Source organism: Aquarana catesbeiana, linkage group LG01 (genome assembly GCF_042186555.1).
Source record: "Aquarana catesbeiana isolate 2022-GZ linkage group LG01, ASM4218655v1, whole genome shotgun sequence".
NCBI classification, from domain to species: domain Eukaryota; kingdom Metazoa; phylum Chordata; class Amphibia; order Anura; family Ranidae; genus Aquarana; species Aquarana catesbeiana.
Window position 1 is genome coordinate 985,668,654 of NC_133324.1, and position 72,089 is coordinate 985,740,742.

The 72,089-nt window shown below is 44.4% G+C and overlaps 1 long non-coding RNA gene across 1 annotated transcript; it reads right to left on the reverse strand.

Annotated features, from left to right (window-relative positions):
* Window positions 1-26,636: 26,636 nt before the first annotated feature.
* Window positions 26,637-42,796, reverse strand: LOC141127138 (uncharacterized). The gene is made up of 3 exons (XR_012241491.1): window positions 42,672-42,796; window positions 28,481-28,558; window positions 26,637-26,900 (listed from the first exon to the last, which is right to left on the reverse strand). It is a non-coding gene; the product is annotated as an uncharacterized lncRNA (long non-coding RNA).
* Between the last annotated feature and the right edge of the window lie 29,293 nt (window positions 42,797-72,089).

The following is a 72,089-nucleotide window of genomic DNA, read 5'->3' on the forward strand; positions in this document are numbered from 1 at the left end:
CATAGTGTAGGGTTCTGGGATGAGCTATGTACAGAGTGCAGGGTTCTGGGATGAGCTATGTACTTAGTGCAGGGTTCTGGGATGAGCTATGTACAGAGTGCAGGGTTCTGGGATGAGCTATGTACAGAGTGCAGGGTTCTGGGATGAGCTATGTACAGAGTGCAGGGTTCTGGGATGAGCTATGTACAGAGTGCAGGGTTCTGGGATGAGCTATGTACAGGGTGCAGGTTTCTGGGATGAGCTATATACAGGGTGCAGGGTTCTTGGATGAGCTATGTACAGAGTGCAGGGTTCTGGGATGAGCTATATACAGGGTGCAGGGTTCTGGGATGAGCTATATACAGAGTGCAGGGTTCCAGGATATGCTATATACATAGTGCAGGGTTCCGGGATATGCTATATACATAGTGCAGGGTTCTGGGGTGAGCTATGTACAGAGTGCAGGGTTCTGGGATGAGCTATATACAGAGTGCAGGGTTCCGGGATATGCTATATACATAGTGCAGGGTTAAGGGATATGCTATATACATAGTGTAGGGTTCTGGGATGAGCTATGTACAGGGTGCAGGGTTCTGGGGTGAGCTATGTACAGGGTGCAGGGTTCTGGGGTGAGCTATGTACAGAGTGCAGGGTTCTGGGATGAGCTATGTACAGGGTGCAGGTTTCTGGGATGAGCTATGTACAGGGTGCAGGTTTCTGGGATGAGCTATATACAGGGTGCAGGGTTCTGGGATGAGCTATGTACAGAGTGCAGGGTTCTGGGATGAGCTATATACAGGGTGCAGGGTTCTGGGATGAGCTATATACAGAGTGCAGGGTTCCAGGATATGCTATATACATAGTGCAGGGTTCCGGGATATGCTATATACATAGTGCAGGGTTCTGGGGTGAGCTATGTACAGAGTGCAGGGTTCTGGGATGAGCTATATACAGAGTGCAGGGTTCCGGGATATGCTATATACATAGTGCAGGGTTCCGGGATATGCTATATACATAGTGTAGGGTTCTGGGATGAGCTATGTACAGGGTGCAGGGTTCTGGGGTGAGCTATGTACAGAGTGCAGGGTTCTGGGATGAGCTATGTACAGAGTGAAGGGTTCTGGGATGAGCTATGTACAGAGTGCAGGGTTCTGGGATGAGCTATGTACAGAGTGCAGGGTTCTGGGATGAGCTATGTACAGAGTACAGGGTTCTGGGATGAGCTATGTACAGAGTGCAGGGTTCTGGGATGAGCTATGTACAGAGTGCAGGGTTCTGGGATGAGCTATGTACAGAGTGCAGGGTTCTGGGATGAGCTATGTACAGGGTGCAGGGTTCTGGGATGAGCTATGTACAGGGTGCAGGGTTCTGGGATGAATCAAATAAAAAGTGTATGTGGCGCTATCCTATCCTTGTGTACCAACTTCAAATCTGTGAACTAAAATAATCACAAAGTGCTAAACAATTAATCCTGATCATAAAAGTGCAATGTGCATATAAATTAAGGCTAATGAATAAAGTGCACTGGATAATGCGTTGTGATCACAACATCAAGTCTAACACAATATATGGACTGTGACTAATCAGCATAAGTCCAAATGTTAATACATCAAAATAACAACTAATGTGATGATTATTCAAACTAGTAAAACAAATAAAGTGTCAAGTGCATAATGGATGGTGTACAAAATTGCAGCTCCTAGTGCGACTGCAACTCCTAGTGCGACTGCTATGATAAAAATATAAAAGTGACAAAGTGTGCAAAACAATGATCACAAAGTGCATACGTGCAACTAAAAGTGCAACTGAAGGTCTCACATAGACCGTTTAAGCAATAAAAGTTTTTTTACAAAGTGACAGTAGTGCAATAAAGTTCAGAAAAAAATTCCAATGCAGTGCAACTCCTAATGTGACAGCAATGTCCACAAAGGGGGATCTTCTAAAAAAAGTGCAGATACATTATGCACTTGACACTTTATTTGTTTTACTAGTTTGAATAATCATCGCATTAGTTGTTATTTTGATGTATTAACAGACTTGATGTTGTGATCACGAGGCATTATCCAGTGCACTTTATTCATTAGCCTTAATTTATATGCACATTGCACTTTTATGATCAGGATTCATTGTTTAGCACTTTGTGATTATTTTAGTTCACAGATTTGAAGTTGGTACACAAGGATAGGATAGCGCTACATACACTTTTTATTTGATTTAATCTTTGCCAGGGGTGTGTGAGCACACTGATTTATGTTGGCATCTCCCCATCCGATACATTATTAGTGTGGTTTTGCGCATTAGTTCTCATTTTATTTGCATCTTTTTGTATATCCTCACTTTCACTAGTGCTGCATACCATGGAAGTCTTTCATTTTTTAGATAATAGAACCCTGGACATAGATCTAGTTTTTTCCAAACAGGAAACTAACCAGGTAGGAGAATGGCTTCAGAAATATAGGCCACCTAATGGAGAAAAAAATGAATGCATGGTGGGACATGGTTACACATGAAAAATACATTAAAGGGGGACGTGGCTTGGCCAGCAACCGAGATGGACGCGCACTAGAGGAGCTCCGCAAACGACACAGCCTAAAGCCGGTCACCCTCACTTGCACATACCTGGCAATGCGAACCTCCAAACACTCCACTCCAGGTCCCGACGCAACACCGCTGCTTACTCAGCTGTCCGGAGCATATCGGAGCTACTCAAAGCACAGCCAGCATCACGAGGCAGTGCAGCAGGCCCCAAGATGGCGCGGTTCCAACATGACACGGATGATTTCAGCGAGGACTCACAGTCCACCACTGAGGAGTCAGGTAGGGGACGCAACCGCGCAAATAAACCCCTCACATATGCAGACATGTCCGGGTTTGCAGCGGACATTAAATCTACGTTCTCTGTGGCCATCACGGACTTAACCACTTGCTTACCGGGCACTTAAACCCCCCTCCTATCCAGACCAATTTTTAGCTTTCAGCGCTGACGCACTTTGAATGACAATTGCGCGGTCATACAACACTGTACCCAAATGAAATTTTTATCATTTTTTCCTCACAAATAGAACTTTCTTTTGGTGGTATTTGATCACCTCTGCGGTTTTTATTTTTTGTTAAAAAAATTTAAAAAGACCGAATTTTTTTTTTAAAAATTTATTTTTTTTTAATATTTTGTTATAAAAATTTTAAAAAGGGTAATTTTTCTCCTTCATTGATGTACGCTGATGAGGCGGCACCAATGGGCACTGATAGGTGGCAGTGATGGGCACTGATGGGTGGCAGTGATGGGCACTGATTGGTGGCAATAATGGGCACTGATCTTGTACACTGCTAGGTGGCACTGATTGGCACCACTGGTGGGCATTGTTAGGTGGCAATGGTGGGCATTGATAGGTGGCACTTGTAGGCATTGATAGGTGGCACTTATGGGCATTGATACGTGGCACTGGTGGGCACTGTGGTGTGGCAATGTCAGGTGGCACTGGCAGGGGGTACTTTTGGTACAATTGAGGCATTATTGCCTCCTCCTCTTCGGGACCGATGTCCCTTGCTGGTGAGCCGGTGATGGTTTTTTTTTCTCCTCGCACTGTCAGCGCGAGAAGAAAAAAAAAACGATCACAGAGCTTTTGTTTTGGTCATGTGATCAGCTGTCATTGGCTGACAGCTGATCACATGGTAAGGGGCCGGGACCGGCCCCTTACTTGGATCGGTGATCACCCGAGTCTCAGTGACTCGGTGATCACAGCGCACTCCACGCGCGCCCTGCAGGGCGCGCGCAGGGCACGTGCACAGGAGAGGCCGTCATATGACGGCCTCCCGGGAATTCAGGTCCGCGCTGTAGCCGTCATTCGGCTATAGCGCGGATGTCAAGCAGTTAAAGTCAAACCTGCTAGTCCTAACTGAGAAAATGGCGACGGTAGAAGCCACAGGCAAACTCAGGGACAGAGCGCTGCACCGCCTGGAGACAGTTGCAGATTCCCATGCCATTCATTTCATAGAAATGAACCGCGATTTAGAGGACCTAGATAACAGGGGGAGGAGGTGTAACATCCGTGTAAGAGGATTCCCAGAGACAGTGGACCCTGGTCAAATAATACCGGCCCTGCAAAGAGTCTTTAATTCCCTTCTAGATAGACAAGAAGACACAGATATAGAATTTGTGAGGGCCCTCAGAGCCAGAGGACCGGACACTGCACCGCCCAGAGACATTATCTGCTGTCTCCAGAGCTACCCACTTAAGGAGGACATAATGAGAAGGGCACGCAGAAACGATCACATTGTCTTTAATGGAGCGTGCATCATGCTGTTTAAAGATCTCTCACAAATAACTTAAAAAAAAGTCCTGCGCCCTCTCCTGGATAAGCTCAGGGAACGTGACCTACGATACACGTGGTGCTTTCCATTTGCTTTGGTGGTGACGCACACCGGAAGACAGCACATTCTTCGCTGGACCTGCCGGAATTCTGCAAGGGTTTGGGTATAGAGCTGATAGACCTACCAGAGTGGTACCAGGAATTTACATTACAACCACCCACCAGAAGCACTCCTTCCTCATCTGACTCCACACCAGAAAAACAACAACCGAAGCGCTTGAAAAATGGACGTGGCAACAACCAAAACTGGGGCACACCGAGCCAACGGCAGACCCCTTCCTGGTCTCAAGCAATGGAATAAGTTACAGTCCCTTTAAATTGGACGATTAAGGCTTCCACAACCACCACGGATGCCTGACCCCCTTACGCACAATAGCCGAGAGATGCCCCATGGGTAAGTCGGACACAAACACTTAACAATCCCAGGGGTCTCCGGCTATATGGCCTCCACCCAATAGAAGGGGAATTTGCTGGACTGCACAACACAAGAACCATTCTCACGCACATCCCCTCAGCGGCTACCACAGCACTCGTTTAAACTTCAAAGACAACACACCAGGAGCATCCCCTTATACTGCATCTATTGACTGTGTTTGCACTCCTAATGACCATCACACAGATTTGGCTAAAGCCACACGTACTGGTGGAATTTGCATCTAGGAACTTTACTTGGACAGTGGGCACACCCCAGCTCATGGGCTAACTGAAGAGCAATTTGAGAATACTCAGAATCTGTGTCCAAGGCAGATACCACTATGGGATATAAACTGAAATGTTCACGGCATTACGGGGCAGGCCATACCGTGCCAGGTTAACTACCCAACACTTTTTTTATTTCTGTACTTTTAGGGTGACCTAAGTTGACCAATTGGGTCATTTTTTCTTTGTTCTTGCTCATCAGATTGGGCTGTGTCGTTATATTTCTCTTTGTTGTGTCTCCTCATTCATTAGGGATTGTATTTTTGCTGTTTTTGCCTCTGCTCAGGTCTGATAAAGCGTTTGCTGAAGTAGAGACAGCTATAGAAATACCACCCTGGTTGCAACCTCCCACGCACCCACAAAGTCCACTTGGGCCGAAACTTTTGACCCAGGTGCACTACTTTCTTTTCTTTTTACTTTGGAGACTGGGATACATTTTCTAAAGTTGATTGTTTATGTTTCTCTCTGTTGCTCCAGATATCGAGAAACTACTTTCTATCTTTGGATCCTTTCCTACTTGACTTAATCTACCATCTTTCGTTCTCTCTACACCTGTACCCTACTTAGTTACCTCTCCCTGGTCTGTTGCGGAGTGATACACACACACCAGATAACTTTGATTTATTTTGCAGTGTCTGAACTAAGCATTTACACCCCACATCCTAGAGATGGCTTATTCATCGCTTGGGAAGTCGCCTTTGGTGATCTCTCACAACACCAGGGGTCTGAACATACCGGAGAAACGTGTGCCGCTACTCCGAGAGTTAAAAAAAGGTAAGCCACAGTTTGTTTTCCTGCAAGAAATGCACTTCAGGACAAACCAAATCCCTAGAATCACAAACTCGTTTTTCACAGCGGCCCACCATGCAACCAACGATGTAGCAAAGACTAAGGGAGTGTCTATTCTAATCAGCAAAGAGGCTCCCTTCACACTTACGAACAGATTAGTGGACCCGGAGGGACGTTATATCTTCCTTAAAGGAACTTATAGAGACAGGACACTAATGTTGGCAAATGTTTATTTTCCCAATTCAGCCCAGATAACCTTTTGCCAGAAGGTCATACACGAACTCAAGGGTTTCTCAACGGGACTTCTAATCATGGGAGGGGACTTTAACATCCCACTAGACCCTACAGTTGATTCCTCCACTGGGAAATCCTGTATAACCTATAGAGCACTTAAAAAAATGAGCCAACTCCTAAATACCCTACAATTAGTGGACACTTAGTGGTTCCTACATCCAAAGACAAGAGATTTCACTTTCCATTCGATCCCCCAAGACCGACACTCACGCATTGACCACATCTATATATCCCAAAGGGACTTACAGATAGTGACAAGGGCCCACATCGGCATACAATCACTCTCAGATCATGCCCCCACATCTTTGGAAGTTGACCTCAGCACACCAAAGACAAGACCTAACACATGGAGATTGAACACCTCGTTGTTAACTGACCCGGAATTGCTGCCTCGTATTTGAGCAGCGATTTCAGACTACTTTTTAAATAACACTACCCAGGGCATGGACCCTATGATGATTTGGGAAGCGCACAAATGCACGGTAAGGGGGGACTTGATCAAATTAGGCGCCCAATGTAAAAAGACTAGAGACCAGGAAATAAACAGGTTAACTGAGAAAATACGCCTGTTAGAAGCCACCCATAAACACTCCTTAGCTCTACGGTCAGCCCAGGACCTTTTAGACACCCAAAAAGCCCTACAACAAATTTTTGAGACCCAAACTAAGAGATCATTATTTTTCAAAAAAAAAGTTTACTACGAATCGGGAGACAAGACAGGTAGACTACTGGCCAGGACTCTAAAAGATGCTCACGCCACTAACAACATTACAGGTGTCAGAACATGAGACGGCAAACTAGCAGTTACCTCGGAGGCCATAGCTACACAGTTCCATCAGTACTACGCAAAACTCTATAATCCGCCACCCCAACACAAACCCCCACAATCCCAAATGAGAGAAGACAGGCGATACGGGACTATTTAACTGACAGTGGACTCACCCAGTTGGCGGAATCAGAGGTGTCCCTTTTGGAGGACCAGATATCCCTGACAGAGATTCAGGCGGTAATCAAGGGTTTGAAGCCGGGGAAAAGCCCAGGACCGGATGGTTACATGTCCGCCTATTATAAAACATTTAGTGACATCCTTTCAACTCCACTAATGAGGGCGCTAAATTCTCTCTCTGTGCCTAGACAAGTGCAGCCAGAGAAGCAAGAGATAATATCATTAAGGCTCTACTTTTGACGCACGTGGCACATACCCGGTGTGTTGAGGGCCTTCTCCTGTCCACAGACGCGGAGAAGGCCTTCGATAGGGTCTCCTGGGACTATATGTTGGATACCTGCCGCCATGTAGGCCTGGGAACACACATGATGACGTGGATTGCGGCACTCTATCAGAACCCCTCAGCTAGGATAAAACGCTATCAGATAAGGTACGGATCTTAAACGGGGCCAGACAGGGGTGCCCCCTGTCACCACTATTATTTATTTTATCCCTAGAACCATTCATCAGACGGGTTAACAAAAACAAGTCGATTACTGGCTTTGTGGTGGCTGATAGAACATATAAGACGGCCGCTTACATGGATGACCTACTGTTTTTCTTAACTAAACCACATACAACAATCCCAAATCTAATTAAAGAATTTGCACTTTTTGGTTACATTTCTAACCTTAAAATTAACTACAGCAAGTCCGAAGCTATGAACATTACACTGACGGAAGACACCCTCAATAAAACAAAAGAAAATTGTCCTTTCCGCTGGGTCACTTCGGCCCTCAAATATTTAGGGGTTAAATTAACGCCACACCTGAAAACTACCTATGACCTATGACCAAAACTTTCCCCAAATGTTACAAAAGATCACGACTGACTTACAGAACTGGAACTCCAAATACTTCTCGTGGTTCGGTAGGGCCGCCATACTTAAAATGACGATCCTCCCACGACTACTGTATCTATTAAGAGCGCTCCCTATCAGAATCCCACAGAACTTCTTTAAAAACCTTCAATCTCTTCTGTTATGATTCCTCTGGGACCACAAAAGGCCCAGAATTAAGTTTGCAAACTTAACTAGGCCCAAGGACTTGGGTGGAATGGGACTTCCACACTTTCAAAACTATTATAGGGCAGCCCACCTCACGAGAGTGATCGACTGGGTTACCCTGGAAGAGTCATTGAACCATAAGTCCTTACAATACGCCCCATGGATAGCCTGGAATTGTCAGCCTCAAGCAACAAAAAATAACCCATTAACAGGCGCCACATTGAGCGTATTCAAGACCATGACAAATAAGACAGATCTGACATCACATCTAAGTCCATTGACCCCACTGCTCAACAACCCGGGATTAGCTCTGGGAATGGACGGTGGGGCTCTGCGATCCACTGACCCAAAGAAACAGATCACTGGGGGGGACTGCTTCAGTAACAATAGAATTAAAGGCTACACTGAGCTGAGAGAAGATAGTAATCTTCCACTACTTCCTGTCTGGGCCTACTTTCAGATCCGTAGCTATGTCACAAGCAAAACTAACAGACCCCTCTTTCAAAGACCAATGACGGAACTAGAATCAATCTGTCACAAAGGTGACATTGTTAGTAAGGCGACCTCAACCAAATACAACTGGCTACAGTACTCTAAAACGTCCCCAGACAACAAATTTAGGAAAGACTGGTCCAGAGCACTACAAAGAGACATCACAGACAACCAATGGTCCACAGCTTGTATCCTTTCTCATAAATGCTCTGTCAGCACAAAAACTCAAGAGACGGCTTATAAACGTTTGACACATTGGTACGCTACTCCACACAAACTTAATACATGGTTCCCGGAGGTGTCAGAAAAATGCTGGAGATGTTGAGAGGAGACTGGCACGCTCATCCACATTTGGTGGCAATGCCGGGCACTAAACACTTTCTGGAACACGGTGAGAAAAACCATATGGCAAATCACGGAGACGAGAATTAAGCTAGATGCGGCTTGCTGCTTACTCCACATTTCTAATTTTCCATATAAAAGATATAAAAAATCTCTAACAAAGCATTTACTGAACGCCGCCAAGGCTTTAATACTGTTACGCTGGAAAAGCATGCAGGCTCCCTCGGTGCGAGGCTTGCTACAGAAAGTTTCCGAGATTTGCCAGATGGAAGATGCTGTGGCACAAGCCTCAGACAACATTGATAGATGCAACACCACATGGTCCCCTTGGCTACATTTCAAGGTCTCAACAGATTATGACCGCCTGAGGAACGGATAAGACCCTCTAGAAAATTGCCTAAGCCCACACTGGCAACGCGCAACGACCAGGGAGAGAGAGTTTTTACCGACTCTTGGTAACTTGTCCTACCCCTTTCTTCTGTTTTTACGTTCATCTCTTCTACTCTATTACACTAAATCTTTACTTATATGCGCAATCAAGGCTGAGAGATCAAGTGTATTTGTTGTTATGTAGACTAAATCAACTCAGATACCCGGCTGGTGAGTGAAAGATAGACCCTCATCAGGACCCAGTATATTGTAAAGATTACGCTAATGAGGAATATTATTGTACCATGCAAGTTATAGATTATTGATAAATATAGCATAAGCTTAGCTTTACTGTTGTGTATATGACAACTTGTGCTTCTGTAACACATTGTTTCTGAAATACGGCTTCAATTGTGAACACATTTAAAACTTTAATAAATCTTTTGATGGATGAAAAATACATTAAAGATAAAATAGTACCCAGGAGACTCCGCTGGGATGTACCCATAAATGATGGCTTAGTAGATAAAGAATCTACAGACGAATGGTTCCATTTCTTCAGTGGTAAAGGTCTAGAGCTACTTGAATTCCTTGGAAAAAGAAAACAAAAAAAATTAGACTTTTGAACAAAACCATTGAAGAAATCAAGGCTACTCTGGAACTGGAAAAAAAATCTTCTGGAGGAATAATGGATATACCAACAATTATCAAGGAAGACCCTACCATCAGTCCCCTCGTGATAGAAGATCGCCTCATCCCATCTGGAAGGACTATGGGAACAATGAAGAAAGAAACAACTATTATCCAGAAAGAATAAGAAGAGAAGAAAGACCATTCAGAGATGACAGATATTTTCAATATGATGACAGAAGAGGAAGGTCTACCCCATACAATGATCATTATACTGACCCTACACAAAATAGATTTGAACAGCTACGAAGATATGATGATGGAGGGAGATCTCCCTGGCATCCGAAACATCAACCTGACAGATATGAACGAGAAAGAACACCTCATCGTTTTTTAGAACAACGCCATCAGGATTCTCCGAGACGCCAATATCGAGAAGATCCTCTGCGGAGACACGACAGACGTACCCCAAACTCCAGTCCGGACAGAAGAACAAGAAGAAGGAAGGACAAGAAACCAGAAGCACAGAGGGACCAAGACAGGGGGGAATATCAAAGAAATACCCCGAGAAGATCTGTAGAAAAAAGGAAAGGAAAAAATGAAAAACGAGAAGAGTATGCCGAGCAGGAATCAAAAAACAAAAGGAAAAGAGAACACTAGGTGAAGGTATCATTAATATCAGTGGGGTGGAACTAACACAGGAAGAAATCAAAGTGTTGGATAAGGGATTAAAATTCGCCCCAAAGAAGAATCTTAATAAATTTAATGCATATGTGGATATTAATACATTTATCAGGAGTCTTAACATAAAAAAAATACATGCTCAGCAAACCAAGAGAAAGAAGAAATGCAAATATATCTGAAAACAATGGGATTTTATTTAGTAATTTGCAGAACAAATCTCTTTTTAATCCACCTACTGGGAAGGATGGACATATAGAAGTTTTAAAAAAAATGATTTTAAGAGACTTACAAGATTTAAAAGTAAAAAATGTATGTGATTCAAGAAGTATAAAAAGTGGGATAAAAAAAATTAGCCGATAAGGGAGGAGCCATAGTTATCCAATCCAAAGTCGACTATAATGAAGAACTTAATCGACAATTAAATGATATTGGAACGTACCAGTTATTACCAAGTAATCCAACAATAAAATACAAAAAAGAATTGGCTAAGGTGGTACAGAAAGGATTTGACAAAGGCCTCCTGAATAAAAAAGCCACATATCTACAACCAAAAACCTGTAGGGTACCTGTGATCTATACGCTACCAATGATCCATAAGGATAAGTGCAAACCCCCAGGGAGGCCCATAGTGAATGGGATCAACTCGGTGGGGGCACGGATTGGAGAATATATAGACTGGTTCTTACAACCAGTAGTGAAGACTACGAGATCATACTTGAGAGATATTAAACATCTCATCCAACTCTTTAATGACGTCACCTTGGGTCATGGCCCTATATATCTGGCAACTGCCGATGTCTCATCCCTGTATACAATCATTAATCACGATAAAGCTGTACAGGCAACGAAATGGGCTCTAAGAAATCTGAGCAATTTGAAATGCAAACAAAGGAGATTTATATTAGATTGTCTAAGATATAGCCTAGACTCTAACTATTTCTGGCATAATAACAACTACTACAGACAAATCTGTGGAATTGCGATGGGCGCGAAATACGCTCCCAATGTCGCTAATCTGTACATGTCGGAATGGGAGGAGAAAGCACTTTACAATAATCTACCACACCAGCTGACATTTTTTTAACGTTATATAGACAATATTTTTATAATCTGGAGTGGAAATGGAGAAAGCCTCATTGATTTTTGTTTTAATCTGAACACTAACAATAAAAATATTAAATTAACTTGGGAAATTAGTGATGAGAAAATCCATTTTTTAGATCTCCTAATAAAGAAAGAAGGAACAAAGTTATCCACCCAGACTTATTTTAAATCTGTAGACAGGAACAGCTTTTTGCCGTTGGATAGCTGTCATCACTCGGTGTGGTTAGATAACATACCAAAAGGGCAATTAGTTAGACTAAGGCAAAACTGTAAGAAGAAAGAAACATTCCTCGAACAAGCAAAAATAATCAGGGAGCGGTTTGTCCAGAAGGGTTACGATGCAAAGTTTATTGAAGAGAAAATAAATTATGTCGCACTACTAGATAGAGGAAAATTAATACAAGATGGGGAAAAAACTTCAATCCAACAAGATAATGTACCTATCATTATGGATTACAATATCCAATATAAACAGATTGAAAAAATTATTAGAAGACATTGGGACATTATTAAAACAGATGGCCATTTATGCACCATTCTGTCGAATCAACCGAGGTTCGTATATAGAAGAGCCCCCACTTTAAGAGATCGCTTGGCAAAAAATGTTTTAGACCCCCCCAAGAAAGAAAAAATTCTCCTTCTTTGAAGGGAAGGGGTTTTATCTGTGCAAAAACCGTTACACCTGCAGGCATACGAAAGAAGATAAAAAGAAGAAAATAAGTTTTACTTCAACCGTCACGTCAAAAAATTATTTAATAGAAGATTTTATTTCATGTCGAAGTGAAGGGGTGGTCTATTTACTGGGGTGCCCCTGTCATATTCAATATATTGGTAGGACAAAGAGAGCACTCTGGATGAGACTAAAAGAACATGTACATAACATCAAAAAAAGCTTTGACAAGCATAGTTTATCAAAACACTATGCAGAGCACCATAATAGCGACCCTTCGTCAATGAAAGTCTGTGGTATAGAAAAGTATAAACCCCATTGGAGGGGCGACAATAAAATCACTAAGATTAGTCAAGCAGAATCAAGATGGATCCACGAATTACGTACTTTATCGCCCCTAGGACACAACGTAGAATTTGACTTGAATTGTTTTATTTCTGATTTTTGAATGTTTTGGTTAATTGGTTATTTGAGGCTCAGCATACCATTGGGTTTTAAATACCCTTAATAAGAATTCTATGTTGGTTAGCTGGTGTATATTAGTAGTCGGTTTGTCTCCCCTCTGTATAATTAGACTATACTATTATTTTAGATGGTATTAATTTGTTCAAGAAACACCCAGATTCATTTATATCTCCCCTGGACACTGGACAGCCATATGGGTGACCCACTAGGTGTCAGCAGAGATTCTAGGAGTTTGCATAGAAAGTACTCTCTGATACACCATTGGAGAGTCTTTATTATATATATATATATTTTTTCCTTTCCTTAAATATATTTTATTCAGTAGTTGATTCATCCTTATGCACCACTAGATGGCGCAGGTGTTGTGAGATTAGTCTCACAACGCCTGCATTTTAAATATCATTTCTTTTAATATATTTTATATAATTGAAGTTGGAATTTTAAGTACTCTCCGCCATATCATGGGATGGTGTTTTATTTTTATTTTAATTTTGTTCCCTAGATATATCCTGTTTAGTAGGTGTTTGATTCTTACTCACCACTTGATGGCGTAGGTGTTGTAAACATTAGTCTCGTTACTCTAAATACAGGCATCTCATGTTTTAAAATACTGACAATACATCTGTAAGAGATGATTAGAATTGTTTTAGGTTTTATGCTATATTTATTTGAGAATTTACATCCAGCACATTCAGTGAAGACATCGCCTATTGCTTAATAGGCATAGGGATCGTCTGTTAGTGTTTGCTTAGGGCTGTTGCTATAACAATGGCTACGATATATACTGAAGACCAGGCACCGGACTCCTCATCCCTTTGAAAAATTCACGTGGTGTGACGCAATGTGTCAGGGTAGGAGGAGCCAGGTGCCGTCACTTCCGGGTACGGCCGAACCCGGAAGCCTTCCGTTCGCTACTGTTTGCTATTTTTTTCTATGTAAGTTGCTACATTTATTTAATAAATTTTTCAAAATACTACACCTTGGAGGATATTTTCTTCTTTTCCACCTGCATCTTGGGATCACCATTGTGAGCGGTTGTGAGAGTCGCAATTAACCTTATCCACGGACATCCACGGACATCCCTCCGGGAAGTGTGACCATCCTTGAAGACCCATCCGCTGCACAGCGCATCATCCACCTGTGTGTTTTTCGCTTGATTCGGCCCATTGGGGGCCGCTACTTCAGGTGAGAGGCTGGGGGAAACAACCGTCACGCACCGGAACAGAATTGGATGCATTTATCACAAGACACTTGCCATCACTGTATCTGCACTTTTTTTAGAAGATCCCCCTTTGTGGACATTGCTGTCACATTAGGAGTTGCACTGCATTGGAATTTTTTTCTAAACTTTATTGCACTACTGTCACTTTGTAAAAAAACTTTTTATTGCTTAAACGTTCTATGTGAGACCTTCAGTTGCACTTTTAGTCGCACGTATGCACTTTGTGATCATTTTTTTGCACACTTTGTCACTTTTATATTTTTACCATAGCAGTCGCACTAATGCCCCGTACACACGGTCGGATTTTCCGACGGAAAATGTGTGATAGGACCTTGTTGTCGGAAATTCAGACCGTGCGTGGGCTCCATCACACATTTTCCAACGGATTTTCCCACACACAAAGTTTGAGAGCAGGCTATAAAATTTTCCGACAACAAAATCCGTTGTCGGAAATTCAGACCGTGCGTGGGCTCCATCACACATTTTCCAACGGATTTTCCGACACACAAAGTTTGAGAGCAGGCTATAAAATTTTCCGACAACAAAATCCGTTGTCGGAATTTCCGATCGTGTGTACACAAATCCGACGCAAAAGGTGCCACGCATGCTCAGAATAAATAAAGAGATCATCACCGCGTTCAGAATGATCGGATTTTCCGACAACTTTGTTCGACCGTGTGTATGCAAGACAAGTTTGAGCCAACATCCGTCGGAAAAAATCCTAGGATTTTGTTGTCAGAATGTTCGATCAATGTCCGATCGTGTGTACGGGGCATAAGAGTTGCAGTCGCACTAGGAGCTGCAATTTTGTACACCATCCATTATGCACTTGACACTTTATTTGTTTTACTAGTTTGAATAATCATCACATTAGTTGTTATTTTGATGTATTAACATTTGGACTTATGCTGATTAGTCACAGTCCATATATTGTGTTAGACTTGATGTTGTGATCACGAGGCATTATCCAGTGCACTTTATTCATTAGCCCTAATTTATATGCACATTGCACTTTTATGATCAGGATTCATTGTTTAGCACTTTGTGATTATTTTAGTTCACAGATTTGAAGTTGGTACACAAGGATAGGATAGCGCTACATACACTTTTTATTTGATTTAATCTTTGCCAGGGGTGTATGAGCACACTGATTTATGTTGGCATCTCCCCATCCGATACATTATGAGTGTGGTTTTGCGCATTAGTTCTCATTTTATTTTCATCTTAGGGTTCTGGGATGAGCTATATACAGGGTGCAGGGTTCTGGGATGAGCTATATACAGGGTGCAGGGTTCTGGGATGAGCTATATACAGAGTGCAGGGTTCTGGGATGAGCTATATACAGGGTGAAGGGTTCTGAGATGAGCTGTGTACAGAGTGAAGGGTTCTGGGATGAGCTATGTACTGAGTGAAGGATTCTGGGATGAGCTATGTACAGAGTGAAGGATTCTGGGATGAGCTATGTACAGAGTGAAGGATTCTGGGATGAGCTATGTACAGAGTGAAGGGTTCTGGGATGAGCTATGTACAGAGTGAAGGATTCTGGGATGAGCTATGTACAGAGTAAAGGATTCTGGGATGAGCTATGTACAGAGTACAGGGTTCTCGGATGAGCTATGTACAGAGTGAATGGTTCTGGGATAAGCTATTTAAAGGGTGCAGGGTTCTTGGATAAGCTATGTACAGAGTGCAAGGGTCTGGGATGAGCTATGTACAGGGTGCAGGGTTCTGGGATGAGCTATGTACAGAGTGCAGGGTTCTGGGATGAGCTATGTACAGAGTGAACGGTTCTGGGATGAGCTATGTACAGAGTGCAGGGTTCTTGGATGAGCTATGTACAGAGTGCAAGGGTCTGGGATGAGCTATGTACAGGGTGCAGGGTTCTGGGATGAGCTATATACAGAGTGCAGGGTTCTGGGATGAGCTATGTACAGAGTGAAGGGTTCTGGGATGAGCTATGTACAGAGTGCAGGGTTCTCGGATGAGCTATGTACAGGGTGCAGGGTTCTTGGATGAGCTATGTACAGGGTGCAGGGTTCTGGGATGAGCTATGTACAGAGTGAAGGGTTCTGGAGTGAGCTATGTACAGAGTGAAGGGTTCTGGGGTGAGCTATGTACAGAGTGCAGGGTTCTGGGATGAGCTATGTACAGAGTACAGGGTTCTCGGATGAGCTATGTACAGAGTGAATGGTTCTGGGATAAGCTATTTAAAGGGTGCAGGGTTCTTGGATAAGCTATGTACAGAGTGCAAGGGTCTGGGATGAGCTATGTACAGGGTGCAGGGTTCTGGGATGAGCTATGTACAGAGTGCAGGGTTCTGGGATGAGCTATGTACAGAGTGAACGGTTCTGGGATGAGCTATGTACAGAGTGCAGGGTTCTTGGATGAGCTATGTACAGAGTGCAAGGGTCTGGGATGAGCTATGTACAGGGTGCAGGGTTCTGGGATGAGCTATATACAGAGTGCAGGGTTCTGGGATGAGCTATGTACAGAGTGAAGGGTTCTGGGATGAGCTATGTACAGAGTGCAGGGTTCTCGGATGAGCTATGTACAGGGTGCAGGGTTCTTGGATGAGCTATGTACAGGGTGCAGGGTTCTGGGATGAGCTATGTACAGAGTGAAGGGTTCTGGAGTGAGCTATGTACAGAGTGAAGGGTTCTGGGGTGAGCTATGTACAGAGTGCAGGGTTCTGGGATGAGCTATGTACAGGGTGCAGGGTACTGGGATGAGCTATGTACAGGGTTCTGGGATGAGCTATGTACAGAGTGCAGGGTTCTGGGGTGATCTATGTACAGAGTGCAGGGTTCTGGGAGGAGCTATGTACAGAGTGAAGGGTTCTGGGATGAGCTATGTACAGGGTGCAGGGTTCTGGGATTAGCTATATACAGGGTGCAGGGTTCTGGGTTGAGATATGTACTGAGTGAAGGGTTCTGGGATGAGCTATGTACAGAGTAAAGGGTTCTGGGGTGAGCTATGTACAGAGTGAAGGGTTCTGGGATGAGCTATGTACAGAGTGCAGGGTTCTGGGATGAGCTATGTACAGGGTGCAGGGTACTGGGATAAGCTAAGTACAGGGTTCTGGGGTGAGCTATGTACATAGTGCAGGGTTCTGGGGTGAGCTATGTACAGAGTGCAGGGTTCTGGGAGGAGCTATGTACAGAGTGAAGGGTTCTGGGATGAGCTATGTACAGGGTGCAGGGTTCTGGGGTGAGCTATGTACAGAGTGCAGGGTTCTGGCTTGAGATATGTACAGAGTGAAGGGTTCTGGGATGAGCTATGTACAGAGTGCAGGGTTCTGGGGTGAGCTATGTACAGAGTGCAGGGTTCTAGGATGAGCTATGTACAGAGTGAAGGGTTCTGAGATGAGCTATGTACAGAGTGCAGGGTTCTGGGATGAGCTATGTACAGAGTGCAGGGTTCTGGGTTGAGCTCCCTGTGAAAACTTAATAAAGTACTTTGAAACTAACAAGGGAAAAAATATGAATTGTTACCAAGGACATCACATGCCAAGCAATGACCAGTACAGATCTCAGTGTCCCCAGCAGTGACCAGTACAGATCTCAGTTTTCCTATCAGGGTCCAGTACAGATCTCAGTGCCCCCAGCAGTGACCAGTACAGATCTCAGTGCCCCAGCAGTGACCAGTAGGGATGAGCCGAACACCCCCCTGTTCGGTTCGCACCAGAACATGCGAACAGGAAAAAAATTCGTTCGAACACGCGAACACCGTTAAAGTCTGTGGGACACGAACATGAATAATCAAAAGTGCTAATTTTAAAGGCTAATATGCAAGTTATTGTCATAAAAAGTGTTTGGGGACCCGGGTCCTACCCCAGGGGACATGGATCAATGCAAAAAAAAGTTTTAAAAACGGCCGTTTTTTCAGGAGCAGTGATTTTAATAATGCTTAAAGTCAAACAATAAAAGTGTAATATCCCTTTAAATTTCATACCTGGGGGGTGTCTATAGTATGCCTGTAAAGGGGCGCATGTTTCCCATGTTTAGAACAGTCTGACAGCAAAATGACATTTTGAAGGAAAAAACACATTTAAAACTACCGCGGCTATTGCATTGCCGACAATACACATAGAAGTTCATTGATAAAAACGGCATGGGAATTCCCCACAGGGCAACCCCGAACCAAAATTAAAAAAAAAAAATGATGTGGGAGTCCCCCTAAATTCCATACAAGGCCCTTCAGGTCTGGTATGGATATTAAGGGGAACCCCAGCCAAAATTTAAAAAAAAAATTGACGTGGGGTTCCCCCTAAATTCCATACCAGACCCTTCAGGTCTGGTATGGATTTTAAGGGGAACCCCGCGCCAAAAAAAAAAAAAAAACTGCGTGGGGTCCCCCTAAAAATCCATACCAGACCCTTATCCGAGCACGCAACCTGGCAGGCCGCAGGAAAAGAGGGGGGGGCGAGAGTGCGCCCCCCCCCTCCTGAACCGTACCAGGCCACATGCCCTCAACATTGGGAGGGTGCTTTGGGGTAGCCCCCCAAAACACCTTGTCCCCATGTTGATGAGGACAAGGGCCTCATCCTCACAACCGTGGCCGGTGGTTGTGGGGGTCTGCGGGCGGGGGGCTTATCGGAATCTGGAAGCCCCCTTTAACAAGGGGACCCCCAGATCCCGGCCCCCCCCCTGTGTGAAATGGTAAGGGGGTACTTACCCCTACCATTTCACTAAAAAACTGTCAAAAATGTTAAAAATGACAAGAGACAGTTTTTGACAATTCCTTTATTTAAATGCTTCTTCTTTCTTCCTTCATCTTCTTCTTCTTCTGGTTCTTCTGGCTCTTCTGGTTCTTCCTCCGGCGTTCTCGTCCAGCATCTTCTCCGTGGCGTCTTCTATCTTCTTCTCCTCGGGCCGCTCCGCACCCATGGCATGAGGGGGGAGGCTCCCGCTCTTCTCTTCATCTTCTTCTCTTCTTCATCTTCTTCTTCATCTTCTTCTTCTTCTTCTTCTTCTTCCTTCTTCTCTTCTTCCTGTCTTCTCCGGGCCGCTCCGCAGCCATGCTGGCATGGTGGGAGGCTCCCGCTGTGTGACGGCGTCTCTTCGTCTGACGGTTCTTAAATAACGGGGGGCGGGGCCACCCGGTGACCCCGCCCCCCTCTGACGCACGGGACATGACGGGACTTCCCTGTGGCATTCCCCGTGACGTCACAGGGAAGTCCCGTCAATTCACCGTGCGTCAGAGGGGGGCGGGGTCACCGGATGGCCCCGCCCCCCGTTATTTAAGAACCGTCAGACGAAGAGACGCCGTCACACAGCGGGAGCCTCCCACCATGCCAGCATAGCTGCGGAGCGGCCCGGAGAAGACAGGAAGAAGAGAAGAAGGAAGAAGAAGAAGAAGAAGAAGAAGAAGAAGAAGAAGATGAAGAAGAAGATGAAGAGAAGAGCGGGAGCCTCCCCCCTCATGCCATGGGTGCGGAGCGGCCCGAGGAGAAGAAGATAGAAGACGCCGCGGAGAAGATGCTGGACGAGAACGCCGGAGGAAGAACCAGAAGAACCAGAAGAAGAAGAAGATGAAGGAAGAAAGAAGAAGCATTTAAATAAAGGAATTGTCAAAAACTGTCTCTTGTCATTTTTAACATTTTTGACAGTTTTTTAGTGAAATGGTAGGGGTAAGTACCCCCTTACCATTTCACACAGGGGGGGGGCCGGGATCTGGGGGTCCCCTTGTTAAAGGGGGCTTCCAGATTCCGATAAGCCCCCCGCCCGCAGACCCCCACAACCACCGGCCACGGTTGTGAGGATGAGGCCCTTGTCCTCATCAACATGGGGACAAGGTGTTTTGGGGGGCTACCCCAAAGCACCCTCCCAATGTTGAGGGCATGTGGCCTGGTACGGTTCAGGAGGGGGGGCCGCACTCTCATCCCCCCCTCTTTTCCTGCGGCCTGCCAGGTTGCGTGCTCGGATAAGGGTCTGGTATGGATTTTTAGGGGGACCCCACGCCGTTTTTTTTTTTTTTTTGGCGCGGGGTTCCCCTTAAAATCCATACCAGACCTGAAGGGTCTGGTATGGAATTTAGGGGGAACCCCACGTCAATTTTTTTTTTAAATTTTGGCTGGGGTTCCCCTTAATATCCATACCAGACCTGAAGGGCCTGGTATGGAATTTAGGGGGACCCCCACATCATTTTTTTTTTTTTTATTTTGGTTCGGGGTTCCCCTGTGGGGAATTCCCATGCCGTTTTTATCAATAAACTTCTATGTGTATTGTCGGCAATGCAATAGCCGCGGGTAGTTTTAAATGAGTTTTTTCCTTCCAAATGTCATTTTGCTGTCAGACTGTTCTAAACACAGGAAACATGCGCCCCTTTACAGGCATACTATAGACACCCCCCAGGTACGAAATTTAAAGGGATATTACACTTTTATTGTTTGACTTTAAGCATTAATAAAATCACTGCTCCTGAAAAAACGTCCGTTTTTAAAACTTTTTTTTGCATTGATCCATGTCCCCTGGGGCAGGACCCAGGTCCCCAAACACTTTTTATGACAATAACTTGCACATAAGCCTTTAAAATTAGCACTTTTGATTTCTCCCATAGACTTTTAAAGGGTGTTCCGCGGCATTCGAATTTGCCGCGAACACCCCAAATTGTTCGCTGTTCGGCGAACTTGCGAACAGCCAATGTTCGAGTAGAACATGAGTTCGACTCGAACTCGAAGCTCATCCCTAGTGACCAGTACAGATCTCAGTGTCTCCAGCAGTGACCAGTACAGATCTCAGTGTCTCCAGCAGTGACCAGTACAGATCTCAGCATCCCCAGCAGGGACCAATATAGATCTCAGTGTCCCCAGTAGGGTTTTGCCGAACACTCCCCGGTTCGGTTCGCGGCGGACATGCGAACAGACTAAAAATTTGTTCCAACACGCGAACCCTATTAAAGTCTATGGGACTCAAATGTGAAAAATCAAAAGTGCTAATTTTAAAGGCTTATATGCAATTTATTGTCATAAAAAGTGTTTGGGGATCCGGGGACATGGATCAATGCAAAAAAAGTTTTAAAAACGGACGTTTTTTCAGGAGTAGTGATTTTTATAATGCTTAAAGTGAAACGATTAAAGTGAAATATTCCTTTAAATTTTGTACCTGGGGGGTGTCTATAGTATGCCTGTAAAGGGGCGCATGTTTCCCGTGTTTAGAACAGTCTGACAGCAAAATGACATTTCTAAAGGAAAAAAAGTCATTTAAAACTGCTTGCGGCTGTAACGTAATGTTGCCCCCCCCCAGCCCATTACCAGGCCCTTTGGGTCTGGTATGGATATTAAGGGGAACCCCGCACTCAAATTTAAAAAAAAAAGGCGTGGGGCCCCCAGGCCCTATATACTCTGAATAGCAGCAGTATACAGGCGGTCCCCGGGTTACAAATAAGATGACACTAAAGGTTCGATTTGTATTTTTCAAAAATAACAAATATGTCATACTTACCTCCCCTGTGTAGCTTGTTTTGCACAGAGTGGCCCCGAATGGCATTTTCTGGGGTCCCCCGGAGGCTCTTCTAGCTCCTCCCCGTCTCAGATAACCCCCTGGGAGAAGTGCTCTTCCGGGGGGTTACCTTGCGGGCGCGCTCCCTTGTCCTGCATTCAGCATCCATAGCCACCGAGTGCAGGACTCGGCCCCGCTCCCCATACTCACACAGGTACTCATTGATGGCCCTCTGCTCTATGTTCAGCAGCTGCAGCATTGCCAACATTGAGTTCCACCAGGTGGGCATGTCACAAATGAGGTGGTTTTTGGGCAGGTTGCATTCTCTTTGAATGTCAGCCAGCCGAGCACTGGCACTGTATGACCGGCGGAAATGACCACAGACTTTCCTGGCCTGCCTCAGGAGATCCTGTAAGCCCGGGTACCTGCTCAAGAAGAGCTGCACCACCAAATTCAGGACGTGAGCCAAACAGGGAACATGGATCAAGTGTCCCTGTTGGAGGGTGGAGAGGAGGTTGGTGCCATTGTCGCATACAACAATTTCTGGCTGAAGCTGGTGTGGCATCAACCACCTTTGAGCCTGCCCTGCAGTGCTGCCAGAATTGCTGCCCCAGTGTGGCTCCTGTCCCCTAAGCAGACCAACTCAAGCACCGCATGGCATCTTTTTGCCTGAGTGCTTGCGTAGCCCCTAGAACGCCTATGGAGCACCACTGGTTCTGAGGACAAATCTGCACAGAAAGAGGCGATAGAGGAAGAAGAAGAGGAGGGGGTGGAGGAGAGAGATGTGGCAGAACCACCACTACCAGCATTTTGGAGGCGTGGTGGCGGAACAAGCTCCAACAATACTGCACCCTGTGCTGCATCCTTCCCAGCTGCCAGCAGGGTTACCCAGTGCGCCGTGAAAGAAAGGTATGGTCCCTGTCCATGCCTGCTGGACCATGAGTCAACGGTAATATGCACCTTATCGCTAATCTGTCCTGTCCAACGAGGCCAAGACATTGCCTTCTACATGTCGGTAGAAAGCCGGATTGGCCTTCTGAGAAAAAAAATTGGCGTTTGGGAAGCTGCCACTGAGGTACCACACTAGCATTAAGACGCTGAGCATGTAGATGGCTGGGACCAAATTTATTTTTATGGTTTAGCAACTGGGGTAGGGAAATTTGCCTGCTAAAATCAGATGGTGGTGTACTGCTAGGCTGCAATGACTTGGGACACCTATTGCTATACCTTCATTCCTCTCAGTGCAGTTCTGAGAGGACTGAAGGTATAGTGGGGTTGGAGATCCCAGCTGATGAGGAGCAAGGAGAGGTCCGTCTTGTTCTTTGATGTGGGTCTTTTAAGTGCTGTTGCCAATGGACTGCATGGGAGGTCGCCATATGTTTGGTCAAGCATGTGGTGCCCAAGTGGCTGCTGTTTTGGCCACGTGAGATACGCTTCAGACATATGTTGCAAACAGCAACGGTGCGATCTGCTGCACATGTGTCAAAAAACACATGTGCAGCACAAGGTAATTTAGTTTGATTCATACTCATCACAACATCTTTTTAGGTCTATTTTTAGTTTTCACATTACACAGTCCACCATCCACTATTGGTTTGGTTATATTTATTTACATTTTTATTTTATTTTTAGTGGTTATGTTTCTTTGTTCTTTTTAGCTCATACACTTCACACCACTTTCATCACTTCACTCATTCACTGATATAGGCTCATTTCATTACTTCAACACATTCATTTCACATGGTTTCATTTTCATACCCTTGCAGAGCAGTGTGGATTGTGAAGCCTCATACACATGATAGGACTTTGTACAAACTTTCCCGTGCATTTTTGTACAAAGGGCGTTGACCATAAGCTAATTAAGCATACACACGGCAGGACTTTTTCATCCAACTTTCACCAAATCACGTGGTTTTTCAGCTCTTTACCGCCACCCTTTGGTCAACTTCTGTTTTGTTGTCTGATCTTTTGCATTGGTTCTGAGCATGCATGTTTGTACAGTAGGTGAACGCGATAATGTGTCAATCTCGCTGCTGTTATCGGCGATATTTGACAACTGCGAGCCCTGTCCGGGAGCCAGCGCAGTCATCGGGAAAGGAAAAATTTGTTTTTTCCTTTCACGAAGAGCGACAAGCATTGCCGACAGGTGTTTGGTATGAATCATGAGGGGAACTCCACGCCAAATTTTAAATAAAAAAACCAACATGGGTTTCCCTCCAATAGCATACCAGGCCCTTAGGTCTAGTATGGATTTAAAGGGGAACCCCGTACGCTCAAAAAATGGCATGGGGGCCCCCCCAAAATCCATACCAGACCCTTATCTGAGCACGCAGACTGGCCGATCAGGAAAGGGGGTGGGGACGAACGCATGGCCCCCCTCCTGAACCATACCAGGCCGCATTCCCTCAACATGAGGGGTGGGCGCTTTGGGGGAGGGGGGCCCGGTGACCCCGCCCCTTATGACATCACCGTCCCATCATGCCCGGGACACTCTCTCTCCGTCCACGCCAACAACACACTACACGGGGCCGACGTGCAGACTTAGTCCCCCTGAGCCATGATTGGCGAAAGTGCTTAGACTAGATTTAGACATTTTTTGCTGTGGCTTGTGTCTGTTGGACTTTTTACAAATAAAGGCTATATTCCAGAGTGCAGCTGTCCAGAACTCCTTTTTTGCCTCATGTTGCTGTATGCTTAGCCGGCACCTGGTGTTCCAGTTCCGAGGAGAGTTCTAGACCCACATTTCCACCTGGAGCGGTGATCCCCTTCCCTTCTCCTAGCTGAGGGCGCTGTTATTGGCCAAAGCATGCAGGTCATGGTGCATGCTCTGGCCAATCATCATATAGAAATGCACTGCGCTCCCGCAGTGCATTATGGGCCGTTACACGCCGCTCAAATTTGGCGCGAACGGCACATAATGTTCGCTGTTCGGCAAGCGGGCTAACAGCCAATGTTCGAGTCGAACTTCGACCTGAACAGAAAGCTCATCCCTAGTCACCAGTAGTGACCAGTACAGATCCCAGTGTCCCCAGTAGTGACCATTACAGATCTCAGTGACCCCAGCAGTAACCAGTACAGATCTTGGTGCCCCCAGCAGTGACCAATAAAAAACTTTGTGCCCCTAACAATGTCCAATACAGTTCTTGGTGCCCCCAGCAGTGACCAGTAGAGATCTTGGTGCCCCCAGCAGTGACCAGTAGAGATCTTAGTGCCCCCAGCAGTGACCAGTAGAGATCTTGATGCCCCCAGCAGTGACCAGTACAGATCTCAGTGTCCCCCAGCAATCACCAGTACAGATCTCAGTGTACCCAGCAGTGACCAGTACAGATCTCAGTGCCCCCTGGAGTGACCAGTATAGATCTCAGTGCCCCATCAGTGACCAGTATAGATCTCAGTGCTCCCTGGATTGACCAGTATATATCTCAGTGTCCACAGAAGTGACCAGTACAGATCTCAATGCCCCCAGAAGTGACCAGTACAGATCTCAGTGTCCCCAGTAGTGACCAGTACAGATCTCAGTGTCTCCAGTAGTGATCAGTACAGATCTCAGTGTCCCCAGTAGTGACCAGTACAGATCTCAGTGTCCCCAGCAGTGACCAGTACAGATCTCAGTGTCCCCACTAGTGACTAGTACAGATCTCAGTGTCTCCAGTAGTGACCAGTACAGATCTCAATGTCCCCAGTAGTGACCAGTACAGATCTCAGTGTCCCCAGAAGTGACCAGTACAGATCTCAGTGTCCCCAGTAGTGACCAGTACAGATCTCAGTGTACCCAGTAGTGACCAGTACAGATCTCTGGGCCCCCAGCAGTGACCAGTACAGATCTGTGTCCCCAAAAGTGACCAGTACAGATCTCAGTGTCCCCAGCAGTGACCAGTACAGATCTCAGTGTCCCCAGCACTGACCAGTACATATCTCAGTGCCCCCTGGAGTAACCAGTATAGATATCAGTGTCCCAGCAGTGACCAGTACAGATCTCAGTGTCCCCAGAAGTGACCAGTACAGATCTCAGTGTCCCCAGTAGTGACCAGTACAGATCTCAGTGTACCCAGTAGTGACCAGTACAGATCTCTGGGCCCCCAGCAGTGACCAGTACAGATCTGTGTCCCCAAAAGTGACCAGTACAGATCTCAGTGTCCCCAGCAGTGACCAGTACAGATCTCAGTGTCCCCAGCACTGACCAGTACATATCTCAGTGCCCCCTGGAGTAACCAGTATAGATATCAGTGTCCCAGCAGTGACCAGTACAGATCTCAGTGCCCCCAGAAGTGACCAGTACAGATCTCAGTGTCCCCAGCAGTGACCAGTACAGATCTCAGTGTCCCCAGCAGTGACCAGTACAGATCTCAGTGCCCCCAGCAATGACCAGTACAGATCTCAGTGCCCCCAGCACTGACCAGTACAGATCGCAGTGTTCCCAGCAGTGACCAGTATAGATCTCTAGGCCCCCAGCAGTGACCAGTACAGATCTCAGTGGTAAGCTGGCAGTTGTCCTGAAGGGATCATGCTTTGCACGTAATTTATATGTAATCTTTTACTACTTCCTCAACCAATCATATTTTTGCTTCAGACAAAAAAACAACTGAAACTGTTCCATGACCCTCACTGATGGATCCATAGAAGATGATATCTTACCAGCAGTTCATGGGGGTGGTGCCTCTGACCATGGGGCTCCTTGATTGGCTGATTCTGAACTGTTATTCAAGTAACCAATCCCATCACTCCATATTAGTGTTCTCCCATCTCAGAGGGCTGAGATCTGCACACATCTCATAGGTTTTGGTTCTGCTTCCCATCATCTATGTTCTCATTATGGAGATCCTATACAGAGGGACCTGTCTATAGAGATCTGAAAAATAATCTACTTCTCACTGGGTTTTCTCCACTTTATAAATGTTTTACAGAGTCACAAACTCCGGAAGAGGATCTATAAAACCTGATTGATGAGGCCCAGCTAAAACTAAAGAGAACCTGTCATGTCACCCCAACTCCACCCTCCCATTTTTAGGAATAATAGGAGAGAATCTGGGTTTAGGGCGGAGTAACTGAAAGACATTTGCAGGAAAATTTTATTTGCCACAAAGAAATCACAAACTATAAACTTCAACCTTTTATTATTGGACCCCCTCAGCCGTTCTACAACCATATAGTAGATGTGATGTGCAGCTATTGATGTAGAAGAGATCATTCAGCGGCGTCACTCCCATCACCCTCTGGTGGTCAGACTCTACTCAGTGCTGACCTTGCAGCAGCGAGCCGTTGTCATGTCCACATTGGAGCACTGACATTTACAGGTTTTCTCAGACTGGACGCTCCACGACACGCAGCCCATCGTGCAGACACAAGTCGTGGGGATGTAACCTGAATTAAATACGAAGAGGCACTAATGAAATATCTGATTATAACATTCTACAATCATACATATACACACAGCAATATACAGAAGATTGGAGCCCCCCGAGGTGTACCCCAAAAATACCCTCATATAGAGGCTTTGGGTGAATGTCCAGTCCTCCCTCCTGTCATTTCTTAGACTGTTCCCACTCTGTTCTGCTGGGGGTGGTGACGGCGGTCCTTCTTCTCATATTTGATCTGAGATCTCTAGGACCTCATGGGTGGTCTGAAGTGAAGGATACTAGACATGTACACACTGAAATATTTTTTTTGGAATTTCGTTTTTCGTCCGAAAAATACATTTATTTAGTTACTCCCGAAATTCGTTTTTATTCATTTCGTTTTTCGTTAAAAATTGCATTCGTCCGAAAACCCAAATTAATTAAGGTCGAATCTGTCTTTGAAGGCTTATGGTGTCTGTCGAATGTTCAAAGAAGATTCGACGGAGCAGCTAAACTGTACGACGCCGCATAGTTTAGCTGCTCCCTCAAATCTTCTTAGAACTTTCGACAGACACCATAAGCCAAAAGATTCGACGTTTGCATGTCTTTCGCTGCTTTGTCGAATCTTCGTCGTTCATGTTTAATGTGTATGGTTCAAACAGAAAATGGACTGGTGATAGTGATCACTGATCAGACAGGTAACAAGATAGGGTCTATAGAATCTATATAGAATCTCAATCTACAATATAGAATCTATATTAATAAATCCCCCCCTACAACACGGGCAGCCTCTGAGGCTATCACAACACTAGCAACACTAGTATCACTATCAAGTTCTCAACAATAACACAATAGCAGAAGATTATTATGAAAAAGTTATGTTGAATTGTAGCTTGCTTCACTATTGTTCTGCTGCTGTGCTTATGCTTAATTGCTAAATAATTCAGGTTCTCTGATAAACGGACCAGCTAAGATTGACTGTCTTCTGAAATGATTCAGTGTGTGTGTCTCTCTCTGCTAACAAATCGTAAGTGAAAGTAAGTTGGCTGTACGTGTGTACTTAGTTCTAGCTATTTTACTGCCCCTCCTCTTTGGTTACAATCAGCCAATAACATTCATCATCAACATTTTTTTTATTTTTGCTTCCCCCATCCAATTCCAGCAGCGATCTTTTCTCTCTATGTCAAATCTTTACTCTCTACATCAAATCTTTACTCTCTACGTCAAATCTTTACTCTCTATGTCAAATCTTTTCTCTCTACGTCAAATCTTTTCTCTCTATGTAGAATAATCTTGGACTAATAGAGTTAAGGTTAGCACATTCAACCACAGGTTCGATAGACACAGATTGTTATTGTCAGCATCATGTCAAACCTCTTATCTATATTGAATATTGTCACAACGAAAATGAAAATAAAGCATTTGTTTATGTCGGATCTTTCATTTTTCAGACTCTGCACTTTCGTTATTCTTTGTTAAAACGATAACGAAAATACCTGAAATTCGGACGAAAATGCATTTGGACGAAAACGAATGCACATGTCTAAAGGATACGTCTCTCTCACACTGATACTGAGCTCTATTTGAGGTCTTGTGGTCACTTACCGTCAGGACAGGTAGCGTATAATCCTGGTGTGCTGACGCCGGTGCAGACTAGTTTACTGTTCGCCCGTATAGCAGAAGCTGGAAGAGAAGACAGAGATATGAGGAACCTACAAATGTAAATGAGAAGATATAGCTGCCTCCTCAATACTAGTGTAGCTAGGTGGCAGCAATGCCATGATGGAGGAAGACATTACTCGGGACAGCTGACCTAACATTTCCCTCTAGTGCCTGTTTTACAGAAAACTACATCATTTCCTGCCAGAGGAGTGGAGAAGGATTGTCCTGGATAAAGCAGAGAATCTTAGGACATGTAGTCTCAATGTAGCTGAAACACACAATGGACTTATGGGAGGGACTATATATTTGACTGAAATTGGCAGGCTCGCTCTCTTGGCCCCGGGGATTTCATACAGAGCATCAGAGTTGGTGTTCTGCACTTCACGGGATGCCGCACCAGTGCAGCCTAGCCGGTCCCAGTACAACTTCAGAAGGAGGGTTCGCATTGCTAAATGCTGTCTGTGAAGGTCGGGTGTTTGAGACCTTCCTTCAGCCAGAGAGCCGCTCCACAAGTGCTACATCGATCTGTCAATGAAACCAGCCAAACGTGCACCCTACTGCCATCCAAGCACGCTCGTAATGTCTGGAATTACTTGTCAAAACAATTGAGGTTAAAAAGAATTCATTTTTAAGGCCTATACATATTATTTTATACATGGTTTCATGGGCATATGGGAAACCATCTTGTTCGGTTTGTTAGCAGGTTAATGTAAGTTCATTGCCTGTGAACAAAGACTTTCACTAAGGATTTTTAGAGCCTCAACTCATATTCTCCCAGGTTGTAAATTATGAGTCCCGGACAACCAGACGAGATAAGGACTGCCCATGGTATGGTGCTAGACTGTGACTGATGACTTGTGTCTCAACTGAACAATGAATAGAGGTTTTAAAATTTATTTTTTTCCTTATTACTTGAAAAAGGAAAAGGGGTTTATTCAAAAGTTGCCTTATGAACAAGTATTATTAATCACAATAATTATATTAGCAATAATTTCTATTATTATTACATTGTATGGTGCAATTACATGCCTTCTTAATTGAATAATCTTACATATTTGGGTTTATGCACTTTTATATTATCCAACATATATTCAATATATATTGTTTGATTGTACTCATTGAAACATATTAGTATATATATTATTAATATGAGCATAGCATGTTTGAAATGTTATGAATAAGAGTGAAATTACATGTAAAATAATTTTTGCATTCTGAGAAGCCAATGAGCTAACTCTCAAAGTTATTTGGAGGAAAGTTGAGTGCTGTGGTTTAAACTTTCTTAAAGCAATATATCTTAGGAAGAGACGAGAAGCCTAACATACTGTCAGATAACAGTCCATCCTATTATATTTATAAATTTGTTCAAGGCTCAGGGCAAAGGTTATTTGAAGGGATATCTTGACATTTTAAATAAAGTTCCAAAATCATTTTTAATCCAACACTGCCCACCAGCCATGTCATAAGTCCAATACTGCCCCTTCAGGCAGTTGTGCCATGGTTGCATAGTAAATCATACATAATTTGACGACATTGATTACGTGGAAAAAACATCCACACCTATTTTCTTTGGGGGATAAGAGTTTGAGAATGGATTGAGAGAGGGAGAATGAAAAAATCAAAGGTGGAAGAGTTGTCCCTTGGAACAAACAGCTGACATCTCTCAGACAAAAGATTTTGGGATTTCTGGTAAAGTATACATTTCTAATTATCTGTAATCAAACAAAAAGAGAGGGTTCCCCTGGTGATGGACTTTAAAGGCACGTATATATTAATATAGGAGAAGGTATGTACTGCATAAAAGTTATTTATTCATTTCAGAAACATCTTAAAAACATCAACAAATATGACTATAATGAACAATGAAAAGAATGCGATTTTTGCAATTATCCATATGTTGAATATTAATACCAATATCTTTGCACCCGACGCGTTTCGGAGATATTAAGCCTCCTTCTTCGGGGGTGAGTATGGATATGAGTTATAGCAAAGGTTTCTAAATTGGAAACAATATGTTTAACAAAGAGATCATGAGTATACGTACATGTTAGGCTCTATAGATAAAGGTACATAACGTATTTTAATTCCATTGCACTCACATTGGTAATATGTAGACTAGCTTCGCATTCCAAACAAAGGGTTAAAAACAGAGGCGCTGACACTGTCTGCCCATCCAGCGTGTTTCCCGATTGTGATCAGTGCAGATTAATTATCATACCCATAGTCATAGTATTTCATATCTAGCAGGTATAACTAGGTAGAGATGTATATGGATAGGTATGACTCCTCAAGCCAGAGGAGAAAGCCCACCTGTGTGGGACACCAAGAGTTTAAGACCTGAAGTTCCACTGGGGCCAGATGCGGGTCCTGTAACATGTAGAAATGTAAAAATATGTAATAACCGATCAATGATTTAAAATAATGCTTGTTGTACAGAAAAAAAGGGGGGGTCTTGCAATAGTGGGGGTACAACATACCTGATCCGGCTAATATAGGGGATTCAGGAAAGAATGGTGAAAAGTGACTGGTCTGAGTATATGTATCCTGAGTGGCTGAAAAAGAATGGTATAAGAGGGGGAAGGGAAGATATAAGGATACCATCACATAAATGCAAAACCTATCCAATAGGGGTTTGTTGACAATCAAGGGTATATGGGGTTAATATAGTCCAGATAAGTCTGGATTATCCTAGGTAGGATAGTAGTGATAAGTTGAATGCTAATTAAATTGGTAGAAAAGAAGAAAGGGGGGGGGGGGAAGAAGGGGGGGGGGGGGAGAGAAAAAAAAAGGGGAAGAAAGGGAAAAGAAAGGAGAAGAAAAGAGAGGAACAAAGGAGAAAGGAACAGAAGATATCAGCTGTAGCTACAGAGAGTCTCTCACAGCTGCAGCAGTGTGCTAGTGAAAGTTAGACAGCATGGGGGTAAAATATAGGCATGGATAGTGTATTTATTTGGAGCCACATGTAAATTAGATGAGCAGTAAAGTGTGTAATGAGATACTCACTTTTTTGCATTAAGTTGGGCACCAGCTCAGACCGACAGTGTCCTGCACACAAGAGCGGACGCTCAGTCTGAGCTGTGTGAAAGTATATAAAGCCCTCCCCACCAATCAGCCGCTGATGTAAACACCAACAGCTGTTTCTGGTGGAGGAGGGACAGACGCGCTTAGGATGGCCCCCCGGGTGGAGCGAACGCCGCCGAGCCCCCACCACGCATGCGCGAGCATCCACGATGAGGTGCGGCCCCGCCCACTACACCCGCTGGCACGTCTAGCTTCCCCGGCGGACTGCGCATGCCCGCCGGGGTCGCAAGATGGAGGACAGTGTCAGCAACACTGTGTCCTCACACAACGCCGCCGTGAGCCAGGAACGCTCAGGCGGCTTTGTGTGCCGGGTAAACCGCAGGTCACAAGTACTGCTAGTGAAGGCAAAAATAGCCACATACAGATAAATAAATGAAGATCATTTGGATCACAATTTATGGGAAAAACGCCCCTGACTGACAGTTTTACAGGCCGGGATTGTTCATGTATATGAGGAGCAAGTTAAAGGAAATGCATATTGTAAATATATACGTAAACTGCATTATTTAATAAGAATTGTTTTACAGGCTGGGATTTATCATGAAGTAAAAAACAGTTTGTGGAAAATGATCACCAGTTATATATATTACATTGATCACTAGAGACTGTATAGATTGGGACGACTACACCGTACATAACTCATAGTGTATTCAAACCATGTATACAGTACATCACACCTATATATGTATGATGCGCTGCACACATACATATACATACATAATATATATCCATACATATACAGCACATCGCCCAGATACAGAAAAGAATATATACAGTATATCACTCAGATACAGAGAGAACAGCTACAGACTAGGGTCGTATATACATTGGAAAATCCAGATTTGTAAAACCGTGATCAGAGAAGGGATGCATATAGGAGTTATACAACTTAAGAAGATGTTAAATATATTTTTTATATTTTTTTAATTGATAATTGTGAGTGGAGGGCAAGGGTACTAGAGGGGTATTTTTAAAGATCATCTTTTTACTCATTGTTGCCTACCACCTGACGAAAAGCCCTCAAGGAAAGGCTTGCACCAGATGGTTTCGTTCAAGCCTGGGGGTTGGGTAGCTTTTAAATTATAAATCCAGCGGGATTCTAACTGTAACAGTGCCTTGTTCCAGTCACCTCCCCTAGGTCCCGGATGTATCCGGTCTAAAATAAGGAATTTAATCCTTGGAAATTTGCCCCCATGTACTATTGTAGTATGTCTCCCAAGAGGGAGGTCAGGGTCACAAGTTTGCATACTCAAAATATGTCTATATGCTCTCTTCCAAAATTCTGTTTTAGTTTTTCCTATGTAGAAGCATGTACATTCGCACAGGAGCATATAAATCACACCATATGTTTTACAGTTGGCAAAGTGTTGAGGATGGAAAAGCTGGCCATTCGCGAGGGTCGGGTTTTTGTCCGTAAGCATATACTTACAATAGTTACAATCTCCGCATCTAAAGGTTCCCTTGTATTTGCAGTGTTTATCTACTTCCCCCCTAAATTCACTCGTAGTGGCTTTGGCTCTTAGAGAGGAGGTTCGTTTAAAGGTAAAGAGGGGTTTCTGTGGAACAAAGGGCCCCAGAGTTGGGTCATATGGTAGCATATGCCAATATCTTTCCACAATGTTCCTAACTTGTCTATGTTGGCTACTGTATTTTGTGATGATCCTAATAGTGTCTGTATCATTTTTACCAGTTTTGTCTACTTTCTCAGAGTGCAATAGCTCATTTCTTGGTTGCATAAGGGCTTTTTTGAAAGAGCGTTTAAGTAGCGCATGGGAGTAGCCCCGTATTAATAGTCTATCACGTAACTTGTTTGCTTCCATTCTAAAGGTGTCATCATTAGAACAGTTGCGTCTCACTCTAAGGTACTGGCTGTATGGAATTGAATTAAGGAGCGGTTTTGGGTGGAAACTGGTAGCATGTAAAATTGCGTTACTTGCAGTGGGTTTCCTGTATAACTTGCTCATAATGTTTCCTCCCTCTCCTCTAGAGATCTCCACATCCAAGAACGTGACACATTGCTTATCAAATGACATTGTAAAATTAAGGTTAAGTTCATTCCCATTCATTCTCAGTAGGCATTGTTGAAGGAGATCAGTCGATCCATCCCATATAATAAACAGGTCATCGATGTATCGATAGCATCCACGTAAGTGGTCCGTATACATCGATAAACTTTCGTCAATCAAAAACATGGCCTCCCACTCCCCCAGGTACAGGTTGGCATACGATGGGGCACAACATGTCCCCATCGTAACCCCCTGCACCTGGAGGTAGTGGGAGCCGTTAAAAGTAAAAACATTGTGACTCAGAATAAATTCTAATAGTGAGATGACGAACTCTCCATATGTGGGATGTACGTCTCTAGCTGTGCGGAGGACATGTCTAATAGCTGCTACACCCTTCTCATGGGGGATAGAGCTATATAGAGACTCGACGTCAATTGTCACAAAAATTGCATGTTCAGGAATTTCCAATTTATAAATAATTTGCAGGAAGTGCACCGTGTATTTAACGAAAGACGGTAAGGAATAAGCAAATGGTTTCAAAACTTTGTCTATCAGTCTGCTAGCATTCTCGCTGAACGCCCCTATCCCAGAAATGATAGGTCTACCAGGGGGGTTCTTTATATCTTTATGGACCTTTGGTAATGAATAGAAAACTGGTGTACGGGGGAAGTTGTTCCTAATAAATTCCCATAGAGACTTTGTAATTGTCGAACTGGAATAGGCCGTGTCTATCAATGTGTAAAAATCTTGATTGTATTTTTTATCCAGACTTGCCGGTATTTGGCGATACCACTCTGGGTTGTTTAGTATTTTGTTGCACATCTTGATGTAGTCCTCCTTGTTTTGCACCACAATGTTTCCACCCTTATCCGCATTTTTTATTATAATTTGGTCGTTATTTAACAGTGTTTTGAGTGCTGCTGTTTCACTTCTAGTTAAGTTCCTAGGGAGTTTGGTATGAGTTTTTATCTTGTCTAGTTCTTTATCGACTATATTTAGGAAAGCTGGGTGAAGATGTGTGAAGATGGGTACTGGGTACTGGGTGCCGGACAGAAGTCCGATTTCTTTTTTAGTGTGGATTTATTGATGAATTTAACCTTAATTTTACTATGTCATTTGATAAGCAATGTGTCACGTTCTTGGATGTGGAGATCTCTAGAGGAGAGGGAGGAAACATTATGAGCAAGTTATACAGGAAACCCATTGCAAGTAACGCAATTTTACATGCTACCAGTTTCCACCCAAAACCGCTCCTTGATTCAATTCCATACAGCCAGTACCTTAGAGTGAGACGCAACTGTTCTAATGATGACACCTTTAGAATGGAAGCAAACAAGTTACGTGATAGACTATTAATACGGGGCTACTCCCATGCGCTACTTAAACGCTCTTTCAAAAAAGCCCTTATGCAACCAAGAAATGAGCTATTGCACTCTGAGAAAGTAGACAAAACTGGTAAAAATGATACAGACACTATTAGGATCATCACAAAATACAGTAACCAAAATAGACAAGTTAGGAACATTGTGGAAAGATATTGGCATATGCTACAATATGACCCAACTCTGGGGCCCTTTGTTCCACAGAAACCCCTCTTTACCTTTAAACGAACCTCCTCTCTAAGAGACAAAGTCACTACGAGTGAATTTAGGGGGGAAGTAGATAAACACTGCAAATACAAGGGAACCTTTAGATGCGGAGATTGTAACTATTGTAAGTATATGCTTACGGACAAAAACCCGACCCTCCCGAATGGCCAGCTTTTCCATCCTCAACACTTTGCCAACTGTAAAACATATGGTGTGATTTATATGCTCCTGTGCGAATGTACATGCTTCTACATAGGAAAAACTAAAACAGAATTTTGGAAGAGAGCATATAGACATATTTTGAGTATGCAAACTTGTGACCCTGACCTCCCTCTTGGGAGACATACTACAATAGTACATGGGGGCAAATTTCCAAGGATTAAATTCCTTATTTTAGACCGGATACATCCGGGACCTAGGGGAGGTGACTGGAACAAGGCACTGTTACAGTTAGAATCCCGCTGGATTTATAATTTAAAAGCTACCCAACCCCCAGGCTTGAACGAAACCATCTGGTGCAAGCCTTTCCTTGAGGGCTTTTCGTCAGGTGGTAGGCAACAATGAGTAAAAAGATGATCTTTAAAAATACCCCTCTAGTACCCTTGCCCCCCACTCACAATTATCATTTAAAACAATATAAAAAATATATTTAACATCTTCTTAAGTTGTATAACTCCTATATGCATCCCTTCTCTGATCACGGTTTTACAAATCTGGATTTTCCAATGTATATACGACCCTAGTCTGTAGCTGTTCTCTCTGTATCTGAGTGATATACTGTATATATTCTTTTCTGTATCTGGGCGATGTGCTGTATATGTATGGATATATATTATGTATGTATATGTATGTGTGCAGCGCATCATACATATATAGGTGTGATGTACTGTATACATGGTTTGAATACACTATGAGTTATGTACGGTGTAGTCGTCCCAATCTATACAGTCTCTAGTGATCAATGTAATATATATAACTGGTGATCATTTTCCACAAACTGTTTTTTACTTCATGATAAATCCCAGCCTGTAAAACAATTCTTATTAAATAGTGCAGTTTACGTATATATTTACAATATGCATTTCCTTTAACTTGCTCCTTATATACTTGAACAATCCCGGCCTGTAAAACTGTCAGTCAGGGGCGTTTTTCCCATAAATTGTGATCCATATGATCTTCATTTATTTATCTGTATGTGGCTATTTTTGCCTTCACTAGCAGTACTTGTGACCTGCGGTTTACCCGGCACACAAAGCCGCCTGAGCGTTCCTGGCTCACGGCGGCGTTGTGTGAGGACACAGTGTTGCTGACACTGTCCTCCATCTTGCGACCCCGGCGGGCATGCGCAGTCTGCTGGGGAAGCTAGACGTGCCAGCGGGTGTAGTGGGCGGGGCCGCGCCTCATCGCGGATGCTCGCGCATGCGCGGTGGGGGCTCGGCGGCGTTCGCTCCACCCGGGGGGCCATCCTAAGCGCGGCTGTCCCTCCTCCACCAGAAACAGCTGTTGGTGTTTACATCAGCGGCTGATTGGTGGGGAGGGCTTTATATACTTTCACACAGCTCAGACTGAGCGTCCGCTCTTGTGTGCAGGACACTGTCGGTCTGAGCTGGTGCCCAACTTAATGCAAAAAAGTGAGTATCTCATTACACACTTTACTGCTCATCTAATTTACATGCGGCTCCAAATAAATACACTATCCATGCCTATATTTTACCCCCATGCTGTCTAACTTTCACTAGCACACTGCTGCAGCTGTGAGAGACTCTCTGTAGCTACAGCTGATATCTTCTGTTCCTTTCTCCTTTGTTCCTCTCTTTTCTTCTCCTTTCTTTTCCCTTTCTTCCCCTTTTTTTTTTTCTCTCCCCCCCCCCCCTTCTCCCCCCCCCCCCCTTTCTTCTTTTCTACCAATTTAATTAGCATTCAACTTATCACTACTATCCTACCTAGGATAATCCAGACTTATCTGGACTATATTAACCCCATATACCCTTGATTGTCAACAAACCCCTATTGGATAGGTTTTGCATTTATGTGATGGTATCCTTATATCTTCCCTTCCCCCTCTTATACCATTCTTTTTCAGCCACTCAGGATACATATACTCAGACCAGTCACTTTTCACCATTCTTTCCTGAATCCCCTATATTAGCCGGATCAGGTATGTTGTACCCCCACTATTGCAAGACCCCCCCTTTTTTTCTGTACAACAAGCATTATTTTAAATCATTGATCGGTTATTACATATTTTTACATTTCTACATGTTACAGAACCCGCATCTGGCCCCAGTGGAACTTCAGGTCTTAAACTCTTGGTGTCCCACACAGGTGGGCTTTCTCCTCTGGCTTGAGGAGTCATACCTATCCATATACATCTCTACCTAGTTATACCTGCTAGATATGAAATACTATGACTATGGGTATGATAATTAATCTGCACTGATCACAATCGGGAAACACGCTGGATGGGCAGACAGTGTCAGCGCCTCTGTTTTTAACCCTTTGTTTGGAATGCGAAGCCAGTCTATATATTACCAATGTGAGTGCAATGGAATTAAAATACGTTATGTACCTTTATCTATAGAGCCTAACATGTACGTATACTCATGATCTCTTTGTTAAACATATTGTTTCCAATTTAGAAACCTTTGCTATAACTCACATCCATACTCACCCCCGAAGAAGGAGGCTTAATATCTCTGAAACGCGTCGGGTGCAAAGATATTGGTATCAATATTCAACAAATGGATAATTGCAAAAATCGCATTCTTTTCATTGTTCATTATAGTCATATTTGTTGATGTTTTTAAGATGTTTCTGAAATGAATAAATAACTTTTTTATGCAGTACATACCTTCTCCTATATTAATATATACGTGCCTTTAAAGTCCATCACCAGGGGAACCCTCTCTTTTTGTTTGATTATTTAAATATTGGATGTGGCACATTTTTGCAGTTAATTGACCGACTAACAATCCCTTTTTCTTTCTAATTATCTGTAGGAAATTTTTTGAGCATACATTAAACTGAACAAATTAACCCTCGTAGCTTACAAATTTGAACTGAAATATAATTATAACTGCAGTATGAATTGTTTTCCTTTTTAAATCAAAGAGAGAAATACACATATTATTATTATTATTATTATTATTATACAGTATTTATATAGCGCCAACAGTTTACGTAGCGCTTTACAACTTGAGGGTAAACAGTACAAATACAATACAATTTGATACAGTAGGAATCAGAGAGCCCTGCTCCTTATGTATTTATCTAATTAGAACTGAATTCAGTTCTAGTAAATGGCTTAGTTACAATGTATGCTTAAAATAAATTAGTTATTGGAAATTATCTTTACCTTAAATCTAAGTCTGGTTAAAATCACCCACTCTGTACATGGTATAACAAATTTGTCCATGTGCTGTTAAGATAATCTGAGCTTGCAAATATCTGTTTGTCTAGGAGAGTCAACCCCTTGTTGTTTTCGCATTCTGTTGAGCCACTAGAAGCTATTAATCATTCCTAAAGAAATGACTCAGTTTTGTTACATTGATATTTTTAAATAAGATCCTGTGGTTTTTTTCCTCATCACCTGTATTATCCACATTATTGAAATGTTGATACATATTCATTGACTGTCACTAATTATATTTTGATATTATTTTTTGAGTTTTTATTTTATTATTAGTATTTTTTTTAATTTTAGTAAATAAATATATATTTTTTTGCACATGAATTTCAGGAAGACAAACTATACAAGATGTTCACTCCCACCCATAAAACGGGTATCACTATCATGGCACAAGAATGAAAAATTGTGTCATGCCGCTTCTGTTGTCGTTATAACTTATCAGACGTTTCCTGATCACTGTTGGAGATGTAATATGACAGTAAGGACCACGCTTCACATGTGTGCCCTTTGGTCTACAATTTCTGGACCAAAATATTCAATATTGATAGGCAGGTCACTAGCTCTGATACCCCCTTTTTATATTCATGGGGTCCACTCACACTGAGTTGTATGCTACCCTGGGCAGTCAGGACAGACAAGGCAGAGGCTTGGGCACTGCAATATATAACAGAGTGGAAGTGAGGAAACACAGTAGTAGTACTCCTGCAAATCTACATGCCGAATCCGGGCAGAGATATGGTGGGAAAGGGCAAAGATATGGTGGGGAAAGGCAGAGATATGGTGGGGAAGGGCAGAGATATGGTGGGGAAGGGCAGAGATATGGTGGGGAAGGGCAGAGATATGGTGGGGAAGGGCAGAGATATGATGGGGAATGGCAGACAGACCAGGGTCAGTCTGAAGTTCCAAACCAGCAACAGTTCCATTTTTCAATGCATTTATTCTGTTACAGAGTGTAAGCAGACACCTTGGAACTGCAAAGTACGGGAAGTCTCTGAGGCAATCATGGGACAGTGTCATACCTTCTGATTAGCTGCACTTCCATCTGAGTAAGTACACACAATGACAATAGAAAACGGGGGGCACATGAACTGCCTATTATAAAGGGGTACAGCGTCTGCCTATCACAGAGAGGCACAGGGTCTGCCTATCACAGAGAGGCACAGGGTCTGCCTATCACAGAGGGGCACAGGGTCTGCCTATCACAGAGGGGTACAAGGCCCAGAGGGGTACAGTAAATGCCTATAAGAGAGAGGCACAGGGCCCAGAGGGTCAAAGGGTCTGCCTATCACAGAGGGGCATACGACCTGCCTATCACAGAGGGGCATACAACCTGCCTATCACAGAGGGGCATACGGTCTGCCTATTACAGAGGGGCACAGGACCTGCCTATAACACAGGGGCACAGAGTCCAGAGGGGTACATGATCTGCCTATCACAGAGTGGCACAGGGTCTGCTTATCATAGAAGGGCACAAGATCTGCCTATCACATAGGGTCACAGGGTCCAGAGGGGCACATGGTCTCCTCATCACAGAGGGGCACAAAGTCTCCCTATCACAGAGGGGTACAGGGTCTGCCTATCACAGAGGGGCACAGGATCTGCCTATCACAGAGGGGCACAGGATCTGCCTATCACAGAGGGGTACAAGGCCCAGAGGGGCACAGTAAATGCCTATATGAGAGAGGCACAGGGCCCAGAGGGTCAAAGGGTCTGCCTATCTCAGAGGGGCATACGGCCTGCCTATCACAGAGGGGCATACAACCTGCCTATCACAGAGGGGCATACGGTCTGCCTATTACAGAGGGGCACAGGATCTGCCTATAACACAGGGGCACAGAGTCCAGAGGGGCACATGATCTGCCTATCACAGAGGGGCACAGGGTCTGCCTATCATAGAAGGGCACAAGATCTGCCTATCACATAGGGTCACAGGGTCCAGAGGGGCACATGGTCTTCCCATCACAGAGGGGCACAAAGTCTCCCTATCACAGAGGGGTACAGGGTCTGCCTTTCACAGAGAGGTACAGGGTCTGCCTATCACAGAGGGGCACAGGATCTGCCTATCACAGAGGGGTACAAGGCCCAGAGGGGCACAGTAAATGCCTATATGAGAGAGGCACAGGGCCCAGAGGGTCAAAGGGTATGCATATCACAGAGGGGCATACGGTCTGCCTATTACAGAGGGGCACAGTATCTGCCTATAACAGAGGGGCACAGAGTCCAGAGGGGCACAGGGTCTGCCTATCATAGAAGGGCACAAGATCTGCCTATCACATTGGGTCACAGGGTCCAGAGGGGCACATGGTCTCCCCATCACAGAGGGGCACAAAGTCTCCCTATCACAGAGGGGTACAGGGTCTGCCTTTCACAGAGGGGTACAGGGCCTGCCTTTCACAGAGGGGTACAAAGCCCAGAGGGGCACAGGATATGCCTATAGCAGAGAGGCACAGGGCCCAGAGGGTCAAAGTGCCTGCTTATCACAGAGGGGTACAAGGTCTGCCTATCACAGAGGGGCGCAGGGTCTGCCTATCACAGAGGGGCACAGGGTCTGCCTATCACAGGGGGGCACAGGGTCTGCATATCACAGAGGGGCACAGGGTCTGCTTATCATGGAGGGGCACAGGGTCTGCCTATCACAGAGGGGCACAGGGTCTGCCTATCACAGAGGGGCACAGGGTCTGCCTATCACAGAGGGGCACAGGGTCTGCCTATCACAAAGCACATGGGGTCTGCCTATCATGGAAGGGCATAGGGTCTGCCAAGCCACTTGTACCTTTCTGGGACCTGTGGTCTGCCCTGAAGATGCCAATCCTGTATACCGCCATCATGGACTTAGCCGGACTCTTTCCTCTGCAGGTATGCTGGGGTAGCCACAATCCTGAGTTAGGGATTTGTTTTAGGGAAAGAATGTTGCCTTTGTTTAAATAGATATTAGAGGCTTATGTTTTTTTTTCTAATAAACATCTTTTATTAGGAAATAAACATGTCATACTTACCTGCTCTGTGTAATGGTTTTGCACAAAACAGCCCTGATTCTCCTTTTCTCGCGTCTCCACCGGTGCTCCTGCTCCCCCTCCCTTATCAAGTTCCCCACAGCAAGCCACTTGCTATGGGGGCTCTCATGTGTATATATATATATATATATATATATATATATATATATATATATACACACAGAACATAGACAGGTATGTGTGTTTTAGCTTTGGGGTGCACACCCTAATGCAATAGTCTGCACACACCAATGAGGCTCAAGTAAGTGATAGGGGGCTGTGGGGGGCTGTGGGGGGGGGGGGGGGCTGCTGCACACAGATGATTTTTTACCTTCCTGCTTAGAATGCACCTTCTGCCTTTAGAACAACTTTATCTGTTATAACAAGTTGTTCCAGTAAAGCTTTGGAAACTTTGCCTTGCATGGAGTCAGTGCAAGGTGCATAGCATGTCCCCATACCATTACTGGGAGTGAGGTAGCGGTGATACGCCGGACAGGTGGAGGGACATTGGCTCTGAATGTCTCTCCTACATGCATCACTGACCATGGTGGTGTATATAACATCAAAGGAATTTACTAAAGTTCAATCGTCTGTCCAAGTAAATGTACCCCATGTGTAAGGCAGTGACCCTAACCAAAGTGCCTAGTGAAGTCCAACTAGAAAGAAAATGTGGATGAAGTGTCACCCGTCTGCCCATCAATCCCACCTTACACCAATTCAATTTACAAGCACTACATTTAGCCGTCCAACCAATGGAGGCTCACCATTACTGGACCTACAGAACAAGAAACCTCAAAATTCCTTTCTTGCACTCATCCTTGTAACCGACCGTCATTCTGGCTGGAATTTATAATTTATTGAAGAATGTATTTTCTCTTTTGTTGGGTTTCAAGTACCTTGTGGGCTCCCCCTATTATTTGATAAAAGCCGGGTCTGCCCTAACAAAGCCCTGTGAGAACTTTTTGGTGATGAAAATTGATTCAGAAGTACACATCAAGAAGATACAAAGCAGATTAAAGAATGCATTCTTATCATGAAGAGCAGAGTGTGACCTACCTAAAGTACTTAGGAGTGGACAACTGTCATCTGCTGTGACCAGGGCCGTCTTTAATTTTGATTGGGCCCTGGGCAAACATTTTCTTGGGGCCCCACCCCTCCATTCTGAGACATACAAAAAATAGCAGGTAGACTCAAAATCAGTTTACTGCAGCAGATCACGCAGCAATTGCAATTGTTTGCCAGAGGTTACATATCCTTACTGCTCACTGGCTGGTTTCTAGAGGTTACAACACATAATTTCTGCTTGCCGATTGGTTGCTAGAGGTTAATGTACATTATTAGCCCTCACTTGGTTGCTAGGGGTTACAGCACATCATTATCACTTACTGATTGGTTGCTAGAGATTAAAGCAGATCACTACTGTTCGCTGATTGGTTGCTAGAGGTTAATGCACATCATTACCTCTCACTGAGCAGTGGAGCAATCCCAAATAATTGATCAAGTAAAGGGGCACATTAATACACATATTACAGGAGAGTGTCAGAGAGTGCAGACATACTGCAGGAGACAATCAGAGACTATGGACATACTGCAGGAGACAATCAGAGACTGCGGACATACTGCAGGAGATTACCAGAGACTGCGGACTTACTGCAGGAGATTACCAGATACTGCGGACATACTGCAGGAGACAATCAGAGACTGTGGACATACTGCAGGAGACAATCAGAGACTGCGGACATACTGAAGGAGACAATCAGAGACTGTGGACATACTGCAGGAGACAATCAGAGACTGTGGACATACTGCAGGTGATTACCAGAGACTGCGGACATACTGCAGGAGATTACCAGAGACTGCGGACATACTGCAGGAGACAATCAGAGACTGCGGACATACTGCAGGAGATTACCAGAGACTGCGGACATACTGCAGGAGATTACCAGAGACTGCAGACATACTGCAGGAGACAATCAGAGACTGCGGACATACTGCAGGAGATTACCAGAGACTGCGAACATACTGCAGGAGATTACCAGAGACTGCGGACATACTGCAGGAGACAATCAGAGACTGTGGACATACTGCAGGAGACAATCAGAGACTGCGGACATACTGCAGGAGATTACCAGAGACTGCGGACTTACTGCAGGAGATTACCAGATACTGCAGACATACTGCAGGAGATTACCAGATACTGCGGACATACTGCAGGAGACAATCAGAGACTGTGGACATACTGCAGGAGACAATCAGAGACTGCGGACATACTGAAGGAGACAATCAGAGACTGCGGACATACTGCAGGAGACAATCAGAGACTGCGAACATACTGCAGGAGATTACCAGAGACTGCGGACATACTGCAGGAGATTACCAGAGACTGCGGACATACTGCAGGAGACTACCAGAAACTGCGGACATACTGCAGGAGATTACCAGAGACTGCGAACATACTGCAGGAGATTACCAGAGACTGCGGACATACTGCAGGAGACAATCAGAGACTGCGGACATACTGCAGGAGACAATCAGAGACTGTGGACATACTGCAGGAGACAATCAGAGACTGCGGACATACTGCAGGAGATTACCAGAGACTGCGGACTTACTGCAGGAGATTACCAGATACTGCAGACATACTGCAGGAGATTACCAGATACTGCGGACATACTGCAGGAGACAATCAAAGACTGCGGACATACTGAAGGAGACAATCAGAGACTGTGGACATACTGCAGGAGACAATCAGAGACTGCGAACATACTGAAGGAGACAATCAGAGACTGTGGACATACTGCAGGAGACAATCAGAGACTGTGGACATACTGCAGGAGACAATCAGAGACTGCGAACATACTGCAGGAGATTACCAGAGACTGCGGACATACTGCAGGAGATTACCAGAGACTGCGGACATACTGCAGGAGACAATCAGAGACTGTGGACATACTGCAGGAGACAATCAGAGACTGTGGACATACTGCAGGAGATTACCAGAGACTGCGGACATACTGCAGGAGACAATCAGAGACTGCGGACATACTGCAGGAGACAATCAGAGACTGCGGACATACTGCAGGAGACAATCAGAGACTGCGAACATACTGCAGGAGATTACCAGAGACTGTGGACATACTGCAGGAGACAATCAGAGACTGCGGACATACTGCAGGAGACAATCAGAGACTGCAGACATTATACAGGGGATGGTCAAAGAACTTTCAGCAATGCACAGCTTTACAGTTGAATAACACATCTCAGGGTTTCAGCAGTCAGGCATTTTATGGGTGTAAAGACATACCTGGCCAGCCAAACTCACTACATACATTCAGGTGTGTGGGCGGGGCTTCCACTCTCTGCTCTCACTACAACAGTTCCAGTGACGCTTTGCGTTGGGGGACGCATCACCTATGAATTGGGGCCCCCGATGACAGCTTTGCAGAGCGCACAGAGGATACAGGAGGATGTATTCCCGCGTTAGTCAGCTGAGAGGGGCGGGGCTGAGAGCTCCACTGACGCTCTGACCCCGCCCACGTGCAGCCTGTGTACTCGGAATAGAGCGTCTGTAGTGAGAGCCAGTGATTGGAGTGGGAATGTCATTGGAGCTCCCGGCCTCGCCCCCGGACCTCTGTATTCACCAGCCAGTATAGAGGAGGCGGGGCCGGGAGCTCCAATGACACTCCCACTCCGATCACTGGCTCTCACTACAAGCCGTCACGTAGGCGGGGTCAGAGCGTCAGTGGAGCTCCCGGCCCCACCCCCTCTCAGCTGGTTAGCACGGAATACATCCTCCCGTGTCCTCTGCGCACTCTGCAAAGCTGTGATCGGGGCCCCAATTCACGGCTAGCGCGGGCCCCCCAACAAAGATTGGGCCCAGGGCAAGTGCCCCGTTTGCCCTGCGCTAAAGACGGCCCTGGCTGTGACCACATACAGGAGAACGAAACAAAGCAGAAGCTTCATCTTCAGAGACCAGGAACACTTGAGAGGGACGGAGAATCTGTGGAGAACAGGATGATATCTCACCATAAATAACGATTCTCTATACAAATATGGTGGACAACTGTGACACCAAATATGACATGAATAACAGATAACATAATTAAAATCATTTCATTCAGAAAAAATTTCACTTTTCCTTATTGATAAATTTTCGCGGCTCCGTCCCCAACATGGAGAAGTTTCACCAGGAACCTGAAGTACCAGTTATGGTGAAACCAGGGCCGTAGATAATTTTTTTTCCTAGGGGATTTAGGTCTTTCAAATTTAAAGGCATCATTTACACTTTTATGTAGGGGGAGGTACGGTAAAAACATGTGAGAGCAGAGTGGGGCCATGAGGCTTTGCAATGCAGCACAGCAAAAATGATCTCCATTCAACTGAATAGAACACAATGCACGCAGTTGTGGTGCGGTAGTGTACTCATTAGTACAGCAAGCTCCTCCGAAGCTCCGTTTTTGTTTAGCCCGCTGGGTTGAACTGAAAAAAAAAAACTTACCATGTGAACCAGGCTTTAGATCTCATTCATATGTTCTAAATGGCCATGGAATGGCAAATATACCATGAATACCTACAGCTAGGGATGAGCCGATGTTCGAGTCGAACGTAAGTTCAACTCAATCATCGGGTGTTGGCTGAATAGCGAACAATTTGGGGTGTTCGCGGCAAATTCGAAAAGCCGCGGGATACCCTTTAAAAGTCTATAGGAGAAATAAAAAGTGCTAATTTTAAAGGCTTATATGCAAGTTATTGTCATAAAAAGTGTTTGGGGACCCGGGTCCTGCCCCATGTATCAATGCAAAAAAAGTTTTAAAAACAGACGTTTTTTCGGGAGCAGTGATTTTAATAATGCTTAAAGTAAAACAATAAAAGTGAAATATTCCTTTAAATTTCGTACCTGGGGGGTGTCTATAGTATGCCTGTAAAGGGGCGCATGTTTCCCCTGCACAAAATGACATTTATAAAGAAAAAGTCATTTACAAGTACTCGCGACTGTAATGAATTGTCGGTCCCGGCAATACACATAAATGTCATTGAAAAAAATGGCATGGGATTCCCCCACAGTCCATTACCAGGCCCTTTGGGTCTGGTATGGATATTAAGGGGAACCCTGCACGAAATTTAAAAAAAAAATGGCGTGGAGGTCACACTCAAAATCCATACCAGACCCTTATCTGAGCATGCAACCTGGCAGGCCACAGGAAAAGAGGGGGGACAAGAGAGCGCCCCCCTCCTGAACCGTAAACGAGAATGAATTCTGGACAGCCGCACTCATAGATTAGCCTTGTTTATTAAGAAGATGCACATCAATTACAGGGTAACAGCAGACAGGAATAGAGCTGACGTTTTGCACTAACGTTAGTGCTTACTCATAGCTGGAAAAGAGCGGGGATGAGAGTACGCCCCCCTTCTGAACTGTACCAGGCCACATGCCCTTAACATGCCCTTAACATGGGGAGGGTGCTTTGGGGTAGCCCCACAAAGCACTGTGTTCCCATGTTGATGGAGACAAGGGCCTCATCCCCACATCCCTTGCCCGGTGGTTGTGGGGGTCTGTTCCCATCAACATGGGGACACGGTGCTTTGGGGGGCTACCCCAAAGCACCCTCCCCATGTTGAGGGCATGTGGCCTGGTACAGTTCAGGAGGGGGGGCGCCCTCTCATCCCCCCCTTTTCCTGCGGCCTGCCAGGTTGTGTACTGGGATAAGGGTCTGGTATGGATTTTTGGGGGGACCCCCGCGTCATTTTTTTAAAATTTTGGCGCAGGGTTCCCTTAATATCCATACTAGACCTGAAGGACCTGGTATGGATTTTTGGGGGGACCCCCGTGCCATTTTTTTTAAAATTTTGTTGCGGGTTCCCTTAATATCCATACTAGACCTGAAGCGCCTGGTTTGGAATTTGGGGGGACCCCTATGCAATTTGTTTTTTAATTTTGGTTCGGGGTTCCCCTTAATATTCATACCAGACCCAAAGGGCCTGGTAATGGACTGTGGGGGAACCCATGCCATTTTTTTCAATGACTTTTATGTGTATTGCCGAGACCTGACAATTCATTATAGCCGCCAGTACTTGTAAATGAGTTTTTTTCCTTTAGAAATGTAATTTTGCTCTCGGACTGTTGTAAACAAGGGAAACACGCGCCACTTTACAGGCATACTATAGACACCCCCCAGGTACGAAATTTAAAGGAATATTTCACTTTTTTTTTTTACTTTAAGCATTATTAAAATCACTGCTCCCGAAAAAATGGCTGTTTTTAAAACTTTTTTGTGCATTGATCCATGTCCCCTGGGGCAGGACCCGGGTCCCCAAACACTTTTTATGACAATAACTTGCATATAAGCCTTTAAAATGAGCACTTTTGATTATTCATGTACGTGTCCCATAGACTTTAACGTTCGGCTTATCCCTACCTATAGCCAGGATTTTTGTCAGCTGCTCAGCCTGTTCACCTGAGTGATGGGCTGAAAAGAGCCACTGCTGTTAACATGTATCTGCACATCCAGTGGTCCCCATGTTTAAGCTTTGGGGGACAAAGCAAAACACATTGGGGTGTGGCCTGGCGGCAACCCGGGCTGAAGTCTCTCCCATCACTACTACATTACCATAGGACTCCAAGGATATGCGGCACCAGGGATTTTTTTACCTCTCTTCCCTTGAGTGGCTACAGGAGCTGGGATGAGCTCCATCCCTCGCCGGCACTCCTGCAGCACATTTGGTATCATCTACATTACTCCCCACATCGATTAAGCCTGAGCAACACACTAACAAACCATGGGTCACAGTGGTTACCTGCTGTTAGGGACAAATTTCTGACCCTGGATGCAAAAAGAGATTTTATCCAAGGGCAAAAATGTATCCCTACCTGCAGGTCACCACTGGATGTGCAGATACGTGTGGATACATATTTACAGCAGCAGACAGCCTTGGCTCTTTTAAGCCCATCACTCAGGTGTACATGCTGAGCAGAGATCGGAACATCTGATCCCGGGTGCGGGTATTTGGCAGTATACCTGCTGCACCATGGTCATGTAGGATGTATGAATGAGACAAACAAGACTGGATTTTAGCTGATCTTATGCCCCGTACACACGATCGCACATTCCGACAACAAAATCCATGTTTATTTTCCGACGGATGTTGGCTCAAACTTGTCTTGCACACACACGGTCGCACAAAGTTGGTTGTAAATTCTGAACGTCAAGAACACGGTGACGTACAAAACGTACGACGAGCCGAGAAAAATTAAGTTCAATAGCCAGCTATTCTGCTTGATTCCGAGAATGCGTGGAACTTTGTGCATCGGAATTGTGTACACACGATCGGAATTTCCGACAACGGATTTTGTTGTTGGAAAATTTGAGATCCAGATCTCAAATTTTGTGTGATGGAAATTCCTATGGAAAAATGTGTGATGGAGCCTACACACGGTCGGAATTTCTGACAAAAAAGCCCCCATCGAACACTTTCCATCGAAAAATCCTATTGTGTGTACGAGGCGTTACTGTGCAAATTGAGCAGGTGCAAAGGGGCAACATATTGTGGTGGGCAGTAAATTCAGTGATTTATTTAAACCTTAAAAAAACCGGGGCCAAAGAAATTTTATGAAATGTTTTAAGAGATAGAAAAAAAAGTTGTGCATTGCCTACCACAGGATGGCGCCCTTTGCAACTGGTCAGTATGGTTGGCTTTTATTCAGTCTTAATGTAGTAAACTCAGCTTTTGAACTTGTACCTACAAGGAAGCCTACAATAACGCTTACCTGTAGGTACAGTGAATATCTCCTAAACTTGTGGTGTTTAGCAGATATTCACATGGAAAGCAGCTGCGATGCCACCGGTGCATGCACTCTGAAGGGACGATATACTGCTTGGTTGTACTTCTCCTGGGGAGGAGCGCAGTTCGTTCTGCACTTTTGTGACCCATTTTTTAGCCGTCAGCCAGCTATAGCCCGCTGTCAGCTGACATCACTCAGCAGGTCCAGGCTGTGGAAAGATCCTAACTTTAAAGTCAGAATTCACCCAGATGCCAGGACCAGCAGCTTGCTCAGCCTCTCAGTGAGCCACAGAGACCCTGAGCCAGCCGCTCCTGCCCCCTCCACAGCCTGGCATAGGTTGGACTTGATGGACTTGTGTCTTTTTTCAACCTCGCCTACTATGTAACTATGTAACTATGTGGGGGAGGGGGGGCAGAGCCAGGGACTGACTCACCACTCTTTGCTCACTGAAGGCTGAGAACTGAGTGATCAGAGGTCTTTGATCGCTCTGTTGTCGGTCTTATGCCCCGTACACACGGTCAGATTTTCAGACGGAAAATGTGTGATAGGACCTTGTTGTCAGAAATTCCGACCGTGTGTGGGCTCCATCACACATTTTCCATCGGATTTTCCGACACACAAAGTTTGAGAGCAGGCTATAAAATTTTCCGACAACAAAATCCGTTGTCGGAAATTCCGATCGTGTGTACACAAATCCGACGCACAAAGTGCCACGCATGCTCAGAATAAATAAAGAGATGAAAGCCATTGGCCACTGCCCCGTTTATAGTCCCGACGTACGTGTTTTACGTCACCGCGTTTAGAACGATCGGATTTTCCGACAACTTTGTGTGACCGTGTGTATGCAAGACAAGTTTGAGCCAACTTGAGCCAACCATGGATTTTGTTGTCGGAATGTCCGAACAAAGTCCGACCGTGTGTACGGGGCATTAGAAACAGCTGGGGACAGATGCAACATTGGATCGATGCTCCATCCACCTAGGTAAGTTTTTTTTACAAAAAAAATCTCTTTTAAAGGAAAAAAAATCCCCCTCTCCCTCCTGAGAACCATCCCTCCCCAAGCAAAGATTCCCAATGTAAAATATCTCCCTCCCTCTTTAAACCAACCCCCCAAAGCAAAAATATTTCCCGTAGTCAATGCCCTCTCCCCCAGCAAAGATTCCTAATTATGAAGAAAATCTCCCTTCATCTAATCAAACTCCCTCCCAGAAGGAAATCATTGCCATTAACCACCCCCTGTAAACTTCTCTACAAGAAACCCCCCCTTCTCCAAAAGCAAACCCACCCTACTTTCCTTAACCCACCACCAAAAGAAACTCCCCCCCATGCTGGAATTCTCACTTTCTCATTCCCAAAACAGAAAATTGATGCCTCCTCACTTACAAGACCTCAGATTCAGCATGGCACAGAAGAAGGAAAACTTCTGCATCCCCAATCTCCCTTCCGCTGTGTTATATGATACCTCGAGGAGGAGTCTAGGAGTTCCCTCAACCGTGCACTGTCAATTGCCGGTGTTCTGCCGAGAAAGTTCCTCTCGGCGGATAAGGACCCCCCTCTACTGCGCAGGCGCAGCACCTGCGCAGTATGAGCCGGCGGAAATAGCCGAAGCGAAATAGAGAAGAAATCAGCTGTACACGGCGCCTGTAAGAGGGCCCCTCGCGGGCTCGCTTCGCTCACCAAGCTTCAGGCACGGCCTCGCTTCGCTCGGCACTTTTTTATTCCCCCTCTAGGTCCACTTGGATGGTGGGGCTTCAGCCTGGACCCAGGGAGCAGGCACCGTGTACAGCTGATTGAAGATTTTCATGTTCGGCTATTTTCGGTGGCTCCTAGTCATTCGTACTGCGCAAGCGCAGCGCTTGCGCAGTACAGGGTGGACCTTACAGGGTGGACCGTTTGCTCGGCAAGACACCGGCATCTGAGACCTCGCAGTAATTTCATGATTTTCAGGGGGACCCCATATTAAAATGAGGGGATGGGGCACAATAGAAGGGGGGCTGGCTGCTACACTCCGAAACTCTGATTGCTTCTACTGTGCGGATGCTGAGGATAAACAGCAGGGACAACGTCTGGGCATTTTGCCAGGAAGCTCTGGGGGGTTTGAACACACCTGACCCCCCCTTATCTACTCCCCTGGGTGAAACGTTCCTCCTCTGGCTTCCTCCACTGATAATAATCCATTTCACCAACTTTAAGATGAAGAAACCTGGATGAGTCTGGAGCAACTTTGGTAAATTGGAGTTTTGTACCATTGGGATATATTTGGGAAAATTACAGAAGAGAAATTTGTCCCCAACATTTACTTCTGGTGTGATGTCCCATAGACTCTCCCATATAGATAGTAAGCCCTCATGTACACGGCTGCTGGTAAACGAACATTCAGAGGCAGTTGGATGCTTTTTTCAACTGCCCCTGAACTCATCCAATGTTATTTTATGTGGTGTACATGTACACAGGTTCGTTTTAATGTCATTTTTAGGCAGTTGAGTTTATAGGCTTTTCTTTGAAGGCAAAAAAATAGTTCAGACGTTGAAGTTTCCGACGTTTCAGACGCCAAACGCGGCTAAACGCGGTAACTCACTGTTAACCGCGTTTTGTTTACAGGCATTTTTCATTTTTGGCTATTTTAAAAAAAAATATTTCTTTTTCAAATGCTTCTAAACGCAAACTCTGCAAAACTGACATTTTAAATGTGGGTTACTATCTGTCAAGTTAAATCATTCAGGAGAGGTTGTAAGAACGTCTCGTGTACATTAAGCCTTAAGGGGACTATTGGAAGAGTGACCATGCTCCACTCACTTAGTAAATCCCCCCTGAGCTCCATATATGGTGTATTATTATTATTATTAATATCATTATTCAGGAATTATATGGCACCAACATTATAAAGGGAGACAGTACATCAATAACCCATCATTATCCCAGTGATATAAAGAATTAGGACCCCCATACAGGACTGAGACCCCCTCCCCCTCCTCCATAACACTTACCTGATGGATATGAGAGAAGTTCTATATCCCATGAAGGTGAGGAGACACTTATATACCTGATGGGGACCGACCTTCCACCAATCACAGTAGGACAGGAGTCATCCTCCTCAATAACCTCTCCCCTGCTGGAGTCCAGCCCCCTCCCTGCAGGGAACAGAAAAAAATGTAAATTCTCCCACATACAATTATATCTTATGTGAGCCCACAGAGCTGACACTCTAATTTCTCCTCCCCCCACAGTCACACACTATTATTATTATACATTTATATAGCTCTGACATATGCCGCAGGTTTGAGAATGTGTATAGGGTCCAGCCGGACAGGAATGGGCTTGTCCGTAAGGTAAGCTCACGACAGCCCTTGATAAAGAATGTGACTATCCTGACTAGGAATGAGTCTTTACCCCCTGAGGATTTATGGGTCTGGTTGAGGAGGTTTGGTGAAACGTTGTGTCCTGTAAAAAAGATTGTGGATGATAGAGGAATCTGGACGGGTGGGTGGTCAGTGTCTATGAGGTTGAGTGTGTGGGAATGTGGTCCAGCATTTTCCCTCCTCTGCCTTTATTGGTAGAGATAGGATTATAGTCTTCTACCCTGGTCAACCTAAGCTGTGCCATAAATGTGGAGTCAAGGGGCATTTCTCCTCTAAATGTCCAGAATAGAAGTGCTCTTTGTGTCAGGAACTGGGGCATCTGGCTTCATACTGTAGCGATACCCCCGAAGGAGCTGCTTAAATTTGTTAAGTCCGTTACTCTCCACCCCAGGATAGGCCTCAGGCAGGGTTGCCAACCGCCAGTAAATTTACTGACAGTTTGTAAAAATCTGTGATTTTTTAATTCCAATGTTTTTTATTGGTTTGAAAGAATCAATCAGTATAAATTGTAGACAATACAGAATGTAAACAATATAAATTGTAAACAGTACAATTCGCATACAGTATAATGTGTATAAATATTCTGCAACATCACAGTTTCGCCTTATACATCAGGTAATATGTAATGGTATACATAGTTTGGTTAGATGTCAACAGTTGTTGACTATCTTTAATATGATAGTATAATCTTCAGTTGGATGTTTGGCAATAACATTCATACTAAATAGCTATTTCGGAAATAAGCTAGTAAAAGGACTAGCATTCCCGTCTATATAAAACATTGTTGTACTAGTAATAACATTGTTAAGGTAGTATAAATAATAATTAAATTAAAACAGAAACAGAAACAGATAATATGCAGCTTTGCCCACTTCATATGAGTATGGGTTGTAAGTAATCAGAACGAAAAGAACTTTAACCTTTACGGTTATGTGCGTACCATTTTATCCAACTAGACCATTTGGATTGTGACTTCAAGTATTGCCCCTGGGCTGCTGCAAACATATGGATAGGTAAAATACCGCGCCAATCCAAAAAATCAAAGCAGCAGCCAACACTACAGAACGACTGGGACTGTGTAGAATAAATAAACAAAAAAGTGTAGCGCTAAAGTATATGTAGTGAAGAAGGGAGGTTTTAGAGTGGGGAGAGGTCAATCCACATTTGAAGTGGCACGTAACCCCATCCAGGCCAAAACCGAATAGATATGTAGACAAACAATATCACCACCTAAGTAAAAAGGTGCAATGCTTTTTCTTTTGGGAGAGATGCAGATATACATGAAAGTAAAAATAAAGTGAAATAAATCAACAAATAATATTCTCAAAAATCCACATTTTTTGGTAGTGAAAAAAAGGAAATATAAAAATAGGAAATATATGAAATAGGAAATATAAACAATGTCCACAATGATGGTGGGGAAGTGTAAATCCCAAGTGAATAATATAGGCTTGGTAATTTAGTCCATATGTTGCATAGCGCAGTTGAAACAAATGGAACCTAAGGCAGATATCCTCACAATAAAGAGACTCCAAATCAAAGTGAAAGGTAGAATACTCTTACCAACTTCGGTGGACTCACAAGCCGTGGGCGGTGAGTCAAAAGAGCTTGTACTGTCTCACGATGAATGACAGTGTAGAGATGGGTTGTGCACCGGAAGGTAACCTCCTTGGACATTGTTTATATTTCCTATTTTTATATTTCCTTTTTTTCACTACCAAAAAATGTGGACTTTTGAGAATATTATTTGTTGATTTATTTCACTTTATTTTTACTTTCATGTATATCTGCATCTCTCCCAAAAGAAAAAGCATTGCACCTTTTTACTTAGGTGGTGATATTGTTTGTCTACATATCTATTCGGTTTTGGCCTTGCTGCAAACATGTTTGTAAGTAGCGTGTGTGTTGGTCAGCTCAATAATTTCACTGAAGGTGGGAGGTTTAGTATCCTTCCAATGTCTGAGAATTGTTAACCTAGTGCTAAGTAGTATATGTATAATTATAGTTCTAGTAGCTACCGGTATATTTTCTATGCCTAAAGAAAGAACAGCCAGATCAGCTTTCGGGGTAACTATAAATCCTGCTATTGTAGAGATTGATATAAATAATTTTTGCCATAATGGACGTATATTTGGGCATTCCCATATAATATGATGTAGTGTACCTACATGTCCGCAGTTTCTCCAGCATAAAGATGAGGTTTGTCGAGTGAATTTAGATATTCGGTATGGCGTTAAGTACCAATTTAGTATTAATGTATAGGTTATCTCCCACAGGTTAACGCACTTAGTAGCTGCAAATGTGTTGTGTAAGGCTTTTTGCCATTGTTCTTCGGTGTAGGATGTACCCAGCTTATGTTCCCATGCTATGATGTTGTCAGTTTTGGTGAACACATGCTTGTTGTTGAGCAAGTTATAAAAAAGGGATATACCTTTTATGTTGGTGTTGGGGTTTGTGAAGTATAAGAATACTCGCCATGGTACTTCAATGGAAATGTTAGGGTATTTTTGAAGTAGATGCGATATCTGGATGTAGCTATAATAGTCTTTGTCTTTCAAACCGTACTCGGTTTGTAGGGTCTCAAATGTTTTGGGTATTGGACCATTCATAAAGTCATCTAGTGTGCCTCTGGACTTCTAATATGTTATACGTAAATTTGGTATAACCAGTGTTAAGCTGGATATAGTAATCGGGATACTTTTGGTTGTTTGGTTCGTGAATTTTGATGATATGAGTGTCTTCCAAGCTAGTAATGTAGCAACCATTGTAGGGGATAAGTGTGTTTGAGTGTACGTCTGGATGTTGGAGGATAGTAGCAAGTCAGCTAGGTTTGTCTTAGGGACCTGTGCTGTCTCTAGCTCCAACCATCTATGGATCTGTGATTGGGATAGCCAGTATTTGGCTTGTGAGAGAATTGTTGCTATATAATAGTCTTTTAGTATAACGTGTCCTATTCCTCCAGCTTCTCCAGCCCTAGTGAGTTTCATGAAGGCACACCTAGCCTTCTTGCCTTGCCAGAGAAATCTATTGTTCTGGGATTGAGCACTAGAAAAGAAGGAATTAGGGACAGGGACTGGGAGCGTTCTGAATAAATAGAGCAGTTGTGGTAGAACCATCATTTTAAACGCTGCCAGTCTTCCTGTCCAAGATAATTCTACTTTGGCTAGATCCGAAAGTTTTTTCTGCAGAGTTCCCAAAAATGAGGTATAGTTAGCAGCCACTAGGTTATCTGTCGTTGCTGTTAGGGTTATACCCAAGTATTTTATCCCTTTATTTTCCCAGGAGTATGGGAATCTTGAACTAAGTTTAGCTTGTAGACCAGGGTCAATACCTATCCCCATTATGTAGGATTTGTTCTCATTTACTTTATAGTAAGATATTTTATTGAACATATCTAAGGCGTTGTGTACCAAAGCCAGGGAAGTTTCCACATTGGTCAAGATCATGATTATGTCGTCCGCAAATAAACTTATCTTATGAGTGGACTTAGCCATGCAGAAACCTTTAATGTCGGGATGGGAGCGAATATATATAGCCAAAGGTTCCATGAGTAAATTAAAAATTAATGGGGACAGGGGACATCCCTGTCTAGTGCCGTTTGATATGCTAAATGGTTTGGATAATGCTCCTGATGTAAATACTTGGGCCGACGGTTTAGGGTATAAGGCCAGGATTGCTGAGAGAATGGTGCCAGAAAAACCGAACCTGCTCAAGACCTGAGAGAGGTATTGCCAGTGTATGCGGTCAAAGGCCTTCTCTGCGTCCAACGCCAACAGCAGAGAAGGCCTTTTGTGTACCCTAGCTAAATGTATGATATTTGTCAACCTGCGGGTGGCATCAGACGTCTGACGGCCCTTGGTAAATCTGGTTTGGTCAGGGTGTATGAGAAGGGGGAGTATGTTTAGTAAGCGGGATGCGATAAGTTTGGCATATATTTTCAGATCAGTGTTAAGCAGTGAGATGGGCCTGAAATTTGGGGGGGTATTGGGTTCCTTCCCCGGCTTTGGTAGTATCACGATTATTGCACTCAACATTTCTGGTGGGAAAGAGGCAGAGGCAGCAGCAGTATTAAAGGTACATTCCATATACGGAATTAATAGGTGTTTAAAGGTTTTGTAATATTCCCCAGAAAAGCCGCCTGGGCCCGGTGATTTGTTGCTAGGGAGGGAATCAATGGTTTTGTGTAGTTCTTCTGTGTTAAATTTTTGGTTTAAGGTCTGTATTTGTTCTTGTGTGAGAGAAGGCATGTCTAGGTGTTGTAGAAAAGAATTAATCGCATCAGTGCTAGGTTGTATGGTGTTTGTATCGTCTTTTAAGTTGTATAATGTACTATAATAGTGACTGAAAGTGTCCGCTATGTCTTGAGGGTGATAGAGTTTGTGTTTAGTTATGGGGTGTAGTATATAAGGGATCTTTGATTTGTGTCTGAGGCCTTTTAATCTATTTGCTAAAGTTTTGCCAGCTTTGTTTCCTGTAGCGTAATATGTCATTTTAAGCTTTTTTGAAGATCTTTCAAAGCTTTCGAGTAATAGTAATATTAGGTCATTGCGTAGCTGTGTAAGTTGTTGGGATATTACCTCGGATGTCTTTTGTTTGTTGCTGGTTTCAAGCAAAAATATTTTGTCTGTTAGTTCTTTTACCCTTTGTTGCCGCTGCCTCTTGGCTCTTGCCCCTAATTGTATAAAAATACCACGTATATACGCCTTATCTGAATTCCATAGCATAAATTGATCCTGCAGAGAAGAATCATTAACGCCAAAGAACTCTTTCAAGTGCTGACTTATAGCATTTTTAGAGTCTGGTTGTTGCATTAAATAGGTATTAGACCTCCACATGTGTGGTACACTACAAGCTGAATCATCTCTTATGGATAGAGTAATGGACGCGTGGTCTGACCACGTGATGGTGTTGATGGTTGTAGATGTCGTTTGGGCTAAGGTGCTTTGATCCACAAGGAAAAGATCAATTCGAGAGTAGACTTTATGAGGAGAGGAGAAAAAGGTATAGTCCCTTTCGCCGGCATGCATGCACCTCCAAACATCAAATAGGTCCTGTGCGTGAAGTGTGGCCAGGAGAGACATACCAGGGCGTCTAGTGCTAGAGGAAGAGTCCATGTTCGGATCAGGGGTTGTATTGAAGTCTCCACATAATATTAGTCTTCCTTTTTGGTGGGCCTTGATCTTTCGTAAAAGTTTGTGGAGGAAGTGAATCTGGTGTTGGTTAGGCGCATACACATTAACAATAGTGTATGTGATGGAGTTAATGTCACATATCAAAATTAGGTAACGACCTCCAGGGTCTTTGATTGTTTCATGGACTGAAAATGCCACTCTGTCCCGAATGGCTGTGAGGACTCCTTTTGTTTTATTTTGGGCATTGGCAGTAAAGATATACGAGAAGTTCCTGTGAGTGCAAGGAGTAGCTATTGTGGAAAAGTGCATTTCCTGCACACAGATAATGTCAGATTTGTTAGAAAGAGCCTCCTTCCACATTGACTTCCTCTTAGCGGGGTGGTTGAGACCTTTCGTATTAATAGAGAGGATTTTTATACCCATAATTGAGGGATTTGCGTGTTATCCGGGGTTTTGTGATAGGTAATCATTTTTGAGGCAACGTTGCCCTCTTGTGGTGTTTTCAGGGATAGCAAGGAATAGGCACTATATGGCATAACAGAGCTTGAAATGTACTCACATTTGGGTGGCAGTGTGATGATATATTCAAGTTGGAAATGTGAAGTGAGGAAAGTTCTATCTTCATATTTGTTGTTGAAGTAGGGGATGTCTTTGCGGTACTTGCTCGGGTTCCGGCTGCTGCAATTTTCAGAAACAACAGAAAAAAAAAAAAGAGAAGAGAAACAGAAAAACAAACATAAATTGAAATGCAGTGTATTCATCAACTTGTGTGGGATCAGCATTTTCAAGAGCTGAGCCCAAACCTGAAAACACAAACGTTAATGTACAGCTTATTGCTGTTCAAGTAAGTGGGGGAAAAAAGTTCAAGCCTGTGAGCTCTTGGACAAATTTCCAGGGATTAGTAGGTTATAGTTAACCATCCTGAGTTAAGAGTGTGATTTTGTGTTTTTTGTAGTGACCATCTTCCACGCAGGTTCCACTGATCTAGGCGTTTTAGCCGCGGTCGTCTCCTGTTCTGGTATAATCTTCCATTCCTCCAAAAGGGAGAGGCCCCTCTCTAGGGAGTTCACCACGTGGGTGCGGCCATCTTTAGTAATGGTGAGCTTGGTTGGGTACCCCCATCTATAGGTGATGTGGTGGTTTCTCAGTGCTTTGGTGATGGTGTTTAAGTTCTTCATTTTTTGCAAGGTGTTCTGGGAAAGATCAGCATAGAACTGTAGATGCTGAAATTGTGCGGGGATTTGATCTTTCTGGCGCATGATCAGCATCAGTTGTTCTTTGGCGTGATAAAAATGTAGGCGCAGGATTACATCTCTAGGGATGTGTTCTGACAGGTATGACGGTTTTGGCAGGCGATGTATTCTGTCTATTGTGATCTCCAGATCAGAAAGATCAGGTAGGAGAGATTTAAACAGCGAGGTGGCATAGGATCTTAAGTCAGCTTGCAGGACTGTTTCAGGGATCCCCCTGATTTTCAAATTGTTCCTCCTATTTCTGTCTTCAATGTCTGCGATTTTATCTTTCATCCAATCAGTATCTCCTTCTCTTTCCTCATGGGAGTCCACTAAATCATTAATGGTGACAGCCTATTCTCCCATCTTTTGCTCAATGTGCTCAACCCGTGTTTCTACAGCCTGAAGGTTGGTGTTAAATTTATGCATACACTTCATCAGGTCTGATTGTAGTGAGCTTCTCAGTGATAAGAGCATATCTTTCAGCACTGTGTCTATCACTGGTTGATGCATGGTAGGAAAAGTTTCTATGGAGTCAGGGAGCTCACGTGTGTCATCCCCTGAATCAATGCCTGGGCTTGCCGCTCCGAGGGATCCCTCTCCATCCATCCTAAATTTCGCTTTAGCAGGGCTACCTGATGGCGGGGAGGGAGAGTATGGGTGTGGGCTTTCAGATGAGGGTCTATTTTGCCTGTGGCTGCTCTGTTTAGTCAGATGGCTGGCGGGGATATTAGCTGGGGTAGAGGACGACCCGGCGCCATCTTGCCTACCGTCATGTTGTTTCATGCCATAGAAGTCCGTCAGGCGCTGTGGCTTCCTTTGCTCTTTTCTCTTCCTGGACATCCTCTCTTCCTTGTCCCAGGGTGAATCGCTAGCTGTGGAGGGCAAAAACGGGACCCGATGGTGTGTTTTGTGCCGTTATTTCCCTGGGTTTTACCGGAGCTCCGGTCTTATGCTGCCATCTAGCTCAAGCGCAGGCCACGCCCCCAAAATCTGTGATTTTTTTTTTGCAACTGCCAGTAAATATCAGGGGATGATAATTTCATGCTGTGTTGACTTTTTAAGTGCAAATCAAGCAAATTACTTGGTTATAGGTATTGTCATTGTTTCCATATCATGTTTATACTGTTCAAATATTCACTGTGTTAGTTTTTAATAGGAGTTCTGTAATCTCTCAGGTTGCCAGTAAAAAATTGTGCTCCGCCAGTAAATTTTCCAGATTTTGTCAATAAAAATGCTGCGGGAGGTTGGCAACCCTGGCCTCAGCCCCTCTGGCACACCTGGCGATGTGATTAATAGAATACCGCAGTAATGACACACTGACACCGTTCAAATATTGATGTTTTCTTTCTATTTACTTAGGCAGCAAGAACTCAAAATGGTATTGGTCAGCCAGATCCTGGACAAACAACCAGGATTTGGTTGGAGTGATTTTTATAGTGTTCAAACAGATATGCAAATAGACAGCATCAATACAGTCAGTGACAGATAATCCGTAAATACCTTCTTCAAAACTATTGAGTACTTGTAGATATTACCAATACTAAAGGGGAACCTCAGGCCTGAAGAGAGTGCAGACCGATCCTTTTGGTGGAGTGGTTATCAAATCAATGAACCAAAGGCGATTATTCACCTGTAGGGATGAGCTTCGAGTTTAACTCATTTTATAGGGTTATATTCATGGTATTGTCATAAAAAGGGTTTGGGGACCCGGGTCCTGCCCCAGGGGACATGGATCAATGCAAAAAAAGTTTTAAAAATGGACATTTTTTCGGGAGCAGTGATTTTAATAATGCTTAAAGTGAAACAATAAAAGTGTAATATTCCTTTAAATTTCGTACCTGGGGGGTGTCTATAGTATGCCTGTAAAGGGGCGCATGTTTCCCGTGTTTAGAACAGTCTGACAGCAAAATGACATTTCAAAAGAAAAAAGTCATTTGAATCTACTCGCGGCTATTAATAAATTGTCGGTCCGACAATACACATAAAAGTTCATTGATAAAAACGACATGGGATTTCCGCACAGGGGAACCCCAAACCAAAATGTTTTTAAAAATGGCGTGGGAGTCCCCCTAAATTCCATACCAGGCCCTTCGGTTCTGGTATGGATTTTAGGGGAACCCCGCACCAAAAAAAAAAAAAAATGGCCTGGGGTCCCCCTAAAAATCCATACCAGACCCTTATCCGAGCACGCAACCTGACAGGCCGCAGGAAAAGAGGGGGGATGAGAGAACAACCCCCCTGAACCGTACCAGGCCACATGCCCTCAACATTGGAAGGGTGCATTGGGGTCCCCCCTAAAGCACCTTGTCCCCATGTTGATGAGGACAAGGGCCTCATCCCCACAACTCTTGACCGGTGGTTGTGGGAGTCTGCGGACAGGGGGCTTATCGGAATCTGGAAGCCCCCTTTAACAAGGGAACCCCCAGATCCCAGCCCCCCCTGTGTGAAATGGTAAGGGGGTACAAAAGTACCCCTACCATTTCACAAAAAAAGTGTAAAAAATATTAAAAATGACAAGAGTAAGTTTTTGACAATTCCTTTAAATGCTTCTTCTTTCCATCTTATTTCTTCTATCTTCTATCTTGCTTCGGTTTCTTCCTCCATCTTCTGGTTCTTCTTCCTCCGATCCTCTGCTTCTTGCTCCGGTGTTCTCCTCTGGCATCTTCCTCTGCTGCGTCTTCTTCCCTTCTTCTTCTCGGGCCGCTCCACATCCATGATGGGAGACTTCCACTGTGTGACGCTTCTCATCTTCTGACGGTTCTTAAATAATGGAGGGCGGGGCCACCCGGTGATCCTGTCCCCCTCTGACAGGGACTTGCACAGGGACTTGACGGGGACTTCCCCGAGGCTTCCCCGTGACGTCAGAGGGGGCGGGATCACCCACCCCACCCCCTTCTGACATCACGGAGAAAGCACAGGGAAGTCCCCATCAAGTCTCTGTGCATCAGAGGGGGACGGGGTCACCAGGTGGCCCCGCCCTCCATTATTTAAGAACCGTCAGAAGATGAGAAGCATCACACAGTGGGAGCCTCCCATTATGGATGCAGAGCAGCCGTGCACGAAGAAGGGAAGAAGACGCCACAGAGGAAGATGCCGGACGAGAACACCGGAGCAAAAAGCAGAGGATCAGAGGAAGAAGAACCAGAAGATGGAGGAAGAAACCGAAGGAGGATAGAAGAAAGAAGATAGAAGAAAGAAGAAATAAGATGGAAAGAAGAAGCATTTAAATAAAGGAATTGTCAAAAACTGTCTCTTGTCATTTTCAACATTTTTGACACTTTTTTTGTGAGATGGTAGGGGTACTTTTACCATTTCACACAGGGGAGGCGGGATCTGGGGGTCCCCTTGTTAAAGGGGGCTTCCAGATTCCGATAAGCCCCCCGCCCGCAGACCCCCACAACCACTGGTCAAGGGTTGTGGGGATGAGGCCCTTGTCCTCATCAACATGGGGATAAGGTGCTTTGGGGGGGACCCCAAAGCACCCTCCCAATGTTGAGGGCATGTGGCCTGGTAAGGTTCAGGAGGAGGGCGCTCTCTCATCCCCCCTCTTTTCCTGCGGTCTGCCAGGTTGCGTGCTCGGATGGATTTTTGGGGGGCTCCAAGCCATTTTTTAAAACATTTTGGCACGGGGTTCTCCTTAAAATCCGTACCAAACCTGAAGGGTCTGGTATGGATTTTGAGGGGGACCCCCACGCCTTTTTTTTATTTTGGTGCGGGGTTCCCCTTAATATCCATACCAGACCTGAAGGGCCTGGTATGGAATTTAGGGGGACCCCCACACCATTTTTTAAAAATTTTGGTTCGGGGTTCCCCTGTGGAGAAATCCCAATGCCGTTTTTTTATCAATGAACCTATATGTGTATTGTCGGACCGGCAATTCATTAATAGCCGCGAGTAGTTTTAAATGACTTTTTTCCTTTGAAATGTCATTTTGCTGTCAGACTGTTCTAAACACGGGAAACATGCGCCCCTTTACAGGCATACTATAGACACCCCCCAGCTACGAAATTTAAAGGAATATTTCACTTTTATTGTTTGACTTTAGCATTATTAAAATCACTGCTCCTGAAAAAAAAAACGGCTGTTTTTAAAACTTTTTTTGCATTGATCCATGTCCCCTGGGGCAGGACCCAGGTCCCCAAACACTTTTTATGACAATAACTTGCATATAAGCCTTTAAAATGAGCACTTTTGATTATTCATGTTCGTGTCCCATAGACTTTAACGGTGTTCGCGTGTTCGAACAAATTTTTTGCCTGTTCGCATGTTCTGGTGCGAACCGAACAGGGGGGTGTTCAGCTCATCACTGTTGGTGAGTAGCCATTTCATGAGTTTGTCAATCAGCATGCCTGTCTCAATGTGTTCATCTCTAGAGACCAGCTGACCCTCACCTGACTGCTTTTGTAACCTCTCCTCTAAGCATAGCCCCACCCCAGGCCCTATCAGGGAACCCTATTTTAACCTGTGCACTGCAAGCCAGCAGTGCTGATCAACCATTGTGTGTTAGCCTCTGTGTGTACTTGCTGTGTTTCCTACATCTGATTCCTGTTACCGACTTTGGCCTGTTCTTAACTATTCCTGTTTGCTCGTGACCCTGACCTTTGGCGTGTCCCCGACCATCCCTGTTTGCCTGTGGCCCCGACCTTGGCTTGTCCCTTACTTTCCCTGCTGCCTCCTTCCTCTTCTCCTGTAGTCTACCGTGAGCATGAGCTGTGAGACCCTGGGGGCCGCGACCTGGAGCCAGAGCGCAGTCCATCCTTACCATTAAAGGCTCTGGTGAACACCTGCTGGCTCTTAGACTCCGCACCCTGGGGAATCTATGCTCTAGCTCCAAGTGGGATCTGTGTCCGTGATCCAGTAGACCTGCTTCCTGAACCTCCCAGGGTTCAATCTGCAGCAGTCAGCCGTAGGGTCCACTACCTTGCGGTGCACTCCTGATCCCAACAGGGTGCATCTGTCACCCAGCCTCTAGGTGACCTGACAGAAAGCTAAAGGTGTCTAAGCACAGTGTTCAAAGTAGGTTCAGTAAAGTATTCCTAAGGTAGAGATATGTGTGCAAAGTGTGCCAGTGAAACCGTGAGAAAGGATTTGTAAAGATGGGCGACTGCCCTCTCGCCAATGACCAGGCCGATTCTATGCCTTCGGGACAGTAGCTCATGTAGCGACACTCGTGCAGCGGATCTGCCGTATCGATCTCCCGATGTGAAGCTCAGTACACAGGTTGGCAGGCGACCGGAGTGGTGCTGGATGGATGTCAGACATCAAACAGAAACAGAGCCCCTCTCATCCGGGTTGGAACGTGGTACACCGCATGGTGGGCCGCTATCCCCCTCTCACAGCGATGGGATGGTGTCCACATGAGGGAATCCAGGAAACAAAGAGACTTGGGCCTAGTCCACCCTGTACTTTTATATTCTTTCCCATAATTCTCTTGACTCTCTGCAGTGCAACCTGGGATTTGCAGTCCTGTCACCTTAAAAGTCTGTCAGGCTGCTTTGTGCTGGGACTTCATATCCCACAGTTTCTTTCTCCTCCTACAGTCTTCCCTTGATTGGCTGAGCTCATTCTGCCAATGAATAATTTGGGAAAAGGCAGAGTAGGCTTTCTCTCCTGTGTCATGTCTGTGAGAAGAAAAGGAGGGAGGGGTGGAATCTCTCTTGCAGAACTGAGGCAGAATGATGCAGAAGCGGCTACAATACATTATCCCACCCACTGCCTCGAGCTACCTCTATTGCTACTTGGAATCGACCTTGGCTTGTTACCCAGAGTACAAAACTCTTCTCCTTCATCGACCTTGGTTTGTGACCCATGACTATGAAACTCTTCTCCTTCATCGACCTTGGCTTGTGACCCTTGTGGCCCTGACTGCAAAACTCTTATCCTGCATAGGGCACCTCATCCCTTTAAACTCAAACACATATTAATTACACAGGTTATAGGGCTAATTTAATGCAGATAAGGGACTAAGTGAGTTTAATTACCACCTTAATCAGCCACAGAACCTATGTGATTAATATGTGTTTGGGTTTAGAGGGATGGGGTGGCAACCCTACTCCTGCATCGACCTTGGCTTGTAACCCAAGACTACAAAACTCTTCTCCTGCATCGACCTTGGCTTTTGACCCCCGACTACGAAACTTTTCTCCTGCATCGACCTTGGCTTTTGACCCTTGACTATAAAACTATTCTCCTGCATGGACCTTGGTTTGTGACCCCCGACTATGAAACTGTTATCCTGCACCGACCATGGCTTGTGACCCTCAACACCGATCATTGAGAATTCTGCTACTCCTCCTGTATTAGGGCCTGGACTTGAGCCTGGCCTGTGTCTGGCAATGGCTCTTCTCATTGAGCTACCTGAGATGCTCAACAACACCATGCCTGATCAATTGGACAACCCTGCCTTGTGCCTTGATTTCTGCTGAACCTTGAACTCTTTGCTCCTCCCATGAACTTCCCGATTTAAGCCATGTCTCTGCACTTCCTGGTTGCCAGATTATTGTGCTTCATACATTATCCCACCCACTGCCTCGAGCTACCGCTACTGCTACTTAGAATCGACCTTGGCTTGTTACCAAGAGTACAAAACTCTTCTCCTGCATTAACCTTGGCTTGTGAACCCGACTTTGAAATTCTTCTTCTTCATCGACCTTGGCTTGTGACCCTAATTCTGAAACTCTTCTCCTGCATAGGGTTGGCACCTCATCCCTTTAAACTCAAACACATATTAATTACACAGGTAATGGGGCTAATTTAATGCAGATACGGCGCTAAGTGAGTTTAATTACCACCTTAATCAGCCACAGAACCCATGTTTGTAATTAATATGTGTTTGGCTTTAGAGGGATGAGGTGGCAACCCTACTCCTGCATCGACCTTGGCTTGTGACCCCCCCGACTACGAAACTCTTTCCATTTTCGACCTTGATTTGTGACCTCCGACTACGAAACTCTTATCCTGCACTGACCTTAGCTTGTGACTCCGACACCGATCATCGATCTAGAGGATCAGACAATTCAACCTCTTAAAGAACTAAGAACTGTGCTTAGTCTAACGTTATCGACCATTGGTCTCCACTCACTACGGGTATTCTGCTAACTGAATAACCTGGCCACAAGAACAGGGAGAGTGCAGAAACTTTACGATCCCTGAGTGAACATGTTGTTTCACTAACCGAGGCTGTTACAAATCAAGCCCAGATGATTCAAGGCTTACAAGCACAAGTACAAGAGTGGAATTAATCGAATTGCGATCACAACGTAAGCAGCAATGACAACAAACAGCCACAAACAATGATCCTAACCGCCTCCCTTTGCTGGATAAATTCAATGGGAATCCCAAACATTATAGAGGCTTCCTGAATCAATGTCACTGTCAGCTGCAACCTTACCGATTTACAACCCAACACTCCAAGACAGACTTTATTATACAGTTTCTCTCCTCTTTGATGAGGCACTGGCATGGGCTTCTCCATACTTGGAACAAGACCATGCTATTCTAGGGGATTTTGAGGATTTTGTGGCAACCCTGGATTTAATTTTCGATGATCCGAAATGCAGCGCAACTGCTGAAGCTGTTTTACTGAACTTGCACCAAGGGAAATGTCCTGTTGTTGAATATGCTGCCGAATTTCATCGATGGGTAACTGATACCACTTGAAATGACAATGCAAAATGCTTTCACTTTAGAAAAGGTCTTTTTGAGGATATAAAAGATGAGTTATTAAGAATAAATATGGCAAATGGTCTTGGTCATATTATTAAATTGAGCATTAAGATCGATAGACGATTTATGGAGAGACAAATTGAGAAGCAAAGATCAGTTGGTTTTAACACCTCTTTCAATCTTCAACCAATAGCTAAATCGTTTACTAGCTCTGAACCTGAACCCATGCAGATTTGGATCTCCCAGCTTTGCTGAAAAGAGATGTAGATGTGAACTGAATCTTTTCTTCTATTGTGGTCATTCACGTCACTTCATCCTCAGGTGTGCAAATAAATCAAGACAACAATTACAGCGGTGAAAGAGAATTGTCCACATCTGGGGAACAAGTGGGATCCATTATACAACCCTTGTCTTCCGTAACACAAGGAGAAAATTAGATTGTCTGTCATCATCCACATTTTATTTTAAGGATCGCTCTTAAAGAGAAAGACCAGTTATTCTCCACCTCAGCAATGCTGGATTCTGGGGCTGGTGGTAACTTTATGGATTTGAATTTGCTGCTGAAAACTGCATCATCCAAATACCTAAATCATCCAAAGTGTATTCAGTACCTCACAAAAGTAAGTACACCCCTCACTCAGATTTTTGTAACTATTTTATTCTATCTTTTCATGTGACAACACTGAAGAAATGACACTTGTCTACAATGTAAAGTAGTGAGTGTACAGCTTGTATAACAGTGTAAATTTGTTGTCCCCTCAAAATAACTCAACACACAGCCATTAATGTCTAAACCGCTGGCAACAAAAGTGAGTACACCCCTAAGTGAAAATGTCCAAATTGGGCCCAGTTAGCCATTTTCCCTCCCTGGTGTCATGTGACTCGTTAGTGTTACAAGGTCTCAGGTGTGAATGGGGAGCAGGTGTGTTAAATTTGGTGTTGTCGCTCTCACTCTCTCATACTGGTCACTGGAAGTTTAACATGGCACCTCATGGCAAAGAACTCTGAAAAAATCTGATCCGAAAAAAAGAATTGTTGCTCTACATAAAGATGGCCTAGGCTATAAGAAGATTGCCAAGACCCTGAAACTGAGCTGCAGCACGGTGGTCAAGACCATACAGCGGTATAACATGACAGGTTCCTCTCAGAACAGGCCTCACCATGGTCAAACAAAGAAGTTGAGGTCACGTGCTCAGCGTCATATCCAGAGGTTGTCTTTGGGAAATAGACGTATGAGTGCTGCCAGCATCGCTGCAGAGGTTGTAGGGGTGGGGGGTCAGCCTGTCAGTGCTCAGACCATACGCCGCACACTCCATCAAATTGGTCTGCATGGCTGTCATCCCAGAAGGAAGCCTCTTCTAAAGATGATGCACAAGGAAGCCCACAAACAGTTTGCTGAAGACAAGCAGACTAAGGACATGGATTACTGGAACCATATCCTGTGGTCTGATGAGACCAAGATAAACTTATTTGGTTCAGATGGTGACAAGCGTGTGTGGGGGCAACCAGGTGAGGAGGACAAAGACAAGTGTGTCTTGTCTACAGTCAAGCATGGTGGTGGGAGTGTCATGGTCGGGGGGCTGCATGAGTGCTGCCGGCACTGGGGGGCTACAGATCATTGAGGGAACCATGAATGCCAACATGTACTGTGACATACTGAAGCAGAGTATGATCCCCTCCCTTCAGAGACTGGACCGCAGGGCAGTATTCCAACATGATAACCACCCCAAACACACCTCCAAGACCACCACTGCCTTGCTAAAGACGCTGATGGGCCAATTTTAGGAACTCTGCTTCCATCTGGAGCTCAGATCAGGTATTGCATTGCGTATCAGTTAATAAAAAGAACTTACAGACAGAGGACAGGTACGCTTCTGCCATCTGAAGCTCAAATCAAGTACTGCAGATTGTATTAAGCAAAAAAAAAATATATAAGCAAAAAAAATATATATAGATAAAAATTTTAGCTGGAGTTGGGCTTTAACACAATAATATGTAACCTGCTGCCATCTAGAGTGCAGATCAGGTATTGCAATGTGTCTGGGACTGGAGTGAAGACACAAACCAAGGATGAGTACTTTCATCTACATCTACAGCTCAGATCTAATATTGCAGAATGTGACAGGTTTTACAGAGAGGACATGGGACAATATTGGGAACTTTGCTTCCATCTGGAGCTCTGATAGGGTATTGCAGTGTGTGCAAGTGGCTGCATAGCATACACAGGCAGAGGATGGGATCTCTGCTGCCATCTGGAGTTCAGATTAGGTATGGCAGTGTCTTTCAGGGATTGCAGAGAACACACAGATGTTGAGGATGGGAATTATGCTGCCGTCTAGAGTTTAGGTTTGGTATTGTAGTGTGTGTCAGGGGGTGCAGAGAACATTTAGGCAGAGGATGGGAATTCTGCTGTCATGCTGAGCTCAGAATGGATATTCTTGTGTGTGTCAGGGATTGCAGGAAAGATTAGGACAAGTATAGGAACTCTACTGTCATCTAGTGCTCAGATCAGGTATTTCAGTGTGTGACCTACAGATGAAGGATGGGTACTATGCTGCCATCTAGAGATCAGAACAGGTATTGGAGATTGTATTGGAGACTACAGTGAACACACAGGCAAAAGAATGGGTATTATGCTGCCATCTACACTCAGGCAATGTGACCTCTTCTGCCATCTACAGCTCAAATCAAGTATTGCAGATTGTATTAGGAACTGCAAAGAACACACAGGGAAAAGATGGGAATTATGCTGCCATCTAGCGCTCAACTAGGGCATTGCAGAGTGTTCCAGGGGCTGCAGAGGATGCACATGTAAAAGATGGAAGCTCTGCTGCCATCTAAAGCTTACATAGGGAATTGCAAATTGAATTAGTGGATGCAGAGAACGCACAGACAGAGGATGTGTACTCTGCTGCCATCTAAAGCTCATATCAGGTATTGAAAATTGTATCAGGAGCTGCAGAGAACACACAGGCAGAGGTGGGTACTATGCTTCTATCTAGAGATCACATAATGTTGCTGCCATCTAGAGCTCACTTCAGATATTGCAGTGTGTGTCAGTGACCACACAGGGAGAGGATGGGAATTCTGCTGCCATCTGGAGCTCAGATTTGATATTATAGTGTGTGTCCCGGGGATGCAGAAAACATATGGGCAGAGGATGGGCACTCTGCTGCCATTTGGAGCTCAGATCATATATTGTAATGTGTGTCAGAGACTGCAGATAAGACAAATGCCAAGGATGGGAACTTTGATGCCGTTTAGAGCTCAGATTGGTTATGTTTGTGTGTGTCAGGGATTGCAGGAAAGTACAGGAACTCTGCTGCCATCTAGAGCTCACATAGGTTGTTGCAGAGTGTGTCAAAGACTGCAGAAAAGGCATAGGACAAGTGTGGGAACTCTGCTGCCATCTAGGGATCAGATCAAGTATTGTAGTGTGTGTCAGGGACTGCAGAGAACACACAGGCAGAGGATGGAACTCTGCTGCCATCTGGAGCTCAGATAGGGTATTGCAGTGTGTGCAAGTTACTGCATGGCATACACAGGCAGAGGATGGGATCTCTGCTGCCACCTGGAGTTCAGATAAGGTATTGCAGTCTGTGTCAGGGATTGCAGAGAACACACAGATGTTGAGGATGAGAATTATGTTGCCGTCCGGAGCTCAGGTTTGGTATTGTAGTGTGTGTCAGGGGGTGCAGAGAACATACAGGCAGAGGATGGGAATTCTGCTGTCATACTGAGCTCAGTTTGGATATTCTTGCGTGTGTCAGAGATTGCAGGGAAGATAAAGGAAAAGTATAGGCACTCTGCTGTCATCTAGAGCTCAGATCAGGTATTTCAATATGTGTCTATAACTGAAAAGAAATTACAGACGGAGGGTGAGTACTCTGCTGCCATCTAGAGCTCAGAACAGGTATTGGAAATTGTATTATAGACTACAGTAAACACACAGACAAAGGATGGGTACTATGCTGCCATCTAGAGATTACATAGGGCATTTCAGAGTGTGTCAGTGACCGCATAGAGCACAAAGGCAGAGGATGGGTACTCTGCTGCCATCTGCCATATATTATAGTGTGTGTCAGAGACTGCAGATAGGGCAAAATCTGAGGATGGGAACTCTGCTGCCATCTAGGGATCAGATCAGGTATTACAGTCTGTGTCATTTATTTATTTAAAAAAACACACACAGGAAGAGGATAGGAACTCTGCTTCCATATGCAGTTCAGATCAGGTATTGCAGATTAGACTGCAGAGAACATACAGGCAGGGGATGGGTGCTCTTCTGCCATCTAAAGCTCAAAAGAAGTATAACAAATTGCATGAGGGCACACAGAGAACATGTAACAGATTGGCATTATCTTGCCATCTGGAGCTCACATAAGATAAAACAGAGTGTGTCAAGGACAGAGAGACAGAGGATGGGGACTCTATTGCCAGCTAGAGCTCAGATCAGGTATTGCAGTGTGTGTCAAGGACTGCAGAGAAAACAGAGACAGAGGATGGGTACTCTGCTGCCATCTAAAGCTCAGATTATGTATTTCTGATTGTATTAGAAACTACAGAGAACACAAAGGTAAAGACTGGGTACTATGCTGCCATCTAGAGCTCACATAGGGCATTGCAGTGAGTGTCAAGGACCACACAAGAGCTAGGGATGAGCTGAACACCCCCCCCCCCCCCCCCCGGTTCGATTCACAGCAGAGCTTGTGAACAGGCAAAAAATTTGTTCGAACACGCGAACACCGTTAAAGTCTATGGGACACGAACATGAATAATCAAAAGTGCTCATTTGAAAAGCTTATATGCAAGTTATTGTCATAAAAAGTGTTTGGGGACCCGGGTCCTGCCCCAGGGGACATGGATCAATGCAAAAAAAAGTCTTAAAAATGTCCATTTTTTTGGGAGAAGTGATTTTTAATAATGCTTAAAGTGAAACAATAAAAGTGAAATATTCATTTAAATTTGGAACCTGGGGGGTGTCTATAGTATGTCTGTAAAGGGACGCATGTTTCCCATGCACAAAATGACATTTCTAAAGGATAAAAGTCATTTAAAAGTACTCACGGCTAAAATGAATTGTCGGTCCGACAATACACATAGAAGTCATTGAAAAAACCGGCATGGGTCTTCCCCACAGTCCATTACCAGGCCCTTTGGGTCTGGTATGAATATTAAGGGGAACCCCAAACCAAAAAAAAAAATTGTGTGGGGGTCCCCCCTAATTCCATACCAGACCCTTCAGGTCTGGTATGGATATTAAGGGGAACCCCGCGCCAACATTTTTAAAAAAATTGGCATGG